The sequence below is a fragment of the Gorilla gorilla genome, chromosome 6 (genome assembly GCF_029281585.2).
Source record: "Gorilla gorilla gorilla isolate KB3781 chromosome 6, NHGRI_mGorGor1-v2.1_pri, whole genome shotgun sequence".
In the NCBI taxonomy this organism is placed as follows: domain Eukaryota; kingdom Metazoa; phylum Chordata; class Mammalia; order Primates; family Hominidae; genus Gorilla; species Gorilla gorilla.
In genome coordinates, this window is record NC_073230.2 from 62,231,393 (window position 1) to 62,303,481 (window position 72,089).

A 72,089-nucleotide genomic window follows, 5' to 3' on the forward strand; every position below is an offset into this window, starting at 1 on the left:
CACAATCTCCTTATTGCAAGATCTTTAACTTAAAAATATCTGCAAATTCCCTTGTGCCATGTCATCTAACATAAACATTTCAGGAATTAGGATTTGGATGTTTCTCTGGCTCATCATTCTGCCTACTGCAGTATTATGGAACAGCTTTTAAGAGAACATATGCACAAAATGTTTTAAATAGGCCAGTCATGATGACTCGTGCCTTAATCCCAGCACTTTAGAGGCCAAGGCAGGAGGATCGCTTGAGTCTAGGAGTTTGAGACCAGCCTGGGCAACATGGCAAGACCGTGTCTCTACAAAAATTAGCCAGGTGTGGTGACACATGCCTCTAGTCCCAGCTACTTGGGAGGCTGAGGTGGGAGGATTATGTGAGCCCAGGATTTTGATGCTGCAGTGAGCCATGATCACAACATTGCACTCCAGCTTGGGTGACAGAATAAGATCCTATCTCAAAAAAAAAAAAAGTTTAAAAATAATGCTATGACAAAATGATTCCATTCCTCTTTCACACACTCTGTCTCCTCTCTCTCTCTCTCTCTCTCTCTCTCTCTCTCTCTCTCTCTCTCTCCCCCTCCCTCCCTCCTGTCTCTTCCTATTATGGCATTAGGTATTTTTAAATAGGTTTTTTGAAACTTTGGTCTGATTTTTATTTGTGGCATTTTTCTTTTCTCTCATTACTTTCTACCCTCTATCTTTCAATATTTATTTTATCATCCCTGAGACTTACAAAAAGTAATCCTGTTTGACAGTCAGTTTCTGCTTGCTATTCCCTTGTGATTGAACTATTTATATCTCCTTGCTATATTCACACATTATTCGCCTGCTCTCTATTCAGGCTTTTCTCTGTCACCTTTTACGATGCATCATTTATGAACCATTTTCTTGAATGTTTTGACTATTATGTTACCTCTAGATGAGCAGTTTTTCTCTTGAGATACTAAATACAATGACAGTTCATGCTTGTGCAAAGCTCAGGATACCTTCTGGTTGCTCTGTTTTATCACAACTCTGTTTAAAGGGAAATGTTTTATGGTAGGTTTGCATATTCTAAAGTTTCCTCGCATGTTTGAAGAACTGCTAATGGGGAAAGAATTTCATCAACCTTATATTTGAGTAGCACAGCAAAGTAGAACTTTATCAAATATCTAGTGAGCAAGATCAATGCAGACATCTAATATAAATAACACAGTACACAAAATGACATTAATGTTAAATTGAATTTTAGAAGTGCATGCAAAATGCAGTAAAATAAAGTGTAAATGGGAAATTGCTTAAGGTGTTTGATTGACGTAGAATACAAGAGTGGGTTGTTTGAAATAAGAAACAAATGTTTTTGAAGCAAGAATGTCCTGATGAATATAATTTGTTATTCAATTTACTACATAATATACTTTGAAACAATTTAATATTGCTTTCACGAATGAAAATGGAGAGGGTCCTGTGCACCTTACTGGTGGTGTCCCCTCTTATTAATTGTTAACTGCTAGTAGCTACGATTTGGGCATGCTGGAACTAAATATATTCTAGAGCTATGCACTACTCACTAAAAATGTTTAAAATTATCAGTGATATAATACTGTGTTGCAAAGTAAACAAAATCTATATCCAAACAGTGCCAATAATTTATAATAAAACAAAAAATCCAACAGTTATTCCAAATGTGGTTGAATTCGCATTTTAAAATATCCAGTTAATATACTGTATTTTTTTATGTTTATCTCAATATTTATCATTGTATAAGCACATTTTCTAGAAAACTGCTTTTGTCACTCTGCAATTGTCATTTAATGCCTAGACAATATTCCACATGGATAAAATACTATACTAACTTATGATGATGCATTTTTTTCTTGGTAAAGACAGAGATCATTCATTCTGCATAACAGTGGAGATATACTGCTAGTCAAAATTACATTTATGCTTTGTATAACATTATAAATAAATAAAATTATAATAAAAATTATCTTATTTGACAAGAACACATGACAAGAACCCAATAACATCCCTGTCATTCATGTGTGAGCCCGTGATTTAAATTGCTATGCCATGGACCAAAAATGGTTGTGTAGTGTGTTAAAGTTCGGGTATTATACATGAAATTTGATTCTCCTTGATTGACATTCATTCCACTTGGACCAAGTGAAGCTAGCCAAGACTAGGCCATCCAAAATATATTTACATCAGCAATTGATGGCTCTAATATCTATGCCACTGTGAAATATAAAGAAATAGAAATTTCAAATATAAGTCTTGACTTAGGTTAACAAAACCTATTAAACTTTAGGTCATACAGTTTATCAAATTATGAGACAATAACAACTTATGAGGTGCTGAGGTCTGATAGGAGAAGTTAGAAAATATGGAGAAAATTAGGGTGCATTGAAGTCAGAAGAAAGGAGGCACAAAATGAACTGACTTCCTTACCTGGGGTGAAGCTTTTAGACAGAATGGATACACAAGAACACCACAATGTTATTTTGCTTGATTTCTGGACCAGATAGGAGACATCTGGTAAGAGTTTTGGCAATATGAGGAGAAATTAAAGGAGAAAATGTCAACCATGCCCCATCTCTGAACATAGATTATGTGGTAGTGATCTCAACCCCATCTCAGTTCAACACTGTAACACTTCTAAATAGGTGGTAGGCTGTGGCTCTACAGAGAGAGATGATGGGGCTGGTAGCCACGAGACAAAGAAATCAAGTAGCAAATGTACAAAAAATGGCTCTTAATGAAATGCAATAAAAAATTACCTTGACCTTGAAGAGACAAGGGCTTGGGCTGACAAACTTCATGTTTTTATTTTTTATTTTTTTAGACGGAGTCTCACTCACTCTGTGCCCAGGCTAGAATGCAGTGGTGCAATCTTGGCTCACTGCAACTTCTGCCCTCCCGGGTTCAAGCGATTCTCCTTCCACAACCTCCAGAGTAGCTGGGATTACAGGCTCCTGCCACCACAGCTGGCTCATTTTTGTATTTCTAGTGGAGATGGGGTTTCACCATGTTGGCCAGGCTAGTCTCAAAATCCTGACCTCAAGTTATCCATCCACTTTGGCCTCCCAAAGTGCTGGAATTACAGGTGCGAGCTCTGCGCCTGGCCCAACCTTTCTAATAAATCTTTTTGTGAGCCTGGTCATGGGATAATACAGGTTTTTTGTTATCTAGAGTCATGACTGCACTATTGGCTAGAATGATCTGGAAAATTATCTACTGCAATTGCAAAGGTAGTAAGCACCTATTCAACATACACTATGTCTTTTGCATTGTTCAAAGACTTCGTATACTTTGTCTAATTTAACACAACAATCAAGCCAGAAGAATACTCTTTTTAAATGTAAAGATGGGAAAACTGAGAAGTGGAGAGGTCAACCCTCTAACCAGGCTCACTGTTTGATTGCTAAGCAGGTGTATAAACCAGATGTCTGGTTTTATCACATTTCTATTGAACATACAGATTTTTAAAAGTATTTAGATTAAATTGAGAACAAATATACAGCAACACTTCTTCAAAAGTCCTCTAGCTTTGAGAATAGATATAACTAATAAATAAATATGTAATAATTATTAGTTTCAATATAAACCATATGAAAGTAAGAGACATTTACATCTGTAATCAACATTAATGTTTTCTGTAGCTTGTATGAATTGAAAAGGATATAATGTGTTCAGTCTGTTTTGTCTGACCATTTTCAAGTCTTGATGAAGACAGATAGTGAATTATTTGAATTGCTAATTACCACATACAATGTAACATAACACTTTAGAATGTTGAGAATTCATATTGAGAATTATTACAGTAGTTTCTTCTTTTAATTTAATACTTACTGAAAAATATAAAATTTGACTATTAGGCCACTTCATGTTTTATGTAAGAATTTCTTTCTTCTAAAAATTTAGTTAATTTAATTGAATTAATTTAATTAAAGCAACAGTCTGAAGACATCCAAATAAATGTACTGACTTAAAAAGAGCTTTAAAAATTAAGGAACTATTGATATAAAGTTGATTTATTGGTTAATTTCTAGAAATTAAATATTGAAGTTAATGAACTATAAAGCAGTATTAGAGTTGTCTTGGTCATCACAAATAAATTTTTCTGGTATCTATTAAAGATTAGGAAGAAAATTATTATACAACTCTTTCTAATCCTTTTTAATAAACCAAGGATTGGTTTTTTTTTCTAATGCACTTAATTTGTATGTTTAAGAAAACTACTTATATAGATGCTGAAGTGCATTGAAAAAATCAATACACTACTAAGGTTGGTATTTTTTTTAGCATTTTCTTTAGTCGATTATTTATAATGTGCCAGAAGCACTAATGGAATTCTTAACTCTTTGTCAGGTCTCTATTTTCTCCAGTTATCTAAGTTTTAATTACAGCTAATTGTTATCCAAATTAAATAATAGTTCTGGAAATTTTAAAATAAGAAATTTCATAAAATGATTCTAAACCAAATTGTGGAATTCAGGGAGTTTATTCTGGTCAGTCTAGAATGGAGTAGGGCTTGCGAAAAAATAACTCCATTTAATGTGTATTTATATTTAAATCTATAAGCATAACATCCCACATGCTATGATCATATAAAAGTAAGAGACATTTAAATTAAACTAAAATTTTATTTTAATATTATATTTTGTAACATTTTAATATTCATTTGTGTTATATTTTGTCAAATTTGAAAATCTATGTTAAAGAATTCAAATACAGTACTTAATAGTTTTATAACTAATAGTAAAATGCAAAAACAAGAAAAAAACCAGTTTTTATATTTGAACAAATACAAATGCATACAATTCCTATATTTAAACTAAGAGATATATCATTAAAATAATAGCAGAAATATAGAAGTAGATATAACAGTCCATCAAATTGCACAGCTCCTAAATGTGATATTATTCTTATATTTTTTATAATTATAAGGACAAATTTACAGTCAAAAAATTATGTGAAAAAAATAAAATTGAAATTCTTAAATCAATCAGTTCAACAAAATGCTAAATAAAATAATATTTTGAGCAATAAAAATATCCCTAATCATCAATTGTATTTTTTTTCCTTAAACTTTTCTTTTAAGCTCAGGGGTACATGTGCAAGATGTGATTTGTTATATAGGTAAACATGTGCCATGGTGGTTTGCTGCACAGATCATGCCATCATCTAAGTAGTAAGCTCAGAATTCATTAGCTATTCTTCCTGATGCTCTCTCTTCCCCCACCCCTAAAAGGCTCCAGTGTTTCCCACCATATGTCCATGTGTTCTCATCATGCAGCTCCTACTTATAACATGCAGCATTTGGTTTTCTGTTTCTGCATTAGTTTGCTGAGAAGAACAGCTTCCAACTCCATCCATGTCTCTGCAAAGAACATGATCTTGTTCTTTTTTATGGCTGCATAGTATTCCACCACATTTTCTTTATACAGTCTATCATTAATGGGCGTTTAGGTTGATTCTATGTCTTTGCTACTGTGAATAGTGCTGCAAAGAACATACACATGATGTATCTTTATAATAAAATGATTTCTCTTTCTTTGGATATATATCCAGTAATGGGATTGCTGGGTCAAATGGTATTTCTGCCTCTAGGTCTTTGAGGAATCATCACACTGTCTTCCAGAATGTTTGAACTAATTTACACTCCCAACAGTGTGAAAGAGTTCCTTTTTCTCCACAACGTCATCAGCATCTGTTTTTTTTTTTTTTTTTGACTTTTTAATAATTGGCATTCTGACTGATGTAAGATGGTATATCATTGTGGTTGTGATTTACATTTTTCTAATGATCAGTAATGTTGAGCATTTTTTCATGTTTGTTGGCTGCATAAATGTCTTCTGAGAAGTAGTCTGTTCATGTCCTTTGCCCACTGTTTAATAGGGTTAAGTTAATTTGTTTAATTTGTTTAAGTTCTATGTAGACTGGATATTAGACCTTTGTCAGATGGATAGATTGCAAAAATTTTTATCTCATTCTGTAGTTTGTCAATTAACTCTGATGATAATTTCTTTTGCCGAGAAGTTCTTTAGTTTAATTAGATCCCATTTGTCAATATTTGCTTTTGTTACAATTGCTTTTGACGTTTTCATCATGAAATCTTTGCCCATGCCTGTGTCCCGAATGGTACTGCCAAGATTTTCTTCTAGGGTTTTTAGAGTTTGGGGTTTTACATTTAAGTCTTTAATCCATCTTGAGTTAATTTTTGTATATTGTGTAAGGAAGAGGTCCAATTTCCATTTTCTACATATGGCTAGCCAGTACTCCCGGCACCATTTACTAAATAGGGAGTCCTTTCTCCATTGCTTGTTTTTGTCAAGTTCATTGAAGATCAGATGGTTGTAAGTGTGTGGTCTTATTTCTGAATTCTCTATTCTGTTCCATTGGTCTAGATGTCTGTTATTGTACCAGTACCATGCTGTTTTGTTTACTGTAGGCTCACAGTACAGATTGAAGCCAGGTAGTGTGATGCTTCCAGCTTTGTTCTTTTTGTTTAAAATTGCCTTGGCTATTTGGGCTCTTTTTTGGTTCCAGGTGAATTTTTAAATAGTTTTTTCTAATTCTGTGAAGAATTTAAATGGTGGTTTAATAGGAATAGCATTGAATTTATAAATTACTTTGGGCAGTATGACCGTTTTCATGATATTGATTCTTCCTATCTGTGAACACGGAATGTTTTTCCATTTCTTTGTGTCATCTCTTATTTCTTTGAGCAGTGGCTTATAATTCTCTTTGAAGAGGTTCTTCACTTCCCTCATTAGCTGTATTCCTAGGTATTTTATTTCTTTTGTAGCAATTGTTAATAAGAGTTCATTCATAGTTTGGCTCTCTGCTTGCCCATTGTTGGTGCACAGAAATGCTAGGGACTTTTGCACATTAATTTCATATCCTGAGATTTTGCTAAAGTTGCTTATCAGCTTAAGAAGCTTTTGTGCTGAAATGATTGAGTTTTCTAGATATAAAATCATGTCATGTGCAAACAGTGACAGTTTGACTTCCTCTCCTCCTGTTTGAATACCTTTTATTTCTTTCTCTTGCCTGATTGCTCTGGCCAGAACTTGCAATATTAAGGTGAATAGGAGAGGTGAGAGAGGGCAACCTTGTCTTGGGCTGCTTTTCAAGGGGAATGCTTCCAGCTTTTGCCCACTCAGTATGATATTGGCTGTGGGTTTATCATATATGGTTCTTAATATTTTGAGGTATGTTCCTTCAGCACCTAGCTTATTGAAAGTTTTTAACGTAAAGGGATTTTAAATTTTATTGAAGGCCTTTTCTGCACCTGTTAAGATAATCATGTGGTTTTTGTCTTTAGTTCTGTTTATGTGATGAATCACATTTATTGATTTGTGTATGCTGAACCAAGAACCTTGCATCCCAGGGGTGAAGCCAACTTGATCATGGTGGATAAGCTTTTTGATGCGCTGCTAGACTCAGTTTGTCAGTATCTTATTGAGGATTTTTGCATCAGTGTTCATCAAGGATAATAGACTAAAATTTTCTTTTATTGTATCTCTGCTAGGTTTTGGTATCAGGATGATGCTGCCCTCATAGAATCACTTAGGGAGGAGTCCCTCCTTTTCAATTTTTTGGAATAGTTTCAGTAGAAATGGTACCAGCCCTTCTTTGTACCTCTAATAGAATTCATCTGTGAATCTATCTAGTCCTGGGCTCTTTTTGGTTGGTAGGCTATTTATTACTGCCTTAATTTCAGAACTCATTATTGGTGTATTCAGGGATTCAATTTCTTCCTGGTTCAGTCTTGGGAGGGTGTATGTGTCCAGAAATATAACCATTTCTTCTAGATTTTCTAGTTTATGTACATAGAGGTGTTTATGGTATTCTCTGATGGTTGTTTGTATTACTGTGGGGTCAGTGATGACATCCCCTTTATCATTTCTGATTGTGTTTATTTTATTCTTCTATCTTTTCTTCTTTATTAGTCTAGCTAGCAGTCTATTTTATTAACTTTTTCAAAAGACTAGCTTCTCAATTTGTTGGTTTTTTTGAAGTATTTTTTATGTCTCTGTCTCCTTCATTTCAGCTCTGATCTTGGTTATTTCTTCTCTTCTGCTAGATTGGGGGTTTGTTTGCTCTTAGTTATCTAGTTCTTTTAGTTGAGATGTTAGGTCGTTAACTTGAGATTTTTCTAGTGTCTTGATGTGGGAATTCAGTATTATAACTTTCCCTCTTAACACTGCTTTAGCTGCATCTCAGAGATTCTAGTACGTTGTCTCTTTGTTCTCATTAGTTTCAAATAAGTTCTTGATTTCTGCCTTAATTTCATTATTTACCCAAGAGTCATTCAGGAGCAAGTTGTTCAATTTCCATGTAGCTGTGTGGTTTGAGTGAATTTCTTAGTCTTGATTTCTAATTTGATTGCACTCTGGTCTGGGAGACTGTTTGTGATTATTTTAGTTCTTTTGCATTTACCGAGGAGTGTTTTACTTCTGATTATGTGATCAATTTTAGAGTAAGTGCCATGTGGTGATGAGAAGAATATATATCCTATTGAATTTGTGTGGAGAGTCCTGTAGATATCTATCAGGTCCACTTGATTCAGAGCTGAGTTCAGGTCCTGTATATCTTTGTTAATTTTCTGTCTTAATAATTTGTCTAATACTGTCAGTGGGGTGTTAAAGCCTCCCACTATTATTATGTGGGAGTCTAAGTCTCTTTGTAGGTCTCTAAGAACTTGCTTTATGAATCTGGGTGCTCCTGTATTGGGCGCATACATATTTAAGATAGTTAGCTCTTCTTATTAAATTGAACCCTTTACCATTATGTAATGCCCTTCTTTGTCTTTTTTGATCATTGTTAGGTTAAAGTCTGTTGTGTCAGAAACTAGGATTGCAAGCCTTGCTTTGTTGTGTTTTCCATTTGGTTGGTAAATTTCCCTCCAACCCTTTATTTTGAGCCTATATGTGTCTTTGCATGTGAGATGGGCCTTTTGAAGACAGCATACCTATGGGTTTTGGCTCTTTATCCAGTTTGCCATTCCATGCCTTTTAATGGGGGCATTTAGCTCACTTACATTTAAGGTTAGTATTGTTATGTATGAATTTGATCCTGTAATCATGATGCTAACTAGTTATTTTGCAGACTTGTTTATGTGGTTGTTTCATAGTGTCACTTGTCTGTGTATTTTGGTGTGTTTTTGTAGTGGCTGGTAATGTTTTTTCCCTTTCCATATTTAGTGCTTCCTTCAGGAGCTCTTGCAAGGCAGGCCTGTTGGTAATGAATTCCCTAAACATTTACTTGTCTGAAAAGGATCTTATTTCTCCTTCACTTATGAAGCTTAGTTTGGCCAGATATGAAATTCTTGGTGGGAAATTCTTTTCTTTAAGCATGTTGAATATTGGCCCTCAATTTCTTCTGGGTTGTAGGGTTTCCACTGAGAGGTCTGCTGTTAGTCTGATGGGTTTCTCTTTGTAGGTGACCAGGTCTTTCTTTCTGGCTGACTTTAACATTTGTTTTTTCATTTCAACCTTGAAGAATCTGATAATTATATACCTTGTGGTTGATCTTCTTGTGGAGTATTTTATTGGGGTTCTCTGCATTTCATGAATTTGAATGTTGGCTCATCTTCCTAAGTTGGGAGAGTTCTCCGGGATGATATCCTGGAGTATATTTCCCAACTTGGTTCTGTTCTCCCAATCTCTTTCAGATACCCTAATCAGTGATAGGTTTGGTCTCTTTACATAATTCCATATTTCTCAGAGGTTTTGTTCAATACATTTCATTTTTTCTTTATTCTTGTTTGTTTGTCTTATTTCAGAAAGAGAGTCTTCACATTTAGAGATTCTTTCCTCCGCTTGGTCTACTCTTCTACTGATACTTGTGATTGCACTGTGAGGTCCTCATATTGCATTTTTCAGCTCCATCAGGTCAATTATGTTCCTCTCTATACTAGCTATTCTGCCTATCAGCTCCTGTATTGTTTTATCATGATTCTTAGCTTCTTTGCATCAGGTTACAACGTGCTCCTCTAGCTCAGCAAAGTTCATTACTACTGACCTTCTGAAGCTTTTGTCTATCAGTTCAGCCATCTCAGCCTTAGCCTAGTTCTGTGCTCTTGCTGGAGAGGTGTTGAGATCATTTGGAGGAGAAGAGGCACACTGGCTTTTTGAGTTTTCAGTGTTTTTGTATGAATTTTTTCTAAACTTTGTAGGCTTATCTACCAGCAACTGTATTTGTAATTTCTCATAATTAACTCCTATAACAGAATTGATATAGAAATGGAAGAGGTAAAGATTTAAAATACACTACTGGCTTAACCCAATGTACTCTCATCTGTTTGCAAAAATTAAGTGGGTAGCTATAATTATGGGGGAAAAAGATGTTTTGGTTATACAGATAAAAGAGAAAGTTACTTGTATTAATACTCAGCCCTGGTTCATGCTCTTGTCCTTGTGACATCTGTGTTCTGTAAGGAAAAAGGACCACCCTGTGGCCAAAAGGAAGAATATGACATCTTTTTACAATATCCTTGAAAACTTCCAGTCTATTCTTAAGGGACAATGTGTTTGAAGAGTTTCAGATTGGTAATGAGGAAACACAGATGATAGTGATTATGATAATGATCATAATAACATTCCATAAACTTATCTATCTTGTAAAGTAGAGAATATTTAACAACTTTAAAGTATTCATACTAGTGTATGATTGCAAGACTGGTACGTCTCCATTTAACCCATGAATCACAGATAGACTCAATAAGGTTAAATAATGTATCTAAAGATGCAGTGTCAGGAGGTGTCAAGACCTGGTAACATTCAATCATCATATGCCAATCTCAAGATAAATTTCATTATCTCATAGCTGACTTTAGTACTAATTCTTCATTTACCACTAAGGAGTGTTCTGATCAACAGTTGGCCAGCAAGCTTGTGGAAGCCATGGGCATTGGAACATATAGTACATATATTTAACTTGATAATAAATTACCAAACTATTTTCCATGGTGTGTGTACCATTTTGTTTTCCTACAATCACTGAACAAAAATATTTTCAATTGCTCAGTATAGTCACCAATGCTTGGTATTGTTATTGCTTTTTACAACTGTAACCATTTTAGTAAGTTTATAGTGGTATCTCATTGAGGTTTAATTTACATTTCCCTGATGAATAATAATGTTGGACATCTTTTAATATGCCAAATTTTCATCTGTACATTTTGGGGGGAAGTGTTTGTTTAGATCTTCTGCCATTTTCAAAATTGTGCAATTTACCTATTGTTTATCTATTTACCTATTGTTGAGTGTCAGAAGTTTTTTATATATTCTGGACACAATTATTTGGGGTCAGTAATTTGATTTGCAAACTTTTCTGTCAATCTGAATCTTGTCTTTTTAAGTTCTTAACAAGGTTTTCAGCACAGAACATTTTTTAAAGTTTTCATAAAGGTCAATTTTACATTTTTTTCCTTCATGGGTTGTTACTTTAGTATAGTATCTAAAAACTCTTTGTAAGATTGATACCAGAAACATTGTGAAACAGGACTTTCCAGGGCTTGTCCCGCTACAGAAATGTCAATTTGAATAACTATATATGCACAGAAATAGCTTCATAAGAGCTAAGAAATCCAGGTAAGAGATTACAGCACCTAGGTATAGCACAGAAAAGACACATTGAAGAGGGCAGTGCAAATAGAGATACTATCCATGTGGTCAAAAGCAAGTAAAGTGAGAACCCAGCTTTGCTGTAGATGCAAGCCCCAGTAACATCTGACCCCAGATCAAACACCAACACTCCAGGTTCCAGAATGGCCTCCACAGCCTCAGGGTCCAGACATGCCTGGGGCTTGAAACAGGCCCCTGTGCTATGTTAGTACTCCACAGATCTAGCCTCCAGGCTTGCCACAGCACCAGGCTCATTGCCGCAGCCCCAGGATCCAGGTCTGCATCACCACACAGTCAGCCACAGTTTGCAGGACAGCATCCACAGACTCAGCCTCTAGGCCCACCCCAGACCCAGGTCAGCACCCATAGACCAGGCTGCCTTTTGTGGTCCCAGACACCAAGCAGGCATCTGCTGCTCCATCCTCCAGGAAAGCCAGGGTCCAGACCCACTCCAGCAGACCCAGGGTTCAATGCCAACTCAGTAGACCATGGTACTGGACCAGCCTCCAAGGATGCAGGCTTCAAGATTACTCCTATGGATACAGGCTCCAGGCATGTTCCCATTACCTGAAGAACCAGGTCAATCTCTACAAACCGAGCCTCCAGGTCAACCTCAGCATGGTCAGACTATTCCTGACCACGGCCCCAGATCTCAGACTATTCCTCAGGGGACTCTCTTAGGCCAACACCTAAAGACCAAACATTCAAGTCAATTCTGCAAACCCAAGCTGCAGGCCATCCTTGTGGCCCCAGATGCCAGCACCATGGACTCTAAATTCTGCCTGGCCCCTCTGGAACCAGGAGCCAGAGTAACCCCTCTGGACCCAGCCTGGCCTAGGCATTAAACCAGGCTACACAAAGTTTTCCAGAAACAAGTCAGCTGACACAGTTCACCAGATTACCTGCCCATAATCTCTGGATAAACTAACTGGTAGAGGGCTTTCACTGCAGAAGCTAGTCTGTAAAAACTGAAATAGATGTCTCCTTCAAATGCATAGACACCAACACATATTCATAAGTTACACAAATAGTTGGGAAACATGACACCACTAACAGGGAGCACCAGTAACAGACCATAAAGAAATGGAAGCACCAGTGACAGATCCTAAAGAAATGAAAGTCTATGAATTGCCTAAAAATAATTGTAAAAGCTTATTTTAAAGAATCTCAGTGAGTTATAACACAACAGAGATAGACAATAAAAGATATCATAAAAACAATATACAAACAAAATTAGAAGTTCAACCAAGAGATGTAAATCATAAAAAGAATCAAACCAAAATTCTGGAGCTAAAAACCACAATGACTGATCTAAAAAGTTCCATGGAGAACTTTGATAGCCGACTTAATCAAACAGAAGAAAAAAAATCAGTGGGCTCAAACAAAGGTCATTTGAGATTACCCAGTCAGAGGAACATAAAGAAAAAATAATGAAAACAGGTAAAGAAAGGGTACAAGACTTATGTATGGGACACCATCAAGGGGGCAAACATATGCATTACAGGAGTCCCAGTGTAACTAAAAAAGAGAAAAGGGAAGAAAGTTTATTTAAAGAAATAATGACAGAAAACTTCCCAAATCTGGAGAGGGAAATGAACATCAAAATCCATAAAGTTCAAAGAATCCCAAATAAAGATAAAGACATGGATGTCCAATCTTTTGACTTCCCTGGGCCACATTGGAAGAAGAATTGTCTTGAGCCATACATATAATGCACTAACACTAACAATAGCTGATGAGCTAAAAAAAACAAAATCACAAAAAAACTCGTAATGTTTATAAAAAGCTTACAAATTTGTATTGGACCACATTCAAAGCCATCCTGGGTCATATGTAATTCACGGGCCATGGGTTAGACAATCTTGGTTAAAGAGATCTGAGACATTTTATAATCAAATTCTTAAGTCAAAGACAGAGAGAATTTTGAAACTTATAAGAGAAAAGAAACTAATTAATTCAAGCAAACCTCTATAAGGCTATCAACAGATTTATCAGCAGAAATGTATAGGCCAGGAGACAAGAGAAAGTGGGATGACATACTCAAAGTGCTAAAAGAACAAAAAGCAAACTTACCAAACAACAATACTACAGTCAGCAAAGATGTTCTTCACAAATGAAGGAGAAATAAGGACTTACCCAGACAAATCTGTGGGAGTTCATCACCAGTGAACCTGCCTAATGAGAAAAGGTAAAGAGAGTATAGGAATGTGAAAAGCTTAATGTAAAGGCAAGAATGTAGTCAAATTTAGAATTCTCTAATACTGTAATGGTGTTGCATAAATCACTTGTAACTCTAGAATGATAATTGAAAAACAAAAGTATTAAAAATGAATATAGCTATAATAATTTGTTAATGGATACACAATATATAAAGAGTGTAAATTATGAAACCAATACCATAAAATGTTGGGAAGAAAAGTCGATGTTTAGAGTTTTCATTGTGATGAAGTTAAGTTGTTATCAGCTTCAAATAAACTCATAACTACAAGATGCTTTATGTAAGCCTGATGATAATCACAAAAACATCCCAAAACCTATAGTAGATATACAAAAATAACTAGCACTACAAAAAAAATCAAATCATAAAGGGAAAAAGCAAATGAGAAAGAAAGGAACAAAGGAACTATAAAATAGTAAGAAAACTATTAAAATGGCAGTAGTAAGTCCTTAAATAATAATCATTTGAAATAATTATTTTAAATGTAAATGAATTAAATTATTCAATCAAAAGACATAGATAACTGAATGAATAAAAACACAAGATCCAACTATATGCTGCCTACATAATAGTCACTTAGCTTTAAGGACACATATAGGCTGAAACTGAAGTGATGGAAAAAATATGCAAATGAAAGGAAAATGATGGCAGGTGTAGCTATACTTAAATATTTTCTATTGTTTTACTAGTCCCTATTTTATTTATTTTGGCTCCAATCTTTATCAGTTCCTTCCTTTTTCTGACTTAGTTTGTTCTTCATTTTCTACTTCCTTGAGGTGTACAGTTAGATTGTTTATTTGAGATTTTTCTTTTTTTCTTAATGTAGGCATTTATGGTTATAAGTCAAAGCTGTAAAAAGAGACAAAGAAAATTATTATACAATAATAAAGTGATCAATTCATCAAGTGTATATAGGAATTGTAAATATATATGCACCCAACATCAGAGTGCCTAAATATATAAAGTTCATATTAACAGAACTGAAGGGAGAAATAGCAATGCAATAACACTAGGGAAATACAATGCCCTACTTTCAACAACAAATAAATTATTCAGATAGATAGTCAATAAGGAAACTTTGAATTTCAACTACACTTTACACCAAGTAAGTCTAATAGACATATACAGAACATTCTACCCAGAAACAGAAGAGTACACATTCTTTTCAACTCACATTGAACATTCTCCAGGATAGAACATACATTAGGCCACAAAGCAATTCTTAGAAATTTAAGAAGATTTAAATAATATCAAATATCTTTTCTGACCACAATAGTATTAAATTAGAACTTAATGACAACAGAAAAACTGAAAAATGCACAAATAGGTGGAAATAAAACAGACACCTGAAAAACAAATGACTGAAAGAAGAAATCAAAAGGGAAATCAATCAAAAATATCTTCACACAAGTGAATATGTAGATACAATATACCAAAGATTATGAAATATAGCAAAGCAGTTCTAAAAGGTAAATATAAAGCAATACACACCTACATTAAGAAGAAAAAAAGATCTCAAAGAAACAACTAAACTTTACACTTCAAGAAAACAGAAATGAAGAACAGCCTAAGCCCAAAATCAGAAAAAGAAAAAAAATAATAAAGATTAGAGCAGAAATAAATAAAAGAGAAACTAGTAAAATAATAGAAAAGACCAATTAAACTAAGAGGTGTTTCTTTGAAAAGATAAATAAAATAGACAAATCTTTAGCTAGACTTACAAAAAAAAATCCCAGAGAAGATCCAAATAAGTAAAATGAAAGAGGAGACATTAGAACTGATATCACAGAAGGACAGAGGATTATAAGAAACTATTATGAACAATTATACACCAAAAAATTTGATAACCTAGAAGAAATGGATAAATTCACAGATGCATACAACTCACAAAAACTAAATTCTGAAGAAAGAGAGAATGTGAACAGATCAATAATAAGTAGGGACATTGAATCAGTAATCAATAATCTCCCAACAAAGAAAAGCTCAGGACATGATGGCCTACTGGTGAATCCTACCAAACACTTGAATAAATGCCAATTCTTCTCAAACTCTTCCAAAATATTGAAGACAAAGGAACACTTCCAAACTCATTTTACATGACCATAATTACCCCAATACCAAAGCCAGACAAGGATACTACAAGAAAAGAAAATTTCAGGCCAATATCCCAGATAAAGATACATGCAAGAATTCTCAACAAAACACTAGAAAACTGAATTCAACAGTGCAGTAAAGGATCATACATGATGTTTCTATCTGGGATGCAAGAATGATTCAACATACACAAATCAATAAATGTGGTACATCATATTAACAAAATAAAGGATAAAGATCCTATTACCATCTCAATAGATTCAGAAAAGCCATCACAAAATTCAAGTACCTTCTATGGTAAAAACTCCCAACAAATTAAGTATGTAAGGTATTTACCTCATTGTAACAGAGGCCATATGTGACAAACCCAGAACTAGTATATTCAATGGTGGGAAGCTGAAAGTTTTTTCTGTAAATCTGGAGCAAGACAGCTGGGCGCAGTGGCTCACGCCTGTAATCCCAGAACTTTGGGAGGCTGAGGAGGGTGGATCATAAGGTCAGGAGATTGAGACCACCTTGGCTAACATGGTGAAACCCTGTCTCTACTACAAATACAAAAAATTAGCCAGGCGTGGTGGCATGCACCTGTAGTCCCAGCTACTTGGGAGGCTGAGGCAGGAGAATCACTTGAACCTGGGAGGCGGAGGTTGCAGTGAGCTGAGATTGTGCCACTGCACTCCAGCCTGGGTGACAGAGCAGGACTTTGTCTCAAAAAATATATATATATATATATATCTGGAGCAAGGCAAAGATGCTCACTCTTGCCACTTCTATTCAATACAGTACTAGAAATCTGAGCAAGAGCATTTAGGCAAGAAAAAGAAATAAAAGGCATACAAAATAGAAAAGAAGAAGTGAACTGTTTTTGTTTGCAAATGACATAATTTTACAGATATAGAAAACCTTAGAATTCCACTAAAAAACTGTTAGAAGTAACAAATGATTTCAGTGAAGTTGCAAGATACAAAATCTACGTATAAAAACCGGTAGCATTTTTATATACTAACAAAAAAACTATTATATAAAAAAGCCAACAAATCAATCACATTTATAATAGCAACAAAGGAATAAAATATTTAGGAATAAATTTAACTCAGGAGGTGAAAAGTCTGTATACTAAACACTATAGAATATTGATGAAAGAAATTGAAGAAGACACAAATAGAAAGATATTCTGTGCTCATTAATTGGAAAAATTAATATTATTGAAATGTTCATATTACCCAAGGCAATACACAGATTCAGTAGAATTCCTATAACATTTCCAATATTTTTCACTGACATAGAAAAAATCCTAAAATTTATATAGAACCATAAAAGACCCTGAATAGCTAAAGCAATCTTGAGCAAAAAGAACAAAGCTGGAGGCATTGCTTTACCTGATTTCAAGATCTACTACAAAGCTATAGTAATCAAAACAGCATGGTATTTGTATAAAAACAGTCATATAGACCAATGGAACAGAATAGGTAGCCAATAAATAAATCCACACATTTACAGTCAATTGATTTGCAGGAAAGACACCAAGAACATACAATGGGTAAAGGACAGCCTTTTCAATAAGTCGTTCTGGGAAAACTGGATATTCACACACAGAGCAATGAAATTAGACCTTGTCTCACACGATATACAAAAATAAACTCAAAATGGATTAAAGACATATGTAAGACCTGAAACTGTAAAACTGCTAGAAGAAAACAGAGAGAAAGCTCTATGACATTGGTCTGGGCAATTTTTTTTGATATGACCCCAAAAGCACAGGAAACAAAAGCAAAAATAAAGAAGTGGTATGACATCAAACTAACAAGCTTCTGCTGCACAGCAAAGGAAACAATCAACAGAGTGTAGAGACAACCTAAATAATGAGACAGAATATTTGCAAATCATGTGACTGATAAGGGGTTTATATCCAAAATACATAAGAAACTCAAACAACTTTATAGCAAGAAAACAAATAACCCGATTAAAAATGTGCGAAGTACCTGAATAGACATTTCTACAAAGAAGGCATACAAATGGCCACCAAGTATACAGAAAAATGCTCAACATTACTAATTAACAGAAAAATGGAAATCAGAACAACAATGAGATATCACCTCCCACCTGCTAGAATGGCTGTTATCAAAAATTTTAAAAATAACAAACAAGTATTGGTGAGGATGTGGAAAACAAACGCTTGTACATGGTTAGTGGAAACGTAAGCTAGTTGAGTCATTATGGAAAACAGCACGGAGATTCTGCAAAAAATTAAAAATAGAGTTACTATAAGATCCAGCAATTTGGTTTCTGGGTATATATCCAGAGGAAATGAAATCAATGTGTCATTCATGTATCCTATTCCCATGTCTACTGCAGCATTCTTTACAATAGCCAAGAGATGGAATCAACCTAAGTGTCCATGGACAGATAATGTTATGTACATACACTATTATATATACATAATACCATTTGTATTATTATATACAGACTATTAGACTATTTTATACATATATAGTCTAGTCTATATAATAGTCATAGACTATTATATATAATATATTTATATATATATATATATACAGGAAAATTATTTAGTCTTTAAAAAGCAGGATATCCTATTATTTGAGCAACAGGGATAAAGCTGGAGTACTTTATGTTAAGTGAAATAAGCCAGGCACAGAAAGACAAATACTCAAATGTGGAATCTAAAAAAGCAGAACTCATGGAAGCAGAGAGTAGAATGGTGGTAGCCAGGGACTGAGAATGGTGGGAAAAATAGGGTGATATTAGTCAAAGGGTACAAAAGTGTAGTTAAGCAGGATGAATACGTTCTGGAGAGCTACTGCATACCATGGTGACTATAGTTAACAATACGGTATTGTATACTCGAAATTTGCTGAGAGTAGATTTTTAAATGTTCTCACTACACGAAAAAGGGTAACTATGTCAGGTAATGAATATGTTAATTAGCTTAATTGTAGTACTCATTTCACAATGTATATGCATATCAAACACCACTTCAATATATAAACTTTAATTTGTAAAACCTCAATAAAGCTGAAAAAAAAGAGAAACACATTTCTCTTTTATTTATATTTATAAAAATATAAACACATTTTATCCACTAAAACTGCTAAAAACACTATGATTAGTCTTAATACTTTTTTCCTATATTAAGATTTTCTTTGTGGACAATTCTATTACTTTATAAATACCTTATTTTTTCCTTTACTATTCTTAATTTGCTTAGATTTTATTTTTATTTGTCTTTTGCATTTGCTAGAACCTTCAATGATCCATGTATTTTTATATAGTCTATTGATTACATATTGGACATGAAATCAATGAGATTTTTAAATCCTTAATAATGGCTTAAAAGGAATCCCAGAGGACCCTGCAGGCCTCAAACCTCAACTCTGTTCGACAGTGAGGTTCATTGTTGAACCTCACTGTTCACTTGCTTTTGCTTCCCTCATTCATATAAGTAAATATATCTGAGATACATTTTTTTTGTTACCTAATCAGATCAGCTAATGATTTTAGTTGATTTTGGTTTTCATATGATGAAAAATAAATGCAAACATACTATTTTTTATAGTCTACCTGATCATTTTGGCCTTCGTTGTTGTTTTTAGCATTAGGTGTAATGTTATAGACACCATCACCCAATTCATACTGATTTCCACACTCATTTAGATTAACAGGAGCATGGTGAGTTCTCTATATGAAGCACAGAATAAATTCTAGAATACTAAATAGAAGAGCCATTCTCTTACATGTGAATGGCATAATGAACTATGCTAATAATGTTAAGCAGCACAGAGGACCCACTGGATCTACACTAAGGTACAGAAAAAAAAAACAGGTTTCAGAATTGACTCACCAAATTGATGTTAATGTGACTGAAAATTCCTTCTCTTAGAATAGCAAATATCCCTTATAAAATCTTATTTACACTTAACTCACTTGCCAACATGGTTTATCTCTAAATTGCATAAATAGCATTCTTCCTTTTCAAATTATCTCAAATACTTTACTAATAGACTCTAAATTAATAAGGATTTGCTGTATTTCAGCTACTCCATAATTAAATAGGCAATTTTTTGTCAGCTTAGAATGAAAGACTTTTAGTTGTTTAAAAAAACTAAAAACAACAAAAATTAATAAAATGTAAACTATGTTAGGGCATCACTTTCCTGATTTTTTATGCACTATGATAGAAATATAAAATATAAACACAAAATACCTTCTTTGTGATACATAGAAATTTTCTATTTTATGTTGCTTCTCAGCAGGACAACATTTTCAAATGAATGTGCAAAATAATGAAATAAAGGAATGCTTAAAAACATTTTCTTAAACTTAGCCTTTAAGAAACATATATACATGTTTCTTAAACATATACATATATAGAGAACATATATATATGTCAGGTAATGAATATGTTAATTAGCTTAATTGTAGTACTCATTTCACAATGTATATGCATATCAAACATCACTTCAATATATAAACTTTTATTTGTAAAACCTCAATAAAGCTGAAAAAAAAGAGAAACACTTCTTTCTCTAAAAGGTACAGATAAAATATAAACACCTTTTATCCACTAAAACTGCTAAAAACACTATGATTAGTCTTAATACTTTTTTCCTATATTAAGATTTTCTTTGTGGACAATTCTATTATTTTATAAATACCTTATTTTTTCCTTTACTATTCTTAATTTGCTTAGATTTTATTTTTACTTGTCTTTTGCATTTGCCAGAACCTTCAATGATCCATGTATTTTTATATAGTCAATTGATTGCATATTGGACATATGTTCTCTATATATGTAAGTGTTAATCATATAAAGTGGTATGAAGTAGTGGTGATGTAAGATCATACAAAACAACGACAAAAAAAGTCTTGGGGGTGAACTTTCAAGCATGTTTTTAATAAATTATATAATTTCAGTTTTAAATATGTGTATATATAACTTTAAAAATAGATGTTACTAAGCATCATCTTACATGAAAATAACTACTCTCAGGCATGTGTTTTGCCCCTCCATGTTCTTCTTTTCTGATTATGAAAGTGAGTTTCTGATGAGCTGATTTCAGGGGATTTAGCTGGGTTTACAGCAGCAAGTGGAAGGAATTTCAAGCATTGCCTTCTAACATGTAGATACACGGGGCATGTGGGTGGCACATTCATAACTGGATCTGGACGGAACAGTCTCCAGACTATTCCAACCAGATCAGAAGTTTTACCTTGGGGTCCATGAATAGGCTTTGTCTTCGGAATACCTGAAACTGTGCTCATCTTTTGGTTCTCTCTCTCTTTCTCTCTCTCTCTCTCCCTCTCTCTCTCTCTTTCCTTTTTAAGGAAGACAACTCAGATGTTTCTATCAGAGTCTCAGTGATGTCTAAGACCTGAGGAAGTGAAAGCACTCCTTAGCTAGAGAAAGACAAAAACACACTTCTGAGTAACTCCGTCTGGTGTATTTGACACGGTCTCCTTTTCTTAGGACCTGTGAGAAGGTACAGACGTTTATTCAAGCAGAAAAGGAAAGCATCTCTGCACATTCCCGCAAACCCTACGCCATCTTTTAAATGTTAAAATTCAAGAGTTTGGAGTGTTTTCACAGCGGGAGGGGAATCCTAGGAATTGCTTAATAAAAAAACCTGGGCAGCCCCGGAGTCAAAGCCAGTTCCCGGCCCGGTCCCGTCCCGCAACAACCTGCCTCCTCTTTCCTTTCAACGTGACAGAGATGCCGCTGTGTCCTTCGCCAAGGACTTCCTGGCAGGTGGATTAGCCGCAGCCATCTCCAAGACAGCGGTAGCGCCCATCCAGCAGGTCAAGCTGCTGCTGCAGGTGCAGCATGCCAGCAAGCAGATCACCTCAGCTAAGCAATACAAGGGCATTATAGACTGCGTGGTCGTATTCCCAAGAAGCAGGGAGTCCTGTCCTGGCGCGGTAACCTGGCCAATGCCATCAGATACTTCCCCACCCAGGCTTTTAACTTCGCCTTCAAAGATAAATACAAGCAGATCTTCCTGGGTGGTGTGGACAAAAGACTCAGTTTTGGCTCTACTTTGCAGGGAATCTGGCATCAGGAGGTGCCGCTGGGGCCACATCCTTGTGTTTTGTGTACCCTCTTGATTTTGCCCGTACCTGTCTAGCAGCTAATGTGGGTAAAGCTGAAGCTCAAAGGGAATTCCGAGGCCTCTGTGACTGCCTGGTTAAGATCTACAAATTTGATGGGATTAAGGGCCTGTACCAAGGCTTTAACGTGTCTGTGCAGGGTATTATCCGAGCTGACTACTTCGGTATCTATGACACCGCAAAGGGAATGCTTCCGGATCCCAAGAACACTCACATCGTCATCAGCTGGGTGACCACACAGACTGTCACTGCCTTTTCTGGGTTGACTTCCTATTCATTTGACATGGTTCGCCTCTCGTGATGATTCAGTCAGGGCGCAAAGTAACTGACATCATGTACACAGGCACACTTGACTGCTGCAGGAAGATTGCTGGTGATGAAGGAGGCAAAGCTTTTTTCAAGGGTTCATGGTCCAGTGTTCTCAGAGGCATGGGTGGTGCTTTTGTGCTTGTCTTGTTTGATGAAATCAAGAAGTACAGGTAGGTTATTTCCTGGGTTTTTCCCCCCTGTGAACAGGCATGTTGTATTATATAACATATCTTGAGCATTCTTGACAGACTCCTGGCTGTCAATTCATGAATGGCAACTGTTTATTGGTTGAAAATGGAAACAATAATATTCATCTGACCAGTTTTCTCTTAAAGCCATTTTCATGATGATGATGATGATGGGACTCAATTATGTTTTTTATTTCAGCCACTCCTGATAAACAACAAATTTGGAGAAATAAAAATATCTAAATACAAAAATTTTTAAAAACCTATGGCTTTTTATTTACTACCAAATTTAACCACGGTTATTATGTGCACCCTTCATTACACAAACGTCCATAATGAAAATTCCCTATGCATGTAAAGTTATGCATATTTAAAAGACTAAATAGAATATATATATATATTTTTTGAGACAGAGTCTCACTCTGTTGCCCAGGCTGGAGTGCAGTGGCATTATCTCTGCTCACCACAACCTCCGCCTCCCAGGTTCAAACTATTCTCCTGCCTCAGCCTCTGGAGTAGCTGGGACTACAGGCACGCACTACCATGCCCGGCTAATTAGAATATTTTAACAATAATCACATTTTAACTTTCTGATTATTTTTGCATTGAAGATAACAGCTAAATCTTTGTCCAATGTAAAATGGAGAGAGATCTGTTGTCAGTTATAAGTGGCACAAGGGTTTGAACAACCTTTCCCAAAAGAACAACTGAGAAAGCTGAAGAAAGTATTTTAAGTATGTATATTAAGGCAACGTAAAGTCAAAGAGATGGTGAAGAATTGTATATTTGAGAATCCCAGGAAAAAGAAAATTCAGAGATCTGAACCCTGTTTTTTAGGTGTTTCCTGGCAGAATCTGCTCATTTAGGGGAGGCTCAGAGAGACCGAGAAAGTGAAAAATGTGTTCTAATGACTCACACTGCTAAGAAGAAAAACAATCCAGACTTGGATCCCATTAAGAAGGGAGAACGGGTTGAAATTTTGAAGAGTGGTACCATAGGGAAGCAGTTTTCAAAGTGTGATCCAGGTAGCCTAGATAATTTTCCCTCACCTAAGTTCTAGAACGAAGCACAGAGGAACAAAATGGTGAAAAACAAAAGATCTAACATACATAAATTGGAGTCTTGAAGGTTGTGTAGAAAAAAACAACCTGTTTACCACACTCAGCACTTCACTCCAATGTCAAATGTGTAAAACCTCATGTGTGAGGTATGTGGGTCTGTGTGTGATATGAGTGTGTGTTTCCCACACTGACTAATTCTCCAATTCTCCAAACACCAACTGGGTATCTTAAATTCAGTTATGATACTAACTACCTGAAGTTAATGCAGACCCCATAGGTAAAGAGATCAGTCCCACAAAACTGTCCCCCACTTCAGACACTCAACACAAGTAGTGGGTCCTTATGTTACCCAGATTTCTGTCCAACTTGGCTACAAGTCAGGGGTTCCCATGAACCCCTCCTTAAGTTCAATATTTTGCTAGAATGGCTCACAGAGCAATGAGTTCATAAGATCAGAGATTCTCCCTTCTACCAGAAGGGGCTGTCCCCTGACTTACCTTGTATGGGAGATCAGAAGATGCCTTGCAGAGAGGGGCGGTGGTTTGATCCACTTGGGGATCTTCTGGGTGTCTAGAACCATGACCTGGACCAAGCTGGGGGCCACCATTATTCGTGGGCCATCTTGTCTCTCTGGCAGAGGAATTGAATAAATCTATCACTCAAGGTTTCCTTTTCCACCCCAAATCCACTGCTGGTTCGTTTCCCAAGGACTCCTGAGTACTACAAACCCATTAAAACACTGCGGCTTTACTGGTCTGTGGCTATAGAAACTACCCAGTCACCTAAGGACTATTTATAGAGTACCACAAATTACTGATTTCAGCACCAGGGAGCAAAAAGACAAATATCCCTGTCCTGTGGTGCTTACATTCTAATGGGCTAGATAGAGAAACAACAATATGCATTAAAGTAATTCATTCACGCAATGCTATAAAGAGATTAGAGTTGTGGGGAAATTTTAGAGGGATGTAGTGAACCAGTGGGAGGAAAAGTGGAAATGTAAATTATTTAAATGGAGTTGCCAGGACAGAACTTCTCCAGAAGATGATTAGAACCATTTGACTTTTCAGAGCCCTGAAAGTCAAAAGTACCCTACCTGACCTCCAGAGGTTCTGGGAGGATAACAAGGGGTAAGGCACTTCCAACTCCTCTGACAACTTGAAATCCCCAATTTGTGTAACCTCTTGTCTCAGGTTGTTTTCTGTGGACATTAGTGCCAGGTAAATAAAACATTTTCATGGTTTCTGTTCTTACAGTGTCCTTTGAAACAGTCTAAAGTGAAATCAATTCCCTAGAAATATTTTATTCTAGTCAAACCAACCAGCCCCTTTATTTCCTATCTTTTGACAACTTTTAGTTGCCATTTGTAAGAGGTTTGTGCAAACTGCAATTACATCCAGCAGATAATACTAGAGGCCCATTGGTAACCCACGGATTAAGAAGGCTTCACAAAATAATGTTTCTGGATATGGAAATAAATTTTGGTGAATGGAAAATCACTTATCAGAAAATCTAAAGCACATTTTCCCCCATCAGCCAAATTGTTCCAGAACTTTACAAAAAACAAAATGGTATCAGCTTTTAGTAACTCTAATACATTCCTTTATTGCAGACAGCTTTCTGAATCACGTTAAAACCACAGGATTGGAGTTGCCACAGGTTGCATTTTATCAGCACAAACGAGGGTGTTATTTTTTTCTTTTGCCATACAAATTAGAGCGATTATTTCAATTCAAGCTGTGATAGTTCTGGGAAGAATGATTGCACATATATTATCCAAAAAAGAAAAAAGAAAAGCTCACAGTAGGAATCTGCAATGCAGTGTTTAGTTTTGTTTGTGTTTGTTTTTTTTTTAAACCCAGCTACTTAGCAGTAATTTATTGGCCTATTACTTCCACACTTTTCTGAATTCAGAAAGTCTATACTTGTCATGTTTACAACTAAACATACTCATAATCCTTTCTCTGCAATGAAACTTTAAGAAAGCCATAAACCAAAGTAAACATCAATTAAAAGATGCTGACTGTAAATTTAGAGGACATTCAATAAAATATTCTCAAAAACTCTCTTCTCTAAAGTTTCATAGAGTCCAATATACAGGTAATAAACCCTTCAATTAGTGCTAATGCATGTTACAGAGCTTCTTGCTCTGTGCTGAGGGGTATTCAAAAGAAATGGACACAGAACTACCTGTAAAAATGCTTTTCCTCACCAAACTCCCTCTAATAGTTTTCAACACAAAATCAGATTAGCGAGAAGTTCAGGAAGACCTGCAGCCTACACTGAAATATCTGAGTGTAGGACAGAATTCATAGAATGAATTTCCTCCTCACTTTTTTATGTATAAATGACTTTTCTTATAAACCTCAAAAATTAGACACTTTTGCTTGAAATTTTGAAATCTATTTTATTCTTCATATTAATTAAATAAAAAATTTCAAATTAAATTGGAAATAAAATTTATACCCATTAGAAGGTCATTTATACTCTTTCTTCTGATCCCATCACAAAATTCAGGCACCAGCAGATGGAGGAATTAGTGAAAAGCCGGGGAAGTTAGAGGGCTGGGTCTGTGCCACCGGGCAGCCCCAAGGACAGGAAGTCAGCTCCTCTCCTGCTGGTGTTAAGAGTGATGAGTGGAGAGCAGAAGACTGGAGCGATGACAGTTAACGCAGACAGTGCTGGAAGGTAATCCTTGATTCTTTACAAAACAGCTTTTTGGGGGGCACTGCTGGAGGTTCACTTAAGACGAAGTAGACTCCCATGTCTAGGGAGGAAAAAAAAAGAAAAATATGTTTGATTACTAGTGAAATTAATAGAATTTGTATATAAATGTCATTTAGAAATCACTGACTTATGCAGTTTATCCATTTCTTTTTTGATACGTGTGGTTAATACCAGTTGGAACCAATTGCTTGTATTAGGTTGGTGCAAAGAGCACTATTACTTTTGCACCAACCTAGTAACTTAGTGGTTAGAGGATCAATATTAATGGTGACCAACAGTGATTAGAAAGAGAATATACTACTGGTCAACATCTCTTAAAATAACTTCTATTGGAATTAATGAGAATTTTATGAATGAATTCCCCAACTGTGGTTCTGTTAAATTCCAGAATTATTTTTCTAGGGGCTTGTGGTTTTCACTTGCAGTTTTTAAAACCACACTGCATCCCAGCAATACTTGATCATACTGCCAATGTGAAAGAATTCCTTGAAACTGCTAGAAATATAAATGAAGTTTAGGCATTAAAACAGTCTCAGATATATGAGATACTGTCATATTTGAGAAGAATTTGGGAGGAATAAAGGCTAGATATTTTACTTCTCCCTCTTCCATTTCAGTTTGCCAACTTCGATTTGGGTATATCAATGCATTTGCGGAAAAAATAGACTGAATCTTAAGAACAAAACACTAAGTATTAGTGGCATTCTCAAGGAGAAAAAAGGTAAAAACTATTAAAGATATACCTTATTGAAATCCTTTATATGATAAACTAAACTTAGCTATCTTTAAAAATATAATGTATTTGAATTCAGACCTTTCTATTTGAGTATGAAAACATATCTCAACTCATTGGAAAAGTAGCAAACATATACATTATTCCACCTAAGGCATAACTACTTGAAGGTGCCCTTCAAACGGATGCCATAAATTATCTTGAGTATGAAGGAAATTGCAATATGAATAAACATAAATCATTAAAAATACAATCAGTCTTTTCAAGCTATGTATGAAATTGAATGAGATAAACTGTAGGGCCATATTTCAATATTGAAAGGAAACTCAGAATAATTTTTGCTGGATGGAGAATAGTGACATGCTATTATGATAAAAATTTACCCCAAACTGCCATTAATGTCTAATATAGAGAAAAGATAGCAATTATTATTATTAGATTGAATAAGAGAAATAAAAATGGCTGAGTGTGGGGTAGAGAAAGGGTGGATTAAATAAAAGGGAGCATATTTTAATCATAAGACAAATTAAGCAATGAAACAGTTGACAAGGAAAATTTACTTTCATCACTGTCAAAGTTGGCTTCAGATCTAGTAAGAAATTCTTTTAGAAAGTGTTTATAAAGGACATTGTTTACAAATTTGCCAAGTTCATGTAAAAGATAACCTTTGAGAATTCCTTGTAGTACAAAAAAAGATATCATAATCTAGTTAAAAATGACTTGATATTAAAATTAACTAATCTCAAAGTTTTTTCAACTTAGTTCCAAATGTTTAACATAGCTCTAGAAAGCAAGAGTTTAAAGAGGAAAAAATAGGCTGTTTGAAGTAATACTTTTTGCACAGGAAAAACATGGTGCACATGTAAGGTATTATGATAGGAAACAGAGAAGTCCATAACCTAGAGCCAATTATGGAATGACACAATTGCCTACACAAGGGGAAATGATAGATGTGTTCATTCCAATCCATGACTGAAATAAAGGATTTCTCATATGTAGAATATATGCATGAATATACATGTATATGTGGAGAAAAATATATTTATTAATTATGTAAATATAGAGAAGAAAATAATTACTCCTAGAGGAAAGAATGACTTGAAAGTATTTTAAATCCATATAAGCTGGGTCATTCCCTCCCTGTGAATCTTTCAAAGACATTTTTGCCTCTACTTCAATTTTCTTCTGTCATTTCAATTTATAATTATAAAAAGAGAACATTGCTAGTGGTTAGCATAATGGGATACCATGATGAAATCATTAACAGAGGAATCTGAGACCTTGAGATGAAAAGAAATGTAAAGTACTATCTTTTAGTAATAAATGTCATAACTTAGATTGTGCCCACAGCAACTTAAAGTTTCAGTGACAGGGGACACAAGAAAAGAACATATCATCTGCATTTTTTGTAGTGCTTCCAGATGCCAGGTCCTCTGCTAATTGCTGCAAATAAAAGGCAAAGACAGATACTGTGCCTGTCTTTAACAAATGGAGGAGGCAAGCAGTGAAACCAAATTATTGGTAAATAACAACTAGGATCAGTGCCTCAGAGGAAAGATATGGAGAGCAGAGAGAGAATGTAACAGAGGGCCTAATGTCCTCTGAATAATAATGGAATGGAAGGCTTTCCTCAGGAGACTGCTGAAGTATTAAAGGTAAACCAGAAGGGATAGGGCAGAAGATATTCTAGGCACAGGAAACTGCGTGAGCAAAGGCCGTGAGTGGAGAGCGATCTTAACATACTGAAGGAAAAGAGAGGCCCTGCGGTTGGGGCACAAAAACCACAGAGAAAGTGGAGCCAGATGAGGTTGCAGAGCTAAGCAGAACTTCAGTCATGTGAGTTTTGAGGCTCATTGCATTAAAAGTAATGGCAAAAACCACAATTATTTTGCACCAAACTAATAAGACAAATCCAGGCTCAATTTAATAACAAGTTGAAATTCAATGGTGTTTTAATCTGAGAGATGAAATATAGTAACAGGAATATTTACCTATATTTCTGGTATTCAAACTGATTGTATGATAAGCATATAGATCCTGGGCCATGTTCACTGGAATCAGGGCCCAAGCTAGTGAAGGGGAATGTGGAAAACACGACCTATTAATTCCTAGGGATAAGGGTTTGCAAAGAGTAGGCTGGATTGGAAGGACATTGATCAAGGAGAAAGTGTGGACTGAGCTGAGCATGGCTGCTAGCCTGGTAGGAAACCAGGGCACAAATTGTGGAGGGCACAGGGGTATAGAAAGGCAAAACACTGCTACACACACTTGGATATTTTCCTTTCCTTCCGGAAAGAATTAGTTGGAAGTGTGTTTCCTTTTGTTAATATTCTAGTATTATTTGCGAGATACCAGATGACTGCATTTGGTTCCTATTGCTGGTGTAACAAATTGCTGCACCCTTAGTGGCTTAACACAACAAAAATTTGTCTTACAGTTCTTGGAGATAAAAAGTCTGAAATGGTTCCACTGGGCTAAAATTGCGGGAGGCTTCAGGAGAAAATAGTTATATTTGCCTTTTTCAGCTTCCAGGGGCTACCCACATTCCTTGGCTCCCGGCTCCGTTCTCTCATCACTTTGACCTCTGCTTCTATTGTCACATCTCCTTCTGTGCCTCCTGCCTCTTTCTTTTACTTACAAAGACCTTTGTGAGGACACTGGGCCCAGGATAATTTTCTCATTTCAGGATCCTTAATCACGTCTACAAAATCATCTGTGTCATATAAAGTAACATAGTCACAGGTTCTGGGGATTGGCTAGTGGACATCTCTGGGGGACCATTACTCTGCCTGCCACAATGACATAGCCAAATTTCTGGGAATAATGGAAAAAATTGTTCTAGTCATTCAAACCTCCCTTCTCAGAAGTAGTTGATATGAAAACTACCTTCAGCAATAGTAGAAATCAGGAATATATATTAATTATACTTTAAATAGAATAAAAAGGAAGTGATTGAAGAAGAACACAAAAGACTAACTAGATTTTATCTTGTAGACAATGTGTAGGTTTCTTTCAAAGGCTCAGTAGAGGAGATCTAGGCAGGACACCCTCCATAGAGTCTGAATTAGAGGGGCAGAGTTGGCAAGAAAATGTTGAAAGGGTTGCACCTTGAGAAAGGAAGGTGCTAGTCCACATGAAATCCCACTCACTGCTGGCGGTCAGTGGGTAGCCGCATGTGCTAGGCTGCATAAAGGAACAGTCACACCAAATTGAGTGCTTCTCTCTAATTGCCAATCAACACACTGCATGTAAATTCTTTTTCTGCCATTCATATATTTATTGATCTACCCATCCAACAAATATTTCATGAGTACCACCACACTTACTACAGATTCCCTGGATATGGCAGTGAATAAAACAAGGTTTCTCCTCTCATAAAACTTATGTTCTAGATGGGAGAGAAAGACATTAGAAAACAAATAATTTGTAAGATGGTATTAGGTAGCACTAGGCTCTAAAAGGGAAAGTATTGCTGAATAAGGTAGTAGGAGGGAGAAAAGAAGAAGAAATAAGAGACATCTGAGCAGGGACGTGTGAGCAGAAACCTAAAAGAGAGAAAGAGAGTTATCTAAATGGATTTTGCAGGGACATGCGGAGAGGAGAACAAGAATGAAAAGCATCTCCTTGGCATTCTCAGCAGACACTGAGGAGGCAGTATATCTGGGGAAGAGAATGCAAGGGGACAGTTGGAAGATAATGAGGTTAGGAAGGTGTCCTAGGGTGTGATCATGTAGGTCAAGCTTCTGGATTTTATTGTAAGGCTATTGGAACAGGGGAATGAGGAGATTTAATTTGCATCCTAAAAGGTAAGCAGCAGTTTACCAGCTACCAGGGAGGCAGGAGAGCAAGAAAAAATAATAAAGTTAGTACTTCATTGTTACAGGGAGTAAGTAGGGCAGCTTTACTTCGAACTCCACTTGAAGACTGTAGTACTGAAGAGGAAAGAAAAAAAGTTGCCTTTGTCTATTTGTGCTGCCATAACAAAATGCAACAGACTGGTAATTTTATAAACAATAATAATTTATTCCTCATGATTCTAAAGCCTGGGAAGCCCAGGATCAAGGCACTGACCAGCCTGGTGTCTGATGAGGGCAGCTCTCTGCTTCCAAAGTGGTGCCTTGTAGCTACATGTTCCAGAGAGGAGGAACATGGCAGAAGGGATAGAAGAGCAAGAGAGCACTCCCTTCAATCTTCAGCCCTTTCATAAGGGTGCTGCTCCCACTCAGGAGAATGGAGCCCTTATAACTTTTCACCTCCTGAAGGCCACACATCTTAATACTGTTGCACTGGGGACACCATCTTTCAAACCATAGCAGAAGTGATTGTGTGCTGCTGGAGAGGAGGTGGCATTCCTCTTTAATTCTGTCCATTATTTGGAAACTTCTGTCATCAACATTCAGCTTCACTGAACAGGCTGAAAGGCATGAATGACCACACAAGCAGACAGTTGGACTTCTCCCTGGTGATGATTCACTATGGGGCACAGAGTCTCTTCCCTGAGAGAAAGAGTAAAGCCAAAATGGAAGCAGTGGAGGCCAGGCCAAGAAAGAAGGCTAGATAAAGAAAGCTAGTCAACAGCTAAGCAACCACAGGAAACAGAATAAAAAAAAGTGTCCAGGACCAAGAATCCATTACTGGAGGAAGTACTGATCTATGAACTGCCTCAATTCTTTGGGGCACTAGAATTAACAGAAAAAAAAATCCTGGTAATAGAAACTTACCCTAATCAACAATCATCCTGAAAACAAACAAACAAAAAGGATTTTGGCGGTATTCAGATGTACAGTAGTGGTACCCAGGCATGATCTACCTATATTTCTGTGGAGTAACTTTACAATCAGAGGTAAATATCTCTTATTTTTCCATAGATGACATATATTTTTAAAAGCACTAATGCCTATTATTTCATTTGCATCATAAAAGAAGAGCAAAAGTAACACTTAAGAGTTGTATTTGAAATAAAGATGTACTTAAGACAGTGCCTTTGTGGTACTTCCTAGCCCTTTGAGAATATGTGGACAGCTTTGCGGTATCTTTCCAGAAAACATGTACAGAAAAGTTCAACTTGCATTTCAAATAAAAGACTATTTACCCTCATATATAGACATTTACCACTGTAGTATTTTATTATATAAGGCTATAACCCTTTATTTGAAAAGATTATGACAACACTAAACATCAAACCTTACTGAATATTGCCACAGCTCTAAAAATGGTTTAAAATTTTATAAACTAAATAGGAAAGCATAAAACAGTGTCAACAATAACAACTCCAAAATGTAAGGCCTGCAAAGGAGAGCAGTTGATAAAGAAACTAGAAATTCAGAAACTATAAACCAGAAAGTACAAAAGCTTTTTAAAAATATTTATCATGACTTTTTAACTCCTTTTTAAAAATGTGTTCTAAGAATATAACACAATATTAATGATCATGATAACATGGAAGTATCATTTGAGTTTATTTTGATTTAGATTTCTCATTTGAGTTCTGTTTCCTTTTTAATACATAATAGGTATTTGATACATAAAAGTTTGAACAATACATAAGAATTTCTGTTTAGGATGTAAAAAGATGGAAGAAGGATCACCCCACATGTACAACAAAGAATATGTCTGAAAATCTACAAATCAACTTTCATTGAACATATCCAAGAACTGAGATCATAAGGTGATCCGGTTTAAGCATGGTTTGCTTTTCCTTACCAAAAGTCACTTTGAAATTTGACCCCAGTTTAGTGATATTGAAAGATGAAGCCTAATGGAAGGCATTTAAACCATGGGGCAGACTCTTCATGATTGGCTTGGTGCTATTCTCATGGCAGTGAGTTCTCTGCCTGGTGAGACTTAGTTTCCACAAGAGTGGATTGTTCTAAATGCAGGATTTTGTCACTTTCTGTGTGTTTTGATTCAAAATGAAATGATCAATGAAATTAAATCTCTAGCCATATTGACTAAGAAATGAAATTAAATCTCTAGCCATATTGACTAAGAAAAAAGAAAGAAGAGGTAGATTGCAAATGTAAGGAATGAAAAAAGGGACATCACTATAGACCCTATAGATGTTATAGAAATAATAACGACATATTTTAAGCAACAATTCAACAAATTATATTCAATGAACAAATTTCATGATGACACAAACTCCCAAACTCATTCAATAAATTATGTATATATAAGACATAAATATATAAATCCTATATATAGTTTTATTTTTACTTATATAAAAATATACTTCATATTTAATTTTATTTTTATTTTATTTGATATATAAAATTTTATTTTTGTTTTAATTGATATATAAAAACTATATTTGTGGTACAAATACTCCAAGAAAGAAAACACAAGGCCCAGATGGTTTCATTGAAAAATTCTACCAAATGTGTAAAGAAGAAATAATGCCAATTTTACATAAGCTCTCCTCAAATTTAAAAGAAGAAGGAAAATGCCCCAATTTGTTTTATGAGGTTAATATCACCTTGCTGTCAAACTCAGACATATATTAAAAGAAAAGTACAGATCAATTTTCCTCATGAAAATAAATGCCAAAATCACAATAAAATGTTAGGCAATTGAATCCAACAACATATAAAAATATAAATCAATAGTGTTTATTCCAGGAATGCAAGTATGGTTGAACATTCAAAAATCAACTAAATTAATATATCAAATTAACTAACTAAATAAGAAAACTACATGATGATCTCAATAGATGAAGAAAGAGCCTTAGGAAAAGATCAATATCCATTTATCATGGAAAACTTTAGACAAACTAGGAATAAAAAGACCATCCTCATCTGAAAATGGGTATATATAAAAAGAAACTTACATCTAGCACCATACTTAATAATGAAAGAGCAAATGTTTTATTCCTACAATCAGGAATTAAGCAAGGCTATCTGCCTTTATAACGCCATTCAACTGAGTACTAAAATTTCTAGACAATGTAATAAGACAAAACATTAAAATAAAATATATACAAACTAAAATAAAATAAAATTTTCTTTTCCAAGAAATTCTGTTTACACAGAAAATTGTAAAGCATCTACAGGAAAGATTCTAGAACCAATCTGTGAGTTTAGCAGGTCACAGAATACAAGTCAATACAGAAAAATGAATTGTACTTCTACATTCCGCCAGTGAATAATTAGAAGTTGAAATTTTAAAAACCTACCATTCACAATAAGATGAAATACATGAAATAATTGGATATTAATATCATAAAGTATGTGTACGGCCTGTACACTGAAATGTAGAAAATCCTGATGAAAGAAATCAAAGACAAAACAGAGATATACCATATCCATGGCCTGGAAAAGTCACTGTTGCTAAGATGTCAGTTCACCTGCAACTCTCCACACACTCAACGCAACTTTAACAAAAAATCCAGCAGCATTTTTTAGAAAAACCAAAGATTTAATTTTAAAATTATAGGAAAATAAAAAGGCACATCTATAAGTAAATAAATAAATAAGAACAAATTTGAAGGACTCACACTACCTGATTTCTAGACCTATTATAAAATTTCAGTAGTCAAGTAATACAGTAAGAGACTATTAATAATCATGCAGATAAAGGAAACAGAAAAGAAAGGCCAGAAATATACCCACCTATTTACAGTCAATTGATTTTTCAGTAAAAATGCCAAGGCAATTCAATAAAGAAAGAAAATTTTTTTTCAACAAAAGAGCCGGGACAATTGTATACTCATATGCAAAGACAAACAAACAAAAAACACAACATCAATTTCTAACTCATATCCTATACAAAAATCAACTCAAAATACATCATAAACTAAATGTAAAATGTAAAATTCTAAGACTTCTAAATGAAAACATGAGTGAAAATATTTGTTATCTTGAGTTAGGCAAAGATTTTTAAGATACAACACCAAAAGCAGAATCCATAAAAGAAAAAAAGTGATAAATTAGACATCATCAAACTGAACATTTCTTCTTTGGAGGACAGTGTTAAGAGACTGAAAAGACAGAAAAGCCATAGACAGGGAAAACAAGTTTGCAAATTATATATCTGATAAAGGACTTGTAACCATTCGACATATAAAGATCCTCAAAACTCAGAAATAAGAAAGCAATGCTTTTTAAACAATGGTCCAAATATCTGAAAATTCAAATAGATTTATGAATACCTAATAAGCATATAAAAATGTGTTCAATATTATTAGTCATTGGGGAAATGCAAATCACTATAATGTGATATTACTCTGCATTAACGTATTGGCTAAAATTGTAAACAATTCAAAATGCTGACATGGATGCTGAGTAATTGGACTATCACACATTGTTTTCGGCAACGCAAGATAGTACAGATACTTTGTAAAATAGTTTGGCAATACAATACAAAATTGAACATATACTTAATATAGTGACCACTCTGAGGTGTTTATCCAGATGAAATAAAAGGTTTTGTTCACACACACACAAAAAAACCTGTACATAAACTGTTACAGTGGTTTTATTCATGAACTGGAAGCAACCCCTATAGTCCTCAACTGCAGAATAAATGAACAAACTGAAGTGCATATATACAATGAATACAATTGAGCAGTAATGAAAAATGAACCACCATTCCACACCACAACATGGATAAATCCCAAATGGATTATGCTGGGTAAAAGGAGCTAGACTCAAAAGGTTCCATGCTATATCATTTCATTTGTATGTCATTCTTTCAGAAGCAAAATATCAGGGCAAAAAGTAGATTCATGGATGCAGGCCTGGGAGCAGGCTGGGGGTTGACTACAAAAGAGTTTATAGGGAGATGGAGCTGTTCTAAATCTTGATGGTTGTGGTGTTCTATGACTGCATGTGTTTGCCAAACTCTCAGAACTTTACACACACACACACACACACACACACACACAAGTCAATTTTACTCTATGTAACTATGCCCTAATTTAACAAATGAGAAAAATTAAATATTAAAAACAACAGTCGATTATTTTAATAATATAAATCAGAGATGTGAACCAAAAAATGCATGTGGAAGAGACTTAAAACTATTTATTTTCAAAATTATTTAGTAATAATTAAATATTCATCAGCCTGAGAATGTCAAAGTTGAAACACACACAAAAAAACTTTTTTATAAAAGGAAATTATAACAATTACCCAAAAAATTTAGTTTATTGAGAAAAGTTCACACAGACACACACACACACCCAATGGTATATCAAGATACTTGAATATTTCATACTGTTTCTGTAATATCTTTGTACGTTAATTCTTGAGGTTTTATAACAACTTCATCCAAACATGTTTTTATCTTATCCCTGCACAGATACCTAGAAGTTTCTAGTGAAGAAAGCTTAAAATGCTTTGCAAGCTAACTTCTAGGACCACCTGTTTTGTCATTAAGAGACTGGCTAGGTCATAAGATGTTTCGAAAAACAAAACAAATGCACTATACTGCAGCAAGTGTGGACTGCAATTTTTCCTGAGGCATCTTTACTGAGTAGGTCCCATTCTGAACAAAGGGATACGTCTCAGTTTGTTCCACTGCAACTAATATGTAACAAGCAGCAATTTATTTCTTGTTTGACTTTAACAAAAATCAAACCTGGTACAGTGGGTTTAAAGGCAGTTGAAACAGAGTACATCTGGCACATAATAGGGTGGGGGCTGTTAGAGACCTCAATTCCATGACCATCTATACCACGCATCAACCACAAGATCACAAATAAGAGTCTTACATTTTTAGCTTCTGTTTTCTGATTTAAGAAATGGAGACTGGAAGAAGAAATTCTCATTTCTTCATTCATTTTACAGTTATATTTTGCATATCTACTGTGCATGCACTGAGCTACGAACATCAGCATGGGCATTTTCTGAGGCTTTCCATGGCTGTACAGAAGACACATTCGTCCAATAATAATACTCATAAGCAGATAAATGCTTGAAACAAGCTCAAAATATTCTGAGAGTCACAGAAAAGAGGAACTGGGCCTAGACTGGGATTGAGGCTGTGGAATAAGGGGCCGGAAAGCTTTCTCTGAAGACATGATACGTAAGCTGAGATCACGCACACACACACAAAACTAGGAAAGCTTGTTACCGGACAATAGGTGAGTATTGTATAAAATTGCTTATTTTGTGTTACAAGAAGAGTAAACGGTCTCCAGCACTAATGAAATGTCTGAATTTCTGATAGGCATCAAGTAAGACTAGAAGAACTTTCTCCGGGAGCATCTGCAGCTCCTGTTAAAACTGTTGGATGCAGACAGAACACTAGGCTGTAAGTAACAACTGCAGACTCACACTGGAAAAAAAATCTTTTCCTGAATATTGAGTCTTACTGCTTGCCCAGCTCTCTCCTTTTTCAAGTCATGCAAAGCTTTTAGTAAAGGAAATTTCTCAACACCTAACTGGCTACAATCAATGTGTTCCACATAACTCTCCACTGTGAGGACTATAAAAATAGAATCTGAAATTTAGGCCTGGGACTCTGGGGAACAGAAACACAGATAAGTGAGAGAAAGTGTTTCCCTTTGAATTCTGATACCTGACATTTGGACCTGAAAAGTCAGTGCAAATGACAGAAAAGTAAAGCAATGTAAGAAATGAGAGCCACACAGGGAAATGATGTCATTAAGATTTTTCCTACTTGTTTCCTTTCTTTTTAAACATTGACCTTGTGGTTATAAGAAGCTCTGGGAGCTTTTGAATACAATTTTCTACAGGTAAATCTCATCTGTAGACCTGTTTATCACTGAGACTGCTTTGAACAAGCCAGGACTGAAAGAATCACCTCTTCTTTTTACCTGACAAATCTGTGCACTCTGAGGGCAGCTTTCATGGAATTAGGGCAAGAGGACAAGACATGAAGCCAACACTTAGCAGTTCGGGGTATTTGTTTCCTTTCCCCATAGTTTCCCTCAAAATTAGTAAGAGGGCCAGCTAATGCTTTCTATCACCTTCTAAGTAACCTTCACCCTTAGGTGGATTTCATCTTTACAGGAAGGAGAAATTTGCCTCCTGGTAACTTAGATCTACCTAAAAAAAAAGAAAAATAGAGATTTAGAATGGAAAGAGGTCTTTCAGGGATTCTAGTTCACACTACACTTTTTAAGAATAAAATAATGGAACCCCACATAGATTGCACGACTTTCTCAAGACATTACTTTTGTTGCTATGGACTAAAAAATGTAATTTATGCCAGAGTGGGGATGTTGTGTGAATGATCTGTAACACGATTCTGTGGCTGTCTGCCACTATTTTAAATGATGATCTGTCAAGGAACCCAGACCACATTAACCAAGTCTTCACAAGATATTCTTCCAAGTATGTTTAGTTCTTTCCATGCCCTGGCCCCAGTTTCTCTAAACACTCGTAGGTGCGTTGTTCTATCTTATTGAAGTTGCCAGAGTAGATTGTATTTCCCCGCGATGTCATCCTCAGTCCTCATATCCACGTTGTTCCGCAATGTGACTTGCCACATTTCCAAGCAGGGTGGATCTATATTTGCCTCCATCAAATGTTGTCAGGCTTTTGATGGCTTCAATATAGATTTGATGCTGTGTGACTTCCAAGATTGGGCCTTAAAAAACAATGCAGTCTCACCAAAGAAGTTATTAAAATGACAATTAAGCATATGAAAAGACACTTCCATCACATTTCATCAGGGAAACTGAAACAACGAGACACCACACACAACTCATCTATTAGAATGGTAAAAATCCAAAATGCTGGCAGCACTGAACACTAGAATGGTGAGCAACAGGAACTGTCATTCATTGCTGGTGGGAATGCAAAGCAGTGCAGCCACTTTGGATGACAATTTGTCAGTTTCTTACAAAACTAAGCATACTTCCTCCCATATGATCCAACATTTGAAAGTGCATGGGCACACAAAACCTGCACATGGATGTTTATAGCAGCTTTACTCATAATTGTCATAATATAGAAGCAACCACGGTGTCTTCCAACAGGTGAATGGATAAACTGTGGTACATCCAGATAATGGAACATTCATTAGTACTAAAAAGAAGTGAGCTATCAAGCCATGAAAAGACATGGAGCAATCTTAAGTGGATATTGCTGAGTTAAAGAAGCCCATCTGTGGCAATGTAAGACATCACTGATAACAAATATGCCACTCTGGTGGGAATGTTGATGGAGAGGCAGAGATTTACGGAAACTCTTCATACTTCCTACTCAATTTTGCCGTGAACCTAAAACTGCTCTGAAAATTACATTTATGTTATTTTTTAAAAAATAATGCATCTCCCACCTGGGTGCCCACCACTGTTTTTGGAGAGCTGAGCCACATGTAAGAAACATATATTGTGAGGAAGTCTGGGCAATATGGAGAGGCTACATGCAGTGCTCCCGTCCTTACCCACAGGTCAGCCTCAGCCAAGGAGCCAGTGGACAATAGGCATCCACTGCCAGACTTGCAGGTGAGGACACCCCAGTCAGTCCAGCCTCAGCTGTTAGTCACTGAGAATTCCCACCAAGGCACCAGAAATCACCAAGCAGAGACAAGACGTCCTTCCTGTGCCCCGCTTGAATTTCTGACACACAGTCTGGGAACACAATAAAATCATTTTTGGATGCCCCTTATCTTTGGGTGCTTTGTTTTTGCATCATTGGTAATTGGTCTACTTACTGAGGGGCTAACCTGGGAGAGGCAGTGCTCCGGAGAGGCTGTTTCAGATCCTAGTTTGTGGATGAGGCTTTCTGAGTCCAGCCATCCGTGAGGCACCATATGAGCTCAGGACACCAGTGAAGGCCTGTCTAGGCTTTGAGCAGCGATTTTCAACTTGTGAGGTCATAAGACACTCAAGAGAATGGTATCACTGAGTGTTTCATTCTGAGATTGAGCTTCTCTCCAATAAAATGGAGACTGTCTGTGAAGACAAAGGGATAGAAGTGACTTTGTAGAAGTCAACTTGTATGAGCAGAAACAAATTAACCCTCCCACCTCAATCAACTGAACAGACATAATGGAAGAAGCAACAGCTCTCCAATATTGGACACCAGGTAGTGCAGGACAGTAATCCCTAAAGAGGAGAAATAAAACAGTGAGTCCTATAATTGCCCTGCCTCATTGCCCAGAGAGAGCTTAGATAATAACTGCAGGAGGGGCAACCGAGGCAGGGCCCTGCATTTATCTTAATTGAGGAGATAGACTTGGAAATCCACAGAGGCCAAAACAGGTAAACAGCAAGGAGCAGTTATGCAGAGAGAGATACCCAGAGACCTGCCCTTGGCCTTCAGCTGAGTATCATCAGTGCACGTGTGTAAGGAAAGAGCCCAAGGCTGGGAAAGAAATCGCTAGAAAGGAGCAGAGAGGGAAATTCCTTCAGCTCACTCAGAAACAAGAATACTTTATGTTCCCATTAGGAAAAGCAGACACAAGACACTGGATGGAACACCCAGTCTTGCTGAGCATGTTAAACACCAGCTCTAAATTAAATCCACTCTTGTCCCACCATGTTGTTAAGCTCATTCTCAAAAGATCAAACTATTTCCAAGTCACTTGACTGCATCTCAGAGCTAAACTCAGAATACTTACAGGAATAAAAAAATACCCTGTACCAACAAGGTAAAAATACAATGTCTGGCATCCAACTGAAACAACCAGACACAGAAAGAAGAATAAAAATATGACCCATATGGAGGAGAAATCCCAATACATCGAAACAGACATAGACATGACACAGATAACAGAATTAGTAGACAGACAGTTATTATAAGTATAATCCAAATATTCAGGAAGGTGGAGAAATACCTGGGCATTTGTCAACCAGACCTTTGGAAGGTATTTTTTAAAGTCCCAAAGTGAACTTCTAGAGATGAAAAATATGTTTGAGATGAAAAATATACTAGATAGGATTAACTGCAGATTGGACACTCCACAAAAAATGATTAATCAACTTGAAGACATAGCAATAGAAGCTATCCCAAATGAAGTGTACAGAGAAAAAAAAACTGAAAACAAAAAAGAAACAGAGAAGCCAGACAATTGTAAAAAACAAACTGAAAATGCTGGAACAGGTAAAAAGTGAGGAAGATATTGAAAACTAATAAACAACTAGAGGCCAGTAAGATGCAATATGTCATTGGTTAACACAGGACAAATTGCTCTGGTGGTGACTACACACCATGGCTCCAATATTATCTAAATGTAACACATTTCTGTTGACCAGAAATAAGCAAGGTCTTAAAACAGTTGCCCCTGGCTAAGCCAAAATGGTAGGCCCAAAAGATGAAATTCAGGGAGATCACTGAATGTGAGTGGGGTAGTCACTATTTAAGATCATCAATGGCCACTTTGTGATTTCTATGTATTATTTATTTTATTATACATTTAACCGTATTTTTACACAATAGATAAAATGTTTATTTACAAAGACAGCAAGTGATTTTTTTAACTTTTTATTTTGAAATAATCATAGATTCACAAGAAGTTACACAGATGTTACAGAGCGATCCTGTGTACTCTTCACCCCATTTGCCTGATGGTTACATCTAACATAACTGTAGTACAATACCACAGTCAGCACATTGACACTGGCATTGCGTGTGTGCAGTTCCATGTCATGTAACCCCCCTTGTGTAGATTAGTGTAAGCCCCACCTCAGGAGACAGAGCTGGTCCACACTTGCAAAGATGTCCCTCATGTCAGCCCTTAATCATCACAACTCTCATACCCCCGCCCCATCCCTAACTTATGGCAACTACTAATCTGTTTGCATATCCATAATTGTGCCATTTAAAGAATGCTGTAGAAGTGCTGTAGAATGTGGATTCTGTGGAATCCACAGAATGTGACTTTCAGAAATGGGCTTTTAACACTTAGCATGATGCTCTGGAAATTCACCCAAGTCGTGTATATCAGTAGTCCATTCCTTTTTGTTCCTAAATAGCATTCCATTGTGTCAATGTATCACAGTTTGTTTAACCATTCACCTACTGTAGGACATCTACAGTGTCCAGCTTTTGGCTATTACAAATGATGCTGCTATAAACAATCATATACAGTTTTTGGCTAAGCCTAAGTCTTCATTTCTCTGGGATAAATGCCCAGGAGTGCAACAGCTAAAATTGCCGAACAATTTCAAGAGTGGCTGTACCATTTTACATTTTGACCAGCAACAAATAAGAGACCCCATTTTTCACGTCCTTACCAGGATTTGGCACTATTGCCATATTTTATTTTGGCTGTTCTGATAGCTGTGTAGGTACATCTCATCACAGGCTTACCCTGAACTTCTATGATGACTATTGATGTTGAACATCTTCTCATGTGCTTATTTGCCATTCATTTATCATCTCTGTGAAATAACTCAATATTTCTTTTACCCATTTTCTAACTACATGTTTTTACTGTTAAGTGTTGGGATTTCCTTATACCTTTTAGATACAAGTTATTTGTAAGATTTATGATTGATGCATATTTTTCCCAGCCTATAGCTTGTCTTTATAGCCTCTTTACGAAGTCTTTCACAGAGAAAAATTCTTAGTTTTGATGAAGCCCAATTTATTGACTTTTCTTTTTATAAATTGTGCTTTTGGTGTCATATCTAAGAACTGTTCATGAAGCACTGAAGAAAGTCCCAGAAATTTTTCTCCTATGTCGTCTTCTAAAAGTTTTAGAGTTTTAGGTTTTACATTTAAATGTATGATTCACTTCGAGTTAATTTTTGTATAAAGTGTCAGCTTTAGTTCAAGTTTCCCTGTTTTACCTACAGATATCCAAGTGTTCCTACACCATTTATTAGGAAGAATATTCTTTGCACATTAAATTGTTTGTGCACATTTATCAAAAATAACTTGGCTGCAATATTGTGGGTCTATTTTGGGTTTCTCTATTCTGTTCCATTGATCTGCCTATTCCTCTGCCAATACCACAGTATTAATCACAAGTTACATAATAAATTTTGAAATCAAGTAATCTCTCACACTTTATTCTTTTTCAAAATTGTTTTAGCTATTCAAGTTCATTTGTCTCTTCATAACAATTTTAGAATAATCTTATTTCTAAAAAAAAGACTTTTGCTGATAATTTGATAGATATTGCATTAACGTTGTATATCAATTTGTGAAGAATTAACATCTTTACTCTGTTGTATCTCCAATCCATAAACATAGTATGTTTAGATCCATTTATTTAGACTTGTGATTCATTTCTGCAGCCTTTGGTAATTTTCTGAATCCAAGTCCAGCATGTGTTTTATTAGATATACACCTAAATGTTTCATTTTTTGAGTGATTATAATTAGATTGTATCTTTGATTTTGGTTTCTATGTGTTCATTGCTAGCATACAGAAATATAATAGTTTTTTTAGCTTTTTTCTTGTATTCTATGATCTCACTAAACATATTATTTAGTCCTAGAAGGTATTTTTTTGTTTTGGTTTTGATAGATACTTTGGCATTTTTACATAAACAATGAGTTCATCAGCATATATGGACAGTTTTATTTCATTCTTTTCAATCTATTTGCTTTTATTTCCTTTTGTTGCCTTATTACATTGACTAGCATTTCTAGGACTACATTGAAGAAAGGTGATGAGCATGGACATCCCCCACTTGTTCTCAAATTTAAGGGGAAAACATTTGGTGGGATGCGGTGGCTCACACCTGTAATCCCAACACTTTGGGAGGCCAAGGCAGTCAGATTGCCTGAGGTCAGGAGTTTCGAGACCAGTCTGGCCAACATGGTGAAACCCCATCTCTACTAAAATTACAAAAAAAAAAGAAAAAATTAGCTGGGCATGGTGGTGCGTGCCTGTAATCCCAGCTACTCGGGAGGCTGAGTCAGGGGATTTGCTTGAACCAAGGAGGTGGAGGTTGCAGTGAGCCAAGATCACAACACCTCACTCCATCTAGCCTGGATGACACAGCGAGACTCCATCTCAAAAAAAAAAAAAAAAAAAAAGGAAAGCCTTTCAGCCTTTCACTATTAAGTGTGATTCTAACTGTAGGGATTTTGAAGATGCTATTTTTCAAATTAAGGAAGTTTCCCTTAGTTCTAATTTTCTGTGAGTTTTTATCATGAGTTGTTGTTCCATTGTATCAAAGGCTTTTCCAGCATCAACTCATTTGAACATGCGATTTTTCTTCTTTAGCCTGTAAATAGAGTGCATTACAATGACTGGTTTTTTGACTATTGAATCAGCCATATTCCATTCATCATAGTAGATAATTCTTTGTATGTATTGCTGAATTCTACTTGCTAATATTTTTCTTCCATACTTTTTATTTTACAAATAAGAGTTTTTGCATTCATATTCATGAGGAATACTGGTCTGTACTTTTCTTCTTTTTACTGACTTTTCCTGGTTTTGGTATCAGTAAATACTGTATATGACCTGACTTTGGGCATGTTCTCTCCTCTTTTATTTTAGGGAAAACATTGCATAAAATTAATGTTGTTAATTTATCTTTAAATACTTGGTTTAATTCTCCAGTAAAACCACGTGGACTGGAGAGTTTTGGAGGGATCTTTTAAATTGCAAATTTAACTTCCTTAGTAGACATAAGGCAAGTCTATCATCTACTTCATAATGGACAAATTATGATAGTTGTTTGAGGAAATACTCCATTCCAAGTGTTCCTATTTATGTGTGTAGAATTGTTCCTAGTAAATGCTTATTATCCCCTTTTGATTTCTGCAATGTCTGTAGGGATATTTCTGTTTTATTGGTAATTTGTTTCTTCACTCTTTTCTTGATAGTCTTCTAAAAGGTTTGCAGATTTTATTGACTTTTTCAGAAGCCAGCTCTTTGATTCTTGGGTTTTCTGTTAGTTTTCTGTCATCAATTGTATTAATTCCTGCTTCTATCTTTATAATTTCCCTCCTGCTGCTTGCAATAGGTTTCCTTTGCTCTTTTTTTCTTTTCATATCTTGACGTGGGAGCTTAGCTTATTGATTTGAGATGTTTTCTATTTTCTGACGTAAGAGTTTACTTTTATAAGCTTTCCTCTCAACTATATCACCTGCATCCCATAAGTTCTGATATGTTGTATTTTCATCTTCATTCAATTCAATATATATATTTTTTAATTTCTCTTAAGACTTCCTCTGTAGCTCATGGATTACTTGGTAGTGTGTTGTTTAGCTTCTAAGTGTTTGGATATTTTCCTGTTATTTTTCTGTTTTTTATTTCTAGTTTGATTTCATTGTGGTCAGAGAACAAAGTCTGTATTGTTTCAAATATTTTAAATTTGTTTAGAGGTTTTTTTCCCCCATGATTCAGGATATGGTCTATTTTGGTACACAGCCCACGGGTACCTGAAAAGAATATGTATTCTACTGTTCTTGGGTAGATTGTTCGTAAATAATGATTCAAATCTGTTGGCTAAAGATGTTTGAGTCCTTTATGTAATTTTTATAAAATTACTTTGGAAAATAATGAACTAAAAACTAAAGAAATTAATTGTAATAAATCGGAGAGACAAAAATGCATAAACTTAAAACATAAAATGTTCCTATGCCAAAAGAAAAATACTATGCTAAGCAAAGGATAGAAAGAAACATATCATAGAGAAACAAATACAATGACCAACAAACATTAAAAAATTTTAAGCCACACTTGTAGTTAAAAATGGAGATCCCCTCCCCCTCCCTCTTTCTACGGTCTCCCTCTGTTGCTGAGCCTGGACTGTACTGCCATGATCTCAGCTTGCTGCAACCTCCCTGCCTCGGGCTCCCATGATTCTCCTGCCTTGGCCTGCCAAGTGCCTGGGATTCCAGGCACGCGCCGCCACTCCTGACTGGTTTTTGTATTTTTGGTGGAGACGGGGTTTCGCCATGTTGACCGGGCTGGTCTCCAGCTCCTGGCCTCGGGTGGTCTGCCCGCCTCGGCCTCCCGAGGTGCTGGGATTGCAGACGGAGTCTCACTCACTCAACGCTCAGTGTTGCCCAGGCTGGAGTGCAGTGGCGTGATCTCGGCTGGCTACAACCTCCACCTCCCAGCCGCCTGCTTTGGCCTCCCAAAGTGCTAAGATTACAGCCTCTGCCCACCCGCCACCCTGTCTAGGAAGTGAGCAGCGTCTCTGCCTGGCCGCCCATCGTCTGGGATGTGAGGAGTGCCTCTGCCCGGCCGCCCCATCTGGGAGGAAGTGAGGAGCACCTCCTCCCAGCTGCCCTGAATGGGAAGTGAGGAGCGCCTCTGCCTGGCCGCCCCATCTGGGAAGTGAGGAGCGCCTCTGCCCGGCCGCCACCCCGTCTAGGAAGTGAGGAGCGTCTCTGCCCGACCACCCATCGTCTGGGATGTGAGGAGCGCCTCTGCCCGGCCGCCCTTTGTCTGGGAGGTGGGGAGCGCCTCTGCCCGGCTGCCCCGTCTGGGAAGTGAGCAGCACCTCTGCCCGGCCGCCACCCCATCTGGGAAGTGAGGAGCATCTCTGCCCAGCCACCCTTCATCTGGGAGGTGGCGAGCGCCTCTGCCCGGCTGCCCCATCTGGGAAGTGGGCACCTCTGCCCGGCTGCCCCTTCTGGGAGGTGAGGAGCGCCTCTGCCCGGCCGCCCATCGTCTGGGAAGTGAGGAGCGCCTCTGCCCAGCTGCCCCATCTGGGAGGTGAGGAGCACCTCTGCTTGGCCGCCCCGTCTGGGATGTGAGGAGCGCCTCTGCCCAGCGGCCCATCATCTGGGAAGTGAGGAGCACCTCTGCCCGGCCACCCATCGTCTGGGATGTGAGGAGCGCCTCTGCCCTGCCGCCCGGTCTGGGAAGTTAGGAGTGCCTCTGCATGGCCGCCCCATCTGGGAGGTGTACCCAACAGCTCCGAAGAGACAGCGACCATCAAGAATGGGCCATGATGACAATGGTGGTTTTGTCAAAAAGAAAACGGGGAAATGTGGGGAAAAGAAAAAGAGATCAGATTGTTACTGTGTCTGTGTAGAAAGAAGTAGACATGGGAGACTCCATTTTGTTCTGTACTAAGAAAAATTCTTCTGCCTTGGGATGCTGTTAATCTATAACCTTACCCCCAACCCCATGCTCTCTGAAACATGTGCTGTGTCAACTCAGGGTTAAATGGATTAAGGGCAGTGCAAAATGTGCTTTGTTAAACAGATGCTTGAAGGCAGCATGCTCGTTAAGAGTCATCACCACTCCCTAATCTCAAGTACCCAGGAACACAAACACTGCAGAAGGCCTTAGGGACCTCTGCCTAGGAAAACCAGAGACCTTTGTTCACATGTTTATCTGCTGACCTTCTCTCCACTATTATCCTATGACCCTGCCACATCCCCCTCTCCGAGAAACACCCAAGAATGATCAATAAATACAAAAAAAAAAAAAAAATGGAGATTAAAATGAAGAAATACCTTTTTTGACTCTTTAATGCAGTGAAGGTAAAAAAGCAATATTAATTCCAGTGATGATTTGTTGAAACTAAACTATTCTTACTGGAGTGAAAATATAAATGGTGAAAAACTTTTAGTGGTAAATTTGGCCTTTTGTTTATAATTTTTATACGAAAAATTTCTTCAGGAATGTGTTTACTATCTTTCTTTGTTGGATGAGAAAGGAAAAAATAATGAAGTTTATTTACGAACTAAAATGTTATTAAAAAAATACCCGTACACAAAAATATAATATTCACAGTATTAGTTATATTGTTCTTACTAAATAATATAAAACAGTTAAGGCAATAGTAATGAGATACCAGTCTGAGGAGTAATATTTCAAAGAATATTAAAATTCTGGTATAACAAATTTTAGAAGATGGATTGGTGAGGAGCAGACAATGGTCAGAACAAGAACAGGGAATACAGTAAGAGGAGTGAATCCAGGTCAAACCATGTGCTGGACATGGCTCCCTTCCTGCTTCTGCATAGTACACTGAACTTTCTGACCTACAGCTCCCTACTTTGAGCAGGCATCTGTGTAGGGAGCACTGTCACCATCAAGTTACTGTCCAGGAAGAGTCACTAGCATTCTTTCAGTCATCAGTCACATTCATTTAGAGGCCTAAACCAAGAGTGAAAGAATGAGGATTCAAAATATTTTATGCTATATTTTCCCACTGAATCCCATTTCAAGATTGAAAGAGTAGATATTTCATTTGATTGACTTATGAGAATTAATCACTAAACTGTTCTACTCAAGTTTTTGGTGATTGTTTTGTGTTTGTGTTTGGTCTTTAGAAAGAATGATATTTTTATTTTAGCATCACCTTCATGCCAATTAATTTATGTACATTCTTATTATTCCTTTCTTTCATAAGCTTCTCCTATTTGGTTTGACAAGCTTAAATATCATTTGACTCTCACCTCTAACCTACTTAGTAAGCATTTTCTATTTTCCCATTTCCCTATTTTTTTAGCTTCCATTTTAAGTTGGCTATTAATACATTATAGATCATATTACTAGTATATATTATTGTTTCAGCCCATTTCCACTGTAAGTTAGTCTTAGATTTACAGAGAAATACATTCTATTTTCCCTGCTGTTCTTTGTTACCCAAGTTTCTTCAGCAGTCTCTTGTTTGCATAAAGCTTGTTTTCTGGTATAATCCTCAGGAAGTGTTTCTGAATACAAGATTCCCGGAGCTCTTGCATGTTTAAATTGTTTTTCTACTGCTTTGAATTTCAAAGAAATTTGACTGGATATAGAATTCTTTACTTGCATCTTTCTTCCTTAAGCTTCTTGATGGTGGCATTCCACAGTTGTTTAATGAAACAGCTGGTATCATACTGATTTTCTTTCCCTTCTCAGTAATGTGCCTTCTTGCCTGGAGGCCCTTGAGGTATTTTTCCCTTTACGTTTATGTCTACTAACTTTGCTAGGGTAGTTTTTAGAATTGACCATTTTGAATCTATTTCCTCAAGTATATAGTGGATTCTTCTCATATGTAGTTAAGTCTCTTAATTAACAGATATTGTTCTTCAGTTACAGTTTTAAATATTAGTTCTCTCATTGTTTTGTTTTCTCTTCACTGATTCTAAGCATGTATTTTAGATATCTTCCCCCATATTCTATGTCTGTCACAAAATTTATATCAGAGGTTGTGTACTTCCTTTTACTGTATTTTTATTTTCTTAATTCTTTACATTCTTATTGTTCATCCCCCTTTGATACTTTTTGTAATATCTACTCTACTCTGGGGTCTTTGCAGTTGAGTTATTGTTTCTGAGATACTTTTGTCTGTTCTGTTTTTTGATTTATAGTAAGAATTTTGTTGACTCACTTTTCACTCTCTTCTAGTTGTTCATTTCCATGCGGAGTTTTGACATTTTAGATACATGATATGCTTTTTTATGTGAAACTGCTTTATTTAATTAAATTTGATTCAATTTTATATCCTGTGTTACAACTTTTCTCTATCTGATGGTTCTCTTTTTAAAACCATTTTGGTTGTTGCACTTTGTTTGACTTTGTAGGGATGTTCATGATGATCTTTTCATGATTTCTAAGTAAGATGCTCCTGAACTAGCAACAGCAAGCCATGCTGGGGTGGGGGTGGGGGTGGGGGTTTCGTGGCTTCCTTGGTTTCTTAGTTCAAGAGTGCTCTCTCCTGCTGCTGCAGTAGATACACTTGCTTTAATTAAAGGACCCTGATTTGCTGTTATTAACTTGGTCAGCTTTATTCTGATTCTTTGAAACTAACTTTATTTAGTAAGGCCTGCTTTCCTCCTTCGCTTTATGACCAGGTCTCCAAAGGTGCCTTGTCCTGTCTCCAAGGCACCTCTCTCTTCCTGAGCACTGCACCTTCTCAATGCTGCCGCCCTGCACAGGTGCACTTCCAAGTCATGCCTTTCCATTCCCTGGGGGCCAGTGCTCTGGGCCACCAAGTCTCACACAGATTTCCAATGTTTCTCCTTCAGGAAGAGGCTCTTTCCCACTGTAGATAGACTCTGAGTGTTACTGTCTATGTTCATCATCATTAGGATCCCACCACGGCTTCCTCCCTCTACTTCTGATTTTCAGGTCTGGTATAGGCTAAGATGTTTACTTCCACATTTTTAGGTAAATGAAGTTTGTCTTATTCTCTGCCTCCAAGTTCTACTCCAGCATGCGTTTTGGATAATTCTATGCATCCTCTGTGCTGGTCTCTATGACTTCTTCCAGGACTTACTGAGAGAGTTTCCCTTTACTTCACAAAATCTGGTAGTTTACCTCTCTCAGGCTTAATTTCTCCATGTAGCCTAAAATTAATCTGAAAACCTCTAATCTAGTAATTTCATTTCTATGAAGTGAAACTAAAGAAAACTTGGAATCTAAATAAAAATGTGTGTACAATGAGACTAAAATATTAATTATCATATTAAATTTGAAATTAAACTGTCCACATAAAAATAACTTGTTGTTTGGGAGCCAAGATGGCCGAATAGGAACAGCTCCGGTCTACAGCTCCCAGCGTGAGCGACACAGAAGATGGGTGATTTCTGCATTTCCATCTGAGGTACCGGGTTCATCTCACTAGGGAGTGCCAGACAGTGGGCGCAGGCCAGTGGGAGCGCGCACCGTGCGCAAGCCGAAGCAGGGCAAGGCATTGCCTCACCTGGGAAGTGCAAGGGGTCAGGGAGTTCCCTTTCCGAGTCAAAGAAAGGGTTGACAGACGCACCTGGAAAATCGGGTCACTCCCACCCAAATATTGCGCTTTTCAGACCGGCTTAAAAAAAGGCGCACCACGAGACTATATCCCACACCTGGCTCGGAGGGTCCTACGCCCACGGAATCTCACTGATTGCTAGCACAGCAGTCTGAGATCAAACTGCAAGGCGGCAGCGAGGCTGGGGGAGGGGCGCCCTCCATTGCCCAGGCTTGCTTAGGTAAACAAAGCAGCCGGGAAGCTCGAACTGGGTGGAGCCCACCACAGCTCAAGGAGGCTTGCCTGCCTCTGTAGGCTCCACCTCTGGGGGCAGGGCACAGACAAACAAAAAGACAGCAGTAACCTCTGCAGACTTAAATGTCCCTGTCTGACAGCTTTGAAGAGAGCAGTGGTTCTCCCAGCACGCAGCTGGAGATCTGAGAACGGGCAGACTGCCTCCTCAAGTGGGTCCCTGACCCCTGACCCCCGAGCAGCCTAACTGGGAGGCACCCCCCAGCAGGGGCACACTGACACCTCACACGGCAGGGTATTCCAACAGACCTGCAGCTGAGGGTCCTGTCTGTTAGAAGGAAAACTAACAAACAGAAAGGACATCCACACCGAAAACCCATCTGTACATCACGATCATCAAAGACCAAAAGTAGATAAAACCACAAAGATGGGGAAAAAACAGAACAGAAAAACTGGAAACTCTAAAACGCAGAGCACCTCTCCTCCTCCAAAGGAACGCAGTTCCTCACCAGCAACGGAACAAAGCTGGATGGAGAATGATTTTGACGAGCTGAGAGAAGAAGGCTTCAGACGATCAAATTACTCTGAGCTACGGGAGGACATACAAACCAAAGGCAAAGAAGTTGAAAACTTTGAAAAAAATTTAGAAGAATGTATAACTAGAATAACCAATAAAGAGAAGTGATTAAAGGAGCTGATGGAGCTGAAAACCAAGGCTCGAGAACTACGTGAAGAATGCAGAAGCCTCAGGAGCCGATGCAATCAACTGGAAGAAAGGGTATCAGCAATGGAAGATGAAATGAATGAAATGAAGCGAGAAGGGAAGTCTAGAGAAAAAAGAATAAAAAGAAATGAGCAAAGCCTCCAAGAAATATGGGACTATGTGAAAAGACCAAATCTACGTCTGATTGGTGTACCTGAAAGTGATGCGGAGAATGGAACCAAGTTGGAAAACACTCTGCAGGATATTATCCAGGAGAACTTCCCCAATCTAGCAAGGCAGGCCAACGTTCAGATTCAGGAAATACAGAGAACGCCACAAAGATACTCCTCGAGAAGAGCAACTCCAAGATACATAATTGTCAGATTCACCAAAGTTGAAATGAAGGAAAAAATGTTAAGGGCAGCCAGAGAGAAAGGTCGGGTTACCCTCAAAGGGAAACCCATCAGACTAACAGCGGATTTCTCGGCAGAAACCCTACAAGCCAGAAGAGAGTGGGGGCCAATATTCAACATTCTTAAAGAAAAGAATTTTCAACCCAGAATTTCATATCCAGCCAAACTAAGCTTCATAAGTGAAGGAGGAATAAAATACTTTACAGACAAGCAAATGCTGAGAGATTTTGTCACCACCAGGCCTGCCCTAAAAGAGCTCCTGAAGGAAGTGCTAAACATGGAAAGGAACAACTGGTACCAGCCGCTGCAAAATCATGCCAAAATGTAAAGACCATCGAGACTAGGAAGAAACTGCATCAACTAATGAGCAAAATCACCAGCTAACATCATAATGACAGGATCAAATTCACACATAACAATATTAACTTTAAATGTAAATGGACTAAATTCTCCAATTAAAAGACACAGACTGGCAAGTTGGGTAAAGAGTCAAGACCCATCAGTGTGCTGTATTCAGGAAACCCATCTCACGTGCAGAGACACACATAGGCTCAAAATAAAAGGATGGAGGAAGATCTACCAAGCAAATGGAAAACAAAAAAAGGCAGGGGTTGCAATCCTAGTCTCTGGTAAAACAGACTTTAAATCAACAAAGATCAAAAGAGACAAAGAAGGCCATTACATAATGGTAAAGGGATCAATTCAACAAGAGGAGCTAACTATCCTAAATATATATGCACCCAATACAGGAGCACCCAGATTCATAAAGCAAGTCCTGAGTGACCTACAAAGAGACTTAGACTCCCACACATTAATAATGGGAGACTTTAACACCCCACTGCCAACATTAGACAGATCAACAAGACAGAAAGTCAACAAGGATACCCAGGAACTGAACTCAGCTCTGCACCAAGCGGACCTAATAGACATCTACAGAACTCTCCACCCCAAATCAACAGAATATACATTTTTTTCAGCACCACACCACACCTATTCCAAAATTGACCACATAGTTGGAAGTAAAGCTCTCCTCAGCAAATGTAAAAGAACAGAAATTATAACAAACTATCTCTCAGACCACAGTGCAATCAAACTAGAACTCAGGATTAAAAATCTCACTCAAAGCCGCTCAACTACATGGAAACTGAACAACCTGCTCCTGAATGACTACTGGGTACATAACGAAATGAAGGCAGAAATAAAGATGTTCTTTGAAACCAACGAGAACAAAGACACAACATACCAGAATCTCTGGGATGCATTCAAAGCAGTGTGTAGAGGGAAATTTATAGCACTAACTGCCCACAAGAGAAAGCAGCAAAGATCCAAAATTGACACCCTAACATCACAATTAAAAGAACTAGAAAAGCAAGAGCAAACACATTCAAAAGCTAGCAGAAGGCAAGAAATAACTAAAATCAGAGCAGAACTGAAGGAAATAGAGACACAAAAAACCCTTCAAAAAATCAATGAATCCAGGAGCTGGTTTTTTGAAAGGATCAACAAAATTGATAGACCGCTAGCAAGACTAATAAAGAAAAAAAGAGAGAAGAATCAAATAGACACAATAAAAAATGATAAAGGGGATATCACCACCGATCCCACAGAAATACAAACTACCATCAGAGAATACTACAAACACCTCTACGCAAATAAACTAGAAAATCTAGAAGAAATGGATACATTCCTCGACACACACACTCTCCCAAGACTAAACCAGGAAGAAGTTGAATCTCTGAATAGACCAATAACAGGAGCTGAAATTGTGGCAATAATCAATAGTTTACCAAACAAAAAGAGTCCAGGACCAGATGGATTACAGCCGAATTCTACCAGAGGTACAAGGAGGAGCTGGCACCATTCCTTCTGAAACTATTCCAATCAATAGAAAAAAAGGGAATCCTCCCTAACTCATTTTATGAGGCCGGCATCGTTCTGATACCAAAGCCGGGCAGAGACACAACCAAAAAAGAGAATTTTAGACCAATATCCTTGATGAACATTGATGCAAAAATCCTCAATAAAATACTGGCAAACCGAATCCAGCAGCACATCAAAAAGCTTATCCACCATGATCAAGTGGGCTTCATCCCTGGGATGCAAGACTGGTTCAATATACGCAAATCAATAAATGTAATCCAGCATATAAACAGAGCCAAAGACAAAAACCACATGATTTTCTCAATAGATGCAGAAAAAGCCTTTGACAAAATTCAACAACCCTTCATGCTAAAAACTCTCAATAAATTAGGTATTGATGGGATGTATTTCAAAATAATAAGAGCTATCTATGACAAACCCACAGCCAATATCATACTGAATGGGCAAAAACTGGAAGCATTCCCTTTGAAAACGGGCACAAGACAGGGATGCCCTCTCTCACCACTCCTATTCAACATAGTGTTGGAAGTTCTGGCCAGGGCAATCAGACAGGAGAAGGAAAAAAAGGATATTCAATTAGGAAAAGAGGAAGTCAAATTGTCCCTGTTTGCAGACGACATGATTGTATATCTAGAAAACCCCATTGTCTCAGCCCAAAATCTCCTTAAGCTCATAAGCAACTTCAGCAAAGTCTCAGGATACAAAATCAATGTACAAAAAGCACAAGCATTCTTATACACCAACAACAGACAAACAGAGAGCCAAATCATGAGTGAACTCCCATTCACAATTGCTTCAAAGAGAATAAAATACCTAGGAATCCAACTTACAAGGGATGTGAAGGACCTCTTCAAGGAGAACTACAAACCACTGCTCAAGGAAATAAAAGAGGATACAAACAAATGGAAGAACATTCCATGCTCATGGGTAGGAAGAATCAATATCGTGAAAATGGCCGTACTGCCCAAGGTAATTTACAGATTCAATGCCATCCCCATCAAGCTACCAATGACTTTCTTCACAGAATTGGAAAAAACTACTTTAAAGTTCATATGGAACCAAAAAAGAGCCCGCATCGCCAAGTCAATCCTAAGCCAAAAGAACAAAACTGGAGGCATCACACTACCTGACTTCAAACTATACTACAAGGCTACAGTAACCAAAACAGCATGGTACTGGTACCAAAACAGAGATATAGATCAATGGAACAGAACAGAGCCCTCAGAAATAATGCCGCATACCTACAATTATCTGATCTTTGACAAACCTGAGAAAAACAAGCAATGGGGAAAGGATTCCCTATTTAATAAATGGTGCTGGGAAAACTGGCTAGCCATATGTAGAAAGCTGAAACTGGATCCCTTCCTTACACCTTATACAAAAATCAATTCAAGATGGATTAAAGATTTAAATGTTAGACCTAAAACCATAAAAACCCTAGAAGAAAACCTAGGCATTACCATTCAGGACATAGGCGTGGGCAAGGACTTCATGTCCAAAACACCAAAAGCAATGGCAACAAAAGCCAAAATTGACAAATGGGATCTAATTAAACTCAAGAGCTTCTGCACAGCAAAAGAAACTACCATCAGAGTGAACAGGCAACCTACAACATGGGAGAAAATTTTCGCAACCTACTCATCTGACAAAGGGCTAATATCCAGAATCTACAATGAACTCAAACAAATTTACAAGAAAAACACAAACAACCCCATCAAAAAGTGGGCAAAGGACATGAACAGACACTTCTCAAAAGAAGACATTTATGCAGCCAAAAACCACATGAAAAAATGCTCATCATCACTGGCCATCAGAGAAATGCAAATCAAAACCACTATGAGATATCATCTCACACCTGTTAGAATGGCAATCATTAAAAAGTCAGGAAACAACAGGTGCTGGAGAGGATGTGGAGAAATAGGAACACTTTTACACTGTTGGTGGGACTGTAAACTAGTTCAACCATTGTGGAAGTCAGTGTGGCGATTCCTCAGGGATCTACAACTAGAAATACCATTTGACCCAGCCATCCCATTACTGGGTATATACCCAAAGGACTATAAATCATGCTGCTATAAAGACACATGCACACGTATGTTTATTGCGGCATTATTCACAATAGCAAAGACTTGGAACCAACCCAAATGTCCAACAATGATAGACTGGATTAAGAAAATGTGACACATATACACCATGGAATACTATGCAGCCATAGAAAATGATGAGTTCATGTCCTTTGTAGGGACATGGATGAAATTGGAAACCATCATTCTCAGTAAACTATCGCAAGAAAAAAAAACCAAACACCGCATATTCTCACTCATAGGTGGGAATTGAACAATGAGATCACATGGACACAGGAAGGGGAATATCACACTCTGGGGACTGTTGTGGGGTGGGGGGAGGGGGGAGGGATAGCATTGGGAGATATACCTAATGCTAGATGATGAGTTAGTGGGTGCAGCGCACCAGCATGGCACATGTATACATATGTAACTAACCTGCACAATGTGCACATGTACCCTAAAACTTAAAGTATAATAAAAAAAAAACTTGTTACAGTCATAATCTAGAATATATTTTGCCCTTACAAATCATGTTTGTGATAAATAATGATTAATGTGGGAAAAAGTTCTTGGTAACTGGAAAATTAAGACATGAAATCTTATATCCAATATGACATCACTTTGAGTATTTAGACATGTATACACATAGATAAAGGGCAAGAGGGAAATATTGACTGCACAGACACTTAATGGAATGGGGTATGATTATGCTTATTTATAGGTTTCTATAAATTTAAAAATTCCCTCAAATTCCTTCAATGAGCATACCTTTTTATATGCTTCTTTTTGCAATTATACATAAAAAAGTATGGAATTTTTTTAAAGTTTTAAAAATTCAGAAAAGCAACAATAACAAAAATGAGAACACTAACAACCAAATTTTCTTGTATACCAAAAATAATGCATTAGAATGCAACAAGGGAACAAATCTCATAATCTCATTCATAGCAGCAAGTAAAAAGCTTTTAACAAATCAAGCAATAAAGCTAACTGTGCTCATCTATTATCAAAAGTTATAAAACTTTCCTGTGAAACATAAAGGAATGCATACACTTTGAATAACTCAATTTATTGGCTGCTTTCATACCTAAAGTTTTGAAATTATAAACATGCAATTTTCCAATATTAATTAATACATTATGTCATGAACTCACATTTATGTGTGTTTATATCTATTAAGCTTCTTGGGAGCAAGCCCCCCCCAAATCTGGCCATAAACTGGCCCCAAGACTGGCCATAAACAAAATCTCTGCAGCACTGTAACATATTCGTAATGGCCCTAACGCCCAAGCTGGAAGGTTGTGGGTTTACAGAAATGAGGGCAAGGAACACCTGGCCTGCCCAGGGCAGAAAACCACTTAAAGGCATTCTTAAGCCACAAACAATAGCATGTCTTAAGGACGTGTTCCTGCTGCAGTTAACTAGCCCAACCTATTCCTTTAATTTGGCCCATCCCTTCATTTCCCATAAGGGATACTTTTAGTTAATTCAATATCTATAGAAACAATGCTAATGACTGGTTTATTGTTAATAAATATGTGGGTAAATCTCTGTTCAGGGGTCTCAGCTCTGGAGGCTGTGAAACCCCTGATTTCCCACTTCACACCTCTATATTTCTGTGTGTGTGTCTTTAATTCCTGTAGCGCTGCTGGGTTAGGGTCTCCCCAGTTGAGCTGGTCTCGGCAAGTGTCGTCCATTTCATTCGTGGGGGCTGAAATCCAGCTCGAAGGGTCACCAGAGTGATGGTTGGAATGGAAAACTAGCTGGAGGACACCCAAGTACTCTTAAATCAATCCCCGTGGTGAGTAAGAAGAGGAGCTCAGAAGCATCAGGGTAACAATGGGACAAGTGTGGGATCTGGTTCGTTCCGCCTTGGAACTTTTTCACACTGATGACAAGGAAGAACCAGAGTATAGCGAAGTAATAGAAGAGGTTACATAGCATGTTTATTTGCCAGCTAAAGCTAAAGCAGCAAAGGAAGGAGAGGTTCATTCCTACCCTTCTGCACCCCCTCCTTATTATTTTGAAGAAAATGATCTCCTAGATCTTTCTTTTCCAGAGGACACTGGGCGAAAAGTAGTTGCCCCAGTGACTGTCTGAGCAGCACCTTGAGCGATGGTTCTTAGTTCTATTCAGGCAGGAATTCAGCAAGCTAGATGAGATGGTGATTTAGAGGCTTGGCAGTTCCCTGTTAGAATACACCCCCCAGATCAATAGGGAAATATTACAGCTACATTTGAGCCTTTTCCTTTTAAATTACTCAAATAATTTAAACAAGCTATTCATACTAAAAAAGAATGTAGAAAAAATCAGTGAGTCAGGCTGCCAGATAGAGGAAAAAAGAAAATTGCTGAGCCTGAAATATGTCCAAAATGTAAAAAAGGAAAATATTAGGCTAATCAGTGTCACTCTAAGTTTGATAAAGATGGGAACCCGATTTTGGAAAATGCCATGAGGGGCCCATCCTGGGCCCCATTCTAAACTGGGGCATTTCCAGCTCAGGCCATTCCCTCACCCCTGTACAATGTCTGTCCCCCGCCACAACTGGTAGTGCCACAGTAGATTTATGCTACACAAAAGCTGTGAGCCTTCTGCCTGGGGAACCCTCACAAAAGGTCCCAGAAGGAGTCTGTGGACACTTGCCAGCAGGGACAATAGGATTACTTTCAGGAAGGTCTAGTTTAAGTCTAAAAGGGGTACAAATACATACAGGAGTCATTGATTCAGATTACAATGGGGAAATTCAAATTGTTATATCTACTTCTGTTCCCTGGAAAGCAGAGCCAGGAGAGCACATAGCACAGCTCCTGATTGTGCCATATGTGGGAATGGGAAAAAATGAAATTAAACAAACAGGAGGATTTGGAAGCACAAATAAATAAGGCAAAGCAGCTTACTGGGTAAATCAAATTACTGATAAACGTCCTACCTATGAAATAACTATTCAAGGAAAGAAATTTAAAGGATTGGTGGATACAGGAGTGGACATTTCAATCATTTCTCTACAGCACTGGCTGTCTATGTGGCCAATTCAACCCACTCAATTTAACATAGTTGGAGTTGGTAAAGTTGCTGAAGTATATCAAAGTTGTTATATTTTGCATTATGAAAGGCCTGATGGACAACCTGGGACTATTCAACCGATTATAACTTCTGTACCTATAAATTTATGGGGAAGAGATTTATTACAACAAAGGGGAGCACAAGTTCTGATTCCAGAACAATTATATAGCCCTCAATGTCAACATACAATGCATGAAATGGGGTATGTCCCTGGTATGGGACTAGAAAAAAATTTGCAAGGTTCGAAAGAACCGCTTCAAGTGGAAAAACAAAGTTCCCACCAAAGATTAGGAAATAATTTTTGAGGGTGGCCATTGTTAAGCCTCCAGAACCTATACCTTTAAAATGGTTAACAGATAAGCCAATTTGGATAGAACAAAGGCCACTAAGTAAAGAAAAACTGGAAGCTTTAGAGAAATTAGTTGTGGAACAATTAGAAAATGGGCACATAGCTCCAACATTTTCTCCTTGAAATTCTCCAGTTTTTGTAATTAAGAAAAAATCAGGTAAATGGAGAATGTTAACTGACTTAAGAACCATCAATTCAGTTATACAACCTATGGGAGCATTACAGCCAGGATTGCCTTCTCCTGCTATGATTCCAAAAAGTTGGCCTTTAATAGCCATGGATTTGAAGGACTGTTTCCTTACTATCCTCTTGGCTGAGCAAGACTGTGAATGGTTTGCATTTACAATTCCTGCAGTAAACAGCCTGCAGCCTGCTAAGCGTTATCATTGGAAAGTGTTGCCACAGGGCATGTCAAACAGCCCAACAATTTGCCAGATGTATGTGGGGCAAGCAATTGAACGTACTCGTAAAAAAATTTCACAGTGTTGCATTATTCACCATATAGATGATATACTTTGTGCTGCCCCCACTTGAGAAATATTACTCCAATGTTATGATCACTTGCAAAATTCGATTTCTCATGCTGGTTTAATTATAGCTCCTGACAAAATTCAGACTACTACTCCTTACTCCCACTTGGGGACCTTAGTAAATGACACTACCATTGTGCCGCAGAAAGTAACCATACGTAGGGATCAACTAAAAACATTAAATGACTTTCAAAAATTACCAGGGGTTATTAATTGGATATGACCTGCTCTAGGCATTCCTACCTATGCCATGAGTAATCTGTTTTCTATCCTTAGAGGAAATCCTAGTCTCACTAGCCCTTGGCAATTAAAAAAGGAGGCGGAGGCAGAGTTACAACTGATTGAGAAGCAAGTCCATAAAGCTCAGATAAACAGAATAGATCCAGAGAAGACTCCAGATTTGCTAATCTTTTCAACTCAGCATTCACCTTCTGGTGTTATTGTCCAAGAACAGGACTTAGTAGAGTGGCTTTTTCTTCCACATACTAATTCATGGACTCTAACTCCTTATTTAGATCAAATCGCTACTATGATAGGGATTGGAAGAACTCGGATTGTTAAATTACATGGATATGATCCTGGAAAAATTATTGTCCCTCTCATGAAGGCATAAATACAGCAAGCTTTTATAAATAGTCTTACTTGGCAAACCCATTTAGCTGACTCTGTGGGTATTCTCAATAATAATTTTCCTAAAACAAAGCTGTTTCAGTTTTTGAAATTAACTAATTGGATTCTCCCTAAAATTACTAAATTTAAACCAATTGAAGGTGCTGAGAATGTTTTTACAGATGGGTCTAGTAATGGTAAAGCTTCTTATTCTGGCTCAAAATTAAAGTTTTCCAGACATCCTGTACCTCAGCTCAAAAAGTGGAGCTTATAGCAGTAATTGAGGTATTGACTGCCTTTGATATGCCTATTAATGTGATTTCTGATTCTTCATATGTGGTTCAGTCCACACAGTTAATTGAAAATGCTCAGTTACAATTTAATACAGATGAACAACTGATGACTTTATTTACCCAATTGCAAACAACAGTTAGAAGTAGAATGAACCCTTTTTACGTGACTCACATTAGAGCTCATACACTCTTCCAGGACCTTTGACTGAAGGAAATCAAATGGCTGATCACCCAGTTGCTGCTGCAATATCTAATGGTAGACACTTTCACAATTTAACCCATGTTAATGCCTCTGGTCTCAAATGCAGATACAGCATTACCTGGAAAGAAGCTGAAGCTATTATCCAGTGATGCCCAACTTGCCAAGTGGTACGTTCCTCATCTTTTACGGAAGGAGTTAATCCTCGAAGACTAGAACCTAACTCTATTTGGCAAATGGATGTCACACATGTTCCCTCATTTGGGAGACTAGCTTATGTACATGTAGTGTAGACACCTTTTCTCACTTTGGGCTACATGCCAAACAGGAGAGTCTTCTGCCTGTGTTAAATGTCATCTTTTGCAGTGCTTTGCAGTGATGGGCATTCCAGCTTCTATTAAAACAGATAATGCCCCAGGCTATACTAGCCAAGCTCTAGCTACATTTTTCTCCATGTGGAATATTAAACACATTACTGGTATCCCACACAATTCTCAAGGACAAGCCATAGTAGAAAGAATGAATCTCTCCCTAAAACAGCAGTTGCAAAAGCAGAAAGGGGGAGACAGAGAATATGGAACACCACAGATACAACTGAACCTAACATTATTAACTTTAAATTTTTTGAGGCTGCCCAGAGGCCAGATGTTATCAGCAGCTGAACAGCATTGACAGAAACCAGCTGCAAAGACAGAAACAGAACAAGAGATTTGGTGGAGAGATCCGATAACAAAAAGTTGGGAAATAGGTAAAATAATAACTTGGGGTAGAGGTTATGCTTGTATTTCTCCAGGCCAAAATCAACAGCTGATTTAGATACCATCAAGACACCTGAAACCTTATCATGAGCCAGATGCCGAAGAAGAGACTCTAAGAGGATCCCAAGGACCCCTCAATAGCATCCATGTCAAGATTGACGCTGAGGAGAACCCCAACTGTCATGAGCAACACCCATTTAACACAGCCACCCACCTGGGGACAAATCAAGAAGCTGTCAAAGATGGTGGAAGAAAACCTGAGGAAAGTGGGACAGCCAGTCACAGTGAATAATTTAATGATAGCTATGATAGCAGTTATCACCACTGCCATGAGTATTCCTTCAATAAGGGCTGACACAGAGAACAATTATACTTATTAGGTATATTTATCAATCTTGGCTGGCAATAATGCCTGGATGCAATCACTTTATGACACAGTTACACATGCTTTCTGATCTCAGTATTTACCATAATAAATCTGCTCTTATAATTGAGGCATACCACCCTCAAAAACCTATTTGTAAACAGTTAGAAAAAATGAACGTACTTGTTTAGGAAGATTGCACGGCAGAACAGGCAGAGGTGCTGCACAACGATTCCTATGGAATCATTATTAATTGGTCCCCTAAGCAGATGTTTAGCTTGAATTGCACCCCTCAGTCTGTGTGCCACAGCCACACTATGTTCAGATGATCTGAACAAAATGGTCAGATGGTAGAAATGATAAGAAGTACAGCAAAAGTTCCTATTATCTGGAACCATGGTGTTACAGTGGCACCTCAGCCTCAAATGATATGGCCTGCTCTAGGAGCTAAACATAGGGATTTGTGGAAACTATTAAATGCTCTTAATAAGATCAAAATTTGGGAAAGAATAAAAAAGCATCTAGAAGGACACTCTACAAACTTGTTTTTGGATATAGCAAAATTAAAAGAACAAATATTTAAAGCATCCCAGGCACACCTGACCTTAATGCCAGGAACTGGAGTGTTTACAGGAGCTGCAGACAGATTAGCAGCTAGTAACCCATTAAAATGGATAAAAACACTTGGAAGCTCTGTGATTTCAATGGTGACTGTGCTTTTAATCTATGTTGTTTGTCTTTGTACAGTCTGCAGATGCGGATTCCGACTCCTGCAAGAAGTAGCTCACCATGACAAAGCTGCCCTTGCTTTTATCTCTTTGCAAATCAAAGAAGGGAGACGTGTTGGAAGCAAGCCCCCCTAAAATCTGGCCATAAACTGGCCCCCAAACTGGCATTAACAAAATCTCTGCAGCACTGTAACATATTCATAATGGCCCTAACGCCCAAGCTGGAAGGTTGTGGGTTTATGGGAATGAGGGCAAGGAACACCTGTCCCACCCAGGGTGGAAAACCACTTAAAGGCATTCTTAAGCCACAAACAATAGCATGAGCGATCTGTCTTAAGGGCGTGTTCCTGCTGCAGTTAACTCACACAACCTAGTCCTTTAATTCAGCCCATCCCTTCATTTCCCATAAGGGATACTTTTAGTTAATTTAATATCTATATGAACAATGCTAATGACTGGTTTGCTGTTAATAAATACGTGGGTAAATCTCTGTTCAGGGGTCTCAGCTCTGGAGGCTGTGAGATCCCTGATTTCCCACTTCACACCTCTATATTTCTGTGTGTGTGTCTTTAATTCCTCTAGTGCCACTGGGTTAGGGTCTCCCCAACCAAGCTGGTCTCAGCAAAGCTAAAGTCACAAATGGAAGATTCTGTAAGAGAGTAAAGCACAGAAAAATAAGAACACAGGGAGGAAACAGCCCTTTCTCATAACTGCACATATACTATAGCTTCAATAATTAAAAGTGCTGTTGACATAAATGAACATGGATGGAAATAAAGGAAAATGAGAGAAAAAAGAATAAATATAAAATTTTCATAATGATAAGGATAGTATTCCAAATCAGTGGGGGAAGTGTGTTGTGTATTGTAAATAATTTGGAAGCAAATGGATATTTATTCAGAAAAGTAAAACTAAAGATAGGTTACAGGCTTCTAGTTTTGTTTGTTTGTTTGTTTGTTTCTTTTGAGATGGAGTCTCACTCTGTCACCCAGGCTGGAGTGCAGTGGCATGATCTCAGCTCACTGCAACCTCCACCTCCCAGGTTCAAGTGATTCTTCTGACTCAGCCTCCCAAGTAGCTGGGACTACAGGCATGTGCCACCCTGCTCAGCTAACTTTTGTATTTTTAGTAGAGATGGGGTTTCACCGTATTGGCCAGGCTGGCCTCGAACTCCTGGCCTCATGATCCGTCCACCTCGGCCTCCCAAAGTGCTGGGATTACAGGCATGAGCCACCACACCTGGCCCAGGCTTCTGGTTTTTAAGTAGTGGAGGAAAGATAGTGTTTCTCACTTCTTTTCTTACTAATTTCAACTTGGAAAAAAAAAAAAAAGAGAATGGGAAACAGAAATCCAAGCTGTATGTTCAATGACACAAACTGTGTCTTCAGTTATCCCATTTTGCAAAATAGAAGAATGTGCTGCCAGGTGCAGTGAAGATCAGGCTTGAGTGTGGGAAGATCCTGAGGGTGAAGGCTCTAATGCATCTCAGACATGAGAATGGAGATGAGACATCAGGTGTCAGTGGGGGTGTCATCTGGGAGCCCCATGCCTCTTGGTAGTATTACAGTGATGAAGAGAATGTCACTGCAGATGGCATTAGGCTGACTTCTAATCTGCACTAAGCCACCGGTCTATACTGATGAGGCTGCTGGGCCTCCAAACTTGTGACCTCTGCCAGCTGCCCCAACATGAGAATGAAGAGGAGGGAAGGAAGCCTCTCTCCAAGGAAGATGAGAGCACCAAGAAGTGTTCTGGGAGAAACATTTGGAGGGAGTGTGAAAAGGAGAATGTGGGAAGAAAAAAGGCTACATCTCTAAAGCTAAAAGAAAATATTTTAAAATAAATGCTATAAACACATACTGTATATACAGTTAAGACATTTTATCCTAAATTTGATAATATTAAATTCTACACTCCAATTTGGAAATTAAAACAGAATTTAAGTGATATGATTTGGCTCTGTGTCCCCACCCAAATCTCACCTTGAATCATAATAATCCCATGTCAAGGGTAGGACTAGGTGGAAATAATTGAATGATGGGGGTGGTTTCCCTCATATTGTTCTCATGACAGTGAGTCAGTTATCATAAGATCTGATAGTTTTATAAGGGGAGTCCCCTCTTTGCTTGACTCTCATTCTGTCTCCTGCCACCCTGTGAAGAAGTGTCTTCTGCCATGATTATAAGTTTCCTGAGGCTTCCCCAGCCATGCAGTACTGTAAGACAATTAAAACTATTTTTTAATAAATTACCCAGTCTTGAGTATTTCTTCATAGCAGCATGAGAACAGACTAATACAGTAAATTGGTACCAGTAGAGTGGGGTGCTTCTGTAACAATACCTGAAAATGTGGAAGTGACTTTGGAACTGGGTAATAGGCAGACGTTGGAACAGTTTGGAGGGCTCAGAAGAAGATAGGAGTGCCAAGATCAGCTCGGTCGGGGAGACCCTAACCCAGTGGCGCTAGAGGAATTAAAGACACACACACAGAAATATAGAGTTGTGAAGTGGGAAATCAGGGGTCTCACAGCCTTCAGAGCTTAGAGCCTCAAACAGAGATTTACCCATGTATTTATTAACAGTAAACCAGTCATTAGCATTGTTTCTATAGATGTTAAATTAACTAAAAGTATCTCTTATGGGAGACAAAGGGATGGGCTGAATTAAAGGACTAGGTTGGGCTAGTTAACTGCAGCAGGAGCATGTTCTTAAGGCACAGATCACTCATGCTATTGTTTGTGTCTTAAGAATGCCTTTAAGCGGTTTTTCCCCCTGGGAAAACAGGCCAGGTATTCCTTGCCCTCATTCCCATAAACCCACAACCTTCCAGCTTGGGCGTTAGGGCCATTATGAATATGTTACAGTGCTGCAGAGATTTTGTTTATGGCCAGTTTGGGGGCCAGTTTATGGCCAGATTTTGGGGTGCCTGCTCCCACCATAGGAGGATGTGGGAAACTTTGGAACTTCATAGAGACTTGTTGAATGGCTTTGACCAAAATGCTCGTAGCAATATGGACAATGAAGTCCAGGCTGAGGTAGTCTCAGATGGAGATGAGGAACTTGTTCAGAACTGGAATAAAGGTGATCCTTGCTATGTTTTAGCAAAGAGGCTGGCAACATTTTTCCCATGCCCTAGAGATCTGTGGAACTTTGAACTTGAGAGAGATAACTTAGGGTATCTGACGGAAGAAATTTCTAAGTGGCAAAGCATTCAAGAGGAAGCAGAGCACAAAAATTTGGACAATTTGCAGTCTGATGATGCAATAGAAAATAAAAACACATTTTCTGAGGAGAAATTCAAGTTGGCTGCTAACTAACGAGAAGCCAAATGTTAATCACCAGGACAATGGAGAAAATGTCACCAGGGCATGTCTGAGACCTTCACAGCAGCCCCTCCCATCACAGGCCCAGAGGCCTAGTGGGGAACAAAAAATTCGTGGGCCAGACCCAGAGCCTCCCTGTTCTGTGCAGCCTTGGGACGTGGTGCCCTGCATCCCAGCTGCATCAGCTCCAGCCATGGCTAAAAGGAGCCAAGGTACACCTCAGGTCATTGCTTTACAGGGTGCAAGCTCCAAGCCTTGGCAGCTTACACATAGTGTTGGGCTTGCCGGTGCACAAAAGTGAGGAATTGAGGTTGGGGATCCTCTGCCTAGATTTCAGAGGATGTAAAGAAACACCTGGGTGTCCAAGCAGAAGTCTGCTGCAAGAGTGGAGCCCTCATGGAGAACCACTGCTAGGTCAGTGCAGAAGGGAAATGTGAGGTTGGAGTGCCCCACACAGAGTCCCCACTGGGACACTGCCTAGTGGAGCTGTGAGAAGAGGGCAACCATCCTTCAGAACCCAGAATGTTAGATCCACCAAGAGCTTGCACCATGCTCCTGGAAAAGCCACAGACAATTAACACCAGCCCATGAAAGCAGCCAGGAGGGGAACTGTTCCCTGCAAAGCCACAGGGGAGAAGCTGTCCAAAACCATGGGAACCCACATCTTGCATCAGCATGACCTGGATGTGAGACATGGAGTCAAAGGAAATAATTAGGAAAGTTTAAAATTTAATGATTGCCCTATTGGATTTTGGACTTGCATGGGGCCTGTAGCCCCTTCGTTTTGACCAATTTCTCCCATTTAGAGTGGGTGTATTTTTTCAATGCCTGTACCCCAATTGTATCTAGGAAGTTACTAACTTGCTTTTGATTTTACAGGCTCATAGGCAGAAGGGACTTGCCTTGTCTTAAATGAGACTTTGGACCTGGACTTATGGATTAGTGCTGGAATGAGTTAAGACTTTGGGGGACTGTTGGAAGGGCATAATTATGTTTTGAAATGTGAGGACATGAGATTTGGGAGGGGCCACGAGTGGAATAATATGATTTGGCTCTGTGTCCCTACCCAAATCTTGGATTTGAATTGTAAGAATCCCCACATGTCAAGGGCAGACCTAGGTAGAGATAATTGAATCATAGGAGTGGTTTCCCCCAAACTGTTCTTGTGATAGTGAGTTCTCACAAGATCTGATGGTTTTATAAGGGGTTTCCCCCTTCACGCAGCTCTTATTCTCTCTCTTGCCAACCTGTGGGGTGGTGCCTTTTGTCATGATTGTAAGTTTCCTGAGGCCTCCCCAGCCATGTAGAACTGTGAGTCAATTAAACCCCTTTTCTTTATAAATTACACAACCTCAGGTATTTATTTATGGCAGCATGAGAACAAACAATACAATAACACAGATCACTGAAGCTTAAAACTTATTAAAACATGTTCTTAGAAATGTTTTATTTCTGAAACAGTGTTAACCAGACTTCCTTCTTGTGCTATGCTAACCAACTACTGGACTCTACTGCCAGGACTGATGTCTGTGCACTAACCCAACTGTGGGACTTGACCCCCAGAGCTGACTTCCATGCACTAACCCAGCTGTAGGACTCACCTTCCAGAGCTGACTTCTATGCACTAACCCAGCTGTGGGATTCACCCCCTATAGCTGACTTGCATGCACTAACCCAACTGTGGGGCTCACTCCCCAGAGCTGACTTTCATGCACTAACCCAGCTGTGAGACTCACACCCTAGAGCTAACTTCTATGCACTAACCCAACTGTGGGACTAGCTCACCAGCACTACCTTCTGTGCACTAACCCTCCTAGATGTAAATCAAAGCATTGGGGTCCACATCCCTAGCACAGGCATCCCTGAGTGTGATTCAGATGAGTGTGAGGTGCTGCTTTCTGAATCATTTGGTACTTTAGTAAGGAAAAGAGAGAAAGTTTTATTTGGGTACATCTTCCCAGTAAGTAACATCTCCTCTTCCACTGGGAAAATTTTCAAGATATCAGGCAACATTAATCTCACATATTTAGTATTTGCCCAGATCTGACTAGGCAGGCATAGAGTAAATGCCCTAAAACAGGTGTAGTCTGATTTCCCCAATGTACTTTTAGAAAGGCTAAAGATTCTATGAGCAATTTGGACTACCAAGGTGTAGCTTCTTAAAATATTCAGAAAACCGAAATAAATAAGGGAGTCAAATCTTCCAGATGAGGAATATGGTAGTAACTATGTGAATACAGACAGATTTTCTTTAAAGGTCTTAGTACTCAAGGTGTGGCCCATGGGTCAGCAACATCGCCACAGACTGGGAGCTAGTTAGAAATGCAGGATCCAAGAAGTGGTAAATGGTGCAAAACTCATGAGTATCATTGGTAGAAAGAAAATTTGTTCAAAAGTAATGGACAAATCTCTTAAGGTTAATTGGTTTCCAAAACTGGAATTCAGGATATGTGAGTTCAGTGCTCTTTCTATTTTACCAAGCTATTTTTGCAAATAATGTCAACCAATTACTAAAAAAGGAAGTCTTAAATATTTATATCTAAAAGTAGAATTGATTTTTGAAAATACCAATGGTTCCAAACTAATTTTTTAATAATCTGTTTTCAAGCTCTCCTTTACTTTTAAATACTAAGATCTCTACTAATGAAAATAAGCACTTATTTGAAGTTTAAAAATGTCCTTAGTTTCACTTTTGTTTCCTTTTAAAATTAAATGTTATTAAAATTCAATGTATATTCTCATTTAAAAAATAGAATGCAACATTAATTTATGTATGACTAAAAAGGGAAAACTGTTAATCAAGTGATAACACAGTTTCATTATAATTCAGGATTTTTATTTTACACTTACAGAAAGAACTCTTTTAGATAAGTTTTTATCATAAATCATTTTTGTATGTACATAAGAAGGAAAATAATATGAGCAAAATGAATGATTGATGTATTTCCAAATTTCTTTATCTTTAAATGTAAATTCTTCTGTAATATTTCAGATACTAGTGTTGATATCCTCATATTTCCCCACCACACAGTATGGTCCTTTGTGCCTTCAAGAGCATTGATCATGCAGCATTTCATAAAAGTGTTTCACTATCCTCTCTGGGAGCTTTTTTCAAATCACTAATGTCTTTCTGCAAGTTTTGATGCTCTCACCTTCTTGATCCTAACAAACAACAACTGGGACTCATATTCCTTCCTCAAACGGTTCTGAAAAGTTTTGGTGATGGACACACTGCCCCTGATTTAGGTCATCAGGAAAAAGAATAAGCTCTGCACACCAATCAGAGCTTATTGGCTCTGGCATCATAGACCCGTCAAATGCAAGGTATGTCCTGACTTCAAAGATGGAAAAGTATGAAAAACTATACTTATACCACTTCTTTCTCCCTTCTTTTCTCCTCTTTTCCCTTTTTCCTTTCTTCTTTCCTTTTTATAAAAACCATTCTTTCATTCTAACTTCTTTGCCCCCTCACCTTAACTCTGCACAAAAAAACAGCTCAATGAGAATAACAAAGAAGTAATTTAAATGGGTAATAAGCATTGACTTTTAAAATTTGCTTCACATTTTGATAAAATAGTAGCTTGAAGAATTCAATAATAAAGTGCAGCAAGCCTCTCATTCCAGAATAGAGCTGCACTTGGAAGTCTTTAAAAACATGTGTAAGTTATATTATTTAGAATCTGTAGGAACTATGAACTCATGAAAGGAGATAAAAGTGGTATTCAAATAACCATGCCTCCATATAGGAGGTACCTGGTTTTTATTTCTTCATGTTTTCAATTGCAGGAATTAACACATAGTGGGATATATCATTTATATATATGCAGTTTGACATAATGAGAGACTAGAAGATGATAACATTTTAGCAATACAAGAAAACAGAAAACACTGTTTTATTTTCTTGTTGCATAACCCTCAGCTCCATTTTCTTTTGACATAAAGTTCCTGTCCTGGTAAATTTTCTGCATATTCAAACAATATCACAATACAAATAAATACAAGAAAAGTAGCTTAATGTTTGATTTAATATGCAATTTGGTTTGTTTGTATTAAAAAGAAAGATATATTGGTATCTCAGTAATTATAAAACCTTAGTAACTATTAGTTGGATGATCACTAAGGTAAGCTTTCTAATTTTACTTCTTAAAAATTTAACACAAAAAATAAAATTGAATTTTAGAAAATTTAAGTTCTTTACAATTGATACCATGCTTGTTTTTTCACATATTGGATAAAAGCACATAAATTACAAAGCAAATTTCAGTTGTTTCTATTTATGTGGGTATGTTTGTATGTGTCCATTTCAATGGCTGAATACTTATTAGCTTACATGGTCGTGAAAGATGGCAGTGGCTTCCATATTCTGTCCTGTGATGTGAAGGGTATCTTTACATTTTTGGTGAATCTAGACTTTGGTAGTCATGTTTACTTAAATGAAGAAATTATCTGCGTACAAATAATAAAAATGATTTAATTCTTATATATACAAAGTGTTCTCAGTTTTAAGAAAAAAAGATAACTTGGAAATAAAGTAATATCTAATCACTAAGTCCACAAAGAATGAATCTGAAAATCCAATAAAATAGTAAATATGTTGCTAACATCCATCAACACAGAAGATGTGTGCCTAACAAACTAGGTTGTTTTTTTCAGTGGCACAGATGTGAACTCAAGGGGAAAAAAAAGAAATTAGAAACAAAAATTGGAGAATGGAATAATGGTAGATAACAAATTACAACTTTTTCTAGAATTATTATGTAGCCTTATACATGTCTCATAGCATATATTTGAAGTAAGTTTATGTCAGGTCATGAGATGACTAGTTAGTTTCAGAGCCTGGTTACTGTGCTAACATGGCAGTTCCTTAGTCTCGCTCAACTCTAGTTTCTTTGTCTATAAAACAGAAATATTAGTGCCTATTCTTAAAATATTTGTGAGGTTTGTGTGAATCACAACTGCAGTAAATCAACTTACCGTAGATTTATTGTGTAAGTCAGTCTACAGTACCTGGTATGTTCAAAAGTAGCAGCACTTACGAGTAGTAGAAGTAGTAAAACTAATACTACCATTGAAATGATACTTTCACTTCAGGAAATGTATAAGGGATGACTGTTATGAGTTGTTGGGGCTCAAAACATGATACCCCAAAATACAGCACTTTGACATGCTTAACTAAAAGAAGCAGCCTCCAAGTCTCTCTGACCTTCCTCTTCCCCCCTCCTGTCTCTCCATCCTCTGTCTCCCACAAAGCAAAGGATAAGGCTATTCTCTGAAGTTCCCTTATCTACCTGGAAGCCAGATCCCCAAGGAGGCACACAATTGCCTTTGATCCTTTCCATGAAATTTGATTAACCAGAGAAGATAAAACTCATAACATAGAGGAGGAGATTGAAAATTAAAAACCATACCTGGAGTCCGGACAAGCTTTGTCCCAAATCATTGTTGGTTCTCAGTCCCATCGAGCTTACAAATATATCATTTACAAGCTATTTTGTCTCCATGTTCATTCAATTCCCCTAAAAATCATTTACTATCCCTGAAAATACATTTCTCCCATCTCCTCTTCCCTTTGAAGAAGGGCATATAAGCATCTGAAGCTAACTGGGTTATTGAGTAATCATCCTCCTGCACTTCCCCCTTGCTTATGTACCTTAGATAAATGTGTTTGTCTTTTTCTCCTATTAATCCACGTATTGTCAGTTTATTTTCAAGGAATCCACAGAGGGCAGAAGGGAAGCTTTCCCTTGGCCACTACGGTGTCAAACATATTCTTGTTCATGCCAGAATTCCTTCTTTTGGGGTTCAATTTAAATCTCAGGGATCTACTACATTATAGTCTAATTCAAGACATCAAAGAATTTTTTGAGAAAGATTCTTTACATTTAAAATGTTAAATTATGATCTTCAATACTTTCTAAATTTGACCTCAGACCACCCCTAAAGCCCATATTTCATAATAGAAGGAGAAAAGAAATGTTGCCTTCTTTTTCTAATG

General features: G+C 37.4%; 1 pseudogene; it reads left to right on the forward strand.

Annotated features, from left to right (window-relative positions):
- Positions 1-12,097: 12,097 nt before the first annotated feature.
- LOC101154329 (ADP/ATP translocase 2-like) lies at positions 12,098-22,599 on the forward strand (annotated as a pseudogene).
- The last annotated feature ends 49,490 nt before the right edge of the window (positions 22,600-72,089 follow it).